Source organism: Hydra viridissima, unplaced genomic scaffold, assembly GCF_058129835.1.
Source record: "Hydra viridissima isolate aposymbiotic clone 2 unplaced genomic scaffold, HvirCarnegie_v1 scaffold_10, whole genome shotgun sequence".
Lineage (NCBI taxonomy): Eukaryota > Metazoa > Cnidaria > Hydrozoa > Anthoathecata > Hydridae > Hydra > Hydra viridissima.
In genome coordinates this window covers 14,605,503-14,656,271 of record NW_028324309.1, presented here as the reverse complement: position 1 = coordinate 14,656,271, position 50,769 = coordinate 14,605,503, and the positions used below count along the sequence as shown (strand labels likewise).

Below are 50,769 nucleotides of genomic sequence, written 5' to 3'. Positions count from 1 at the left end.
GTCTTTCTGTATTTGTTTTTTCCAATTCTTTTTTCAGCGATAGAATTGTCGCAGTAAGTATTTGGGAATTGTTTATAGAATCTACAGCTTCTTTTTCTTCGAGTTCATTTTCTTCGTCTTCATTTCTTTCAATTGTATAAGCTCTTATCAAAATTTTTTTTTATTTCTTGATGCATAACGGTTCTTTTTGGCATTGAAAAAGTATTTTCATTTTTTTTATTTCTTATTCATATTTTTTAGAATTTTGTAATTAAGCTAGTAGTCTATTTAAATTCTTATTACGACGTTGTATAAACCTCTCACGAAGTGCCGCGGCTAAATCTATACTCAAAAGTGATGATTGCTTTTGTAATTTATCTAACATAAACTGAAAAGTTGTTTCCGCAGTGACAAGGTTCGATTCTCTCCTGCATAATAGTTCGAGACCAAGTTTTAGTGGTGCCAGTCAAATAATCAAGTCATTGAATTGGGGCCATTCTTCTTGGGTGAAACGAATTTCTGACCCAACATCAATTAAGACTTTTTCAATAGACACTTTTAGTCTATGAAATCTTTCTGACATATTGAACATACTGTTCCACTTAGTTTTAGAATCAAGAATTAACTTAAGCTTTTTCCCGTGTTCTTTTAGAATATACTTATGTAATTATGTGTCATTTTTGACAGGAGAATTTTTAAATATTTTCTCACTTTTTTCATGAGATCTTTATCATTGCTAACCAATTAAGTAAATGGTCGGTCCAAAATTATTGTCCAACCATATTCTTTATTTATAACTTCATCATCATCAGTGTTACCATATTCATCTTCTTCTTCACAATTTTCATATGTAATAAACGTTTCTTCGACTTTGAAAACAAATACCGCAAATCTGAAGATCTGTAAAAACTATTAAATGTAAAGTCATCTTTAACAACCATGGGCGATAACATTTTTTCCATACAAATTTCTTTTACAAAAAACGTGTCAATTGTTCTGACCTTTTTCGATAGAATTACTTCTTCGTCTTCGTAGTTGATGTATAGTTTAGGCTCTAGTTCAAATGATTCATGCTGTTTTGAAGTTGAAGCTCCGTCTACTTGTAAACTTCTATACTATATTATAGTATAGAAGTTTCTCAGTATACACTTCATTGTGCATTTTATGACTAGTAAATTTTTAAATGGATTTGTTTCGCAAACACATCAAACAACTTTAATTTGATATCTTTTTTGTCTTTTTTGTTTAAAAGAATTGACTTTTTTTGTTTAAAAGCGAAGTTTCAAAATCCCGCAAATCCCGCGGATCCCGCAGTTGTTTTTGCCGGATCTTGCATGCGATAAATTAATGCGAGATACCTGCTTCGTTGAATTCTCTTTGCAGTGTGTTGAAATACTTTGCTATTATATCTTGCGTGCAAGAAGCGGCTCAGAATGATAAAATATTGCCTATTGCTTTAAAAAAAAGCTTATACCAATCTCTCCCTGGTGTATCATTAGGAAACAAATGAGATTGACTTTGGCTCTAAATAGTCGGTAACTAGTGTGATGACGTCATTATAAGTTCTACCAAAGCCCCAATCGGGTAATTTGATGAGCGTATCTACCAAAGTTAATTCAAGTTGTTGCGACAATCTTGTGTTTGAACCACTCCCAATTATTTCAACTTTGCTGTCGACACGCCTGTGAAGAGTTCCTACTTGTATGCTGAATGATTGAACAGTTTTGTTAAGTGAAAATTCACCAATTTGTACTTTGAAAACAGCAACTTGCTCTTTGATGTATGGTTTTTCTTTTTTCTTTGACAGCAATTTGTTTTGAAGCATATTTTATATTAGAATAGATTTAGTAATAATCAATTTAAAATTTATACAAAAATGTTATAGATATTGATTGGCTACTTGAAATTTAATTAATAAAAACCGCATTTAACAATTGAGCAATTAGCGTATTTCATTCAACCCTGTTTTACTATGTATACTACAATAAAATTTTAAAACAATTTAAAATGTTTACATAAAAAAAATACTTAAAACTTATGACTTCCTCTAAATACTTCAAGTCAACCCCCTGTGAAAATTTATTTTTAGCTTGTCATATAAAAAGAAATGTTGCAGAGTTTTTCTGTTTCTTCATTTTAATTAGATATCGTGGCTCTTCAAGCAATAATCACTTTAACCCTAACCCCTAGGATCGTGTAAATCAAAAACTGTTTTCATTGCCCTTGAAAAACTTTCGCTTCAAGTTTAAATAAAAACCATTTTTGTAGTAAAATCCAGGCAGGCATAGTTTGCTTTTGAGTACAAAACCAACTGTAAATTCATTTTACTCAAAATCTATATTAATAAAAGGTAATGTCTGTCTGTTTGTTGTTTGTTTGTTTGTTTTTCATAGAAATCCAGACAAATGAACCAATCTGCACCAAATTTTGCACACAGACCAAATTTTTCCCAGGGAAGGCTTTGAGCCATGCCCCTTTGACCACTTGTTGCCCCTGGCGAAGAGGTGAAGGTAGAGTGTGGTAATTCTGTGGGGATTGGTCAAATGTGCAGAAATTTTTCACTAAGTGGTAACTTCATTCTCTAAATTCAATGGTGACATCCCTTTCCTGATCATCGACATCCTTAAGTCAGTGGACCAGTCCTGTAGGACCAAAAAATTTTAAACAGAAAGGAAAAAGTTAAATAAAAAACTTGCAAATCTTCAAAACAAAAAGACAGATATATATTTCATTTAATAAACCTCCATAAAATGTCCCGTTTTACTATATATAATGTTCTATTTTTTAAATTTTAAAACTTTTTATGTTGAAATTTTTTTGGAATTTCCCGCCGAAACCGTTGAATTTTTCGCCAAAATTGTTGAGTTTGCCGCCAAACACTCTTAATCCATGAGTGTGTTTTTTTTCAGCAGCCATTGATATGTCAGAGGTAAACCTTGATGCTAGGCCGCTGAGAACAAAATCAATAACTTCTTAGTAGACTTTATTAATTGATAGCTCTCTTTCCTTCATTTAATTCATCTAAACCAAGAAGTTTCCATTCCTCTTTTAAATCTTCCCAGGTGATAGAATTTAATTTTTTTCTCATGTTGTAAATGGTGCCTTTCAGTGTATCAATAATATCAGTCCATGTTTTTAAATGTAAAATTTTATTCTGGATAACGGTATTAGCTCTTTCCAAACATTTTAGGATGCTTCTAGTAATTTTCAACATATGTATCTGCCTTATCTAGTTGCTTCATGAATCCGTTTGCTTTTGTCCCCGCCTAGTTTTTTTCAGAATTAGTCAGTTCTGAAAAAAAGTTTTGTAATTCCTCATAATTGTTCAGTATTGGTGCAAGCAATGTGTACCGCAGCGTCCATTGTGTAGAACAAAATGGTCTCAAGGAAAGATTGTCACTTTCTTGCGGAAATGTTTTGAACCAAGCTCTCTTCAGTGATTCGCGAATGAACGTTGTGAACTCCATAGTAGATAACATTCTTCATTCATCTCGGGTTACGATTCATTCATCTTGGGTTACGATTTAGTGAATGCGCTTGACGATTCACAAATAATGCTCTAGATTCGATGGCTCTTATTTTTGCTTGTAAGCCCAAAACATTACTCGCACCATCAAAGCATTCCCCTCTTAAATCACTTTTGGGTAAATCTAATGTGGTTATCATATCACAAACCACTTTGAAAAGGGTTTTATAATCAGTTTTGTCTGTTCCATGGTAACCTAAAAAATATTCTTCAATTTGAAATGAGTCACGGTCGACCAATCGAACACAAAATGAAACCTGTTCCATTACAGTTAAGTCTGAAATCTCGTTAAGCATAATTGAAAAATATTTAACTTTCTTAATTTTGGCAGCAATAACTCTGATTATTTCGGATGCTACCATTTTAAGTCATTCGTTTATTATTTCATAAAAATCCATTTATATTTTTTTCTTTGTAACCTGGAACTGAAATTAGGAAACATCTATAGCTCTAACTTTTAAAAACTGACTCAAGTTTGAAGCTTCATCTGTATGACCTCGAATAGTTAGTCCTTGTCTTGCGAGTAAGGCAACTGCGCAAATAATTTTATCGAGAGCTTCTCTTGATTCGTTCATATATTTTTTTGGTGCGAAGCCGAAATTTGTAAAGGTACATTTATACCTTTAACTTTGCATGATTTTTTGATATTTTGTCGGCAATTTTTGATATTTTGTCGGCGATTTTTTGATTACATTTTGTCGGCTACTTTTTTTATGTTTATTAAATCTTTTAATGGCTTTTTTTCAATTATTAAATCCTTCTGTGGTAAACTTTGAATAAACAGCCCTGTTAGCTTCTTTTTTTAGCATATTTAACAGAACATTTTATTTTTGTCTTTGTCATAATTGAGCCGTTTATACATGTAATATTTTCAATTAGCTTTCTGAATTAGCACAAAAGTTGGAAACAGAACAACAAAAAATGAAGAGAGTAGGATTTTGAAAACAGTGCTTACTAAAATGAGTGAATGGAAATCAGGAATTCATATAACAGATCGAAAGAAATATCCCAGTAGTATTTTATAACAATAAAAAAAAGACAAAAAACAAGTTCTTTTAAAACATACATCTTACATTAATGTAATACACTAAAAGGTAGTAAAGAATTTTTCTGCCATTCAAGGTATTTGTTATTAGGGTCGTCCATAAATTACGCAACGTTAAATTTATGTAATAAACAGAACAAAAAAGTTCTTTGCTCGGCGTCCGTAAAGATATCACAAGTTCATAATCATAGCTGACAAAATACCTCCTGGCTAGTATTCTGAAAGGAAAGCTAAGTAATTATGCAATACTAAGTTTTGTGACGTTAAAACATAATTACTGATAAACAATAATGAAATATAGAGAGATGTATGAAACCGCAATATTACGGCAGGGACAAATTGAAACCATTTTCAACTTGCGTAATATTACGGCAGAGATTTCTGAGGGATTAATGGTGTGACTTGCAATACTAAATGTGTGTCCACCAGGTATTTCGGCTGTCTCTTACTTTTCTTCAATTGAATACGTCATTGAGTTGAGTAAAACTTAAAGACTACGTTTATAATTCCCTTTTTTTTACCCTCCTCACACAAGCAAAAGGTACAGGTGAAGAGTAAATGATGAGAAAAATAACTTAATCTTAAAACTTCTGCTCTTAATTAATTTTTTACAAGTGTAAGTGGTGCCTAATGCAAAACTGAAATTTAATGGCATATCTATAAAAATAGGATTTATAAAGGCTTTCATAATCATACATTTCTTTAAAATTACAGATAAATATAAAAGAATATTGCTGTATTTGCTTTTCAACAAAGAATTTCGTGAAAAATTGTTTATAAATAACTTTTTTACTTTCGAACTTGATGAACCAGGTGATTTTATCATTAGGTAATAAGATATGTTTGTTAGAAACGAACAGAATTTTTATAAGCTAAAAATATCCTTCGCTCATGGCTTAGCGAGTTGAATTTGATTAATCTTTGCGCAGGTTTTTTAATGATTTGTTTACCAACGAAATCTGAAATAATTTCAACATCTTTTTTTGTAGAAAAAATTTTTTTTGAGTTTGTTTTTGTGTTTAGGTTTTTTTTGGGTCGGCACATCAGAACTTATAATAAAAAAAAAATAATAATAAGTTTCTTGCAAAGTTTGGTTCAAAGTTTCAAAACTAAAAAAAAAAACAGTTTTATTTTAGTTATTGTAGTCTAATAAAAGTGGTTTTAGACAAATTATTTCATGTTTTCTTGATTTTATTTAATAAAATTTCACTCTCGCTCCATTTACACGTAAATTCTCTAATTTCACTCTCGCTCTCTCTCCATTTACACGTAAATTCTCTTATTTCACTCTCGCTCTCGCTCCATTTACACGTAAATTCTCTAACTGTATGTACAGTAATAGTTTCTTCAAAATCTTTTGATAGGCCCGTTAGCGCTCAGCTGAGTGGATTTCGGCACAAAATCTGTTAAAACAAAAAAACAAAACACATGTTTTTGAGCACAAAATCAATTTTGTTACTTAATGCCAATGTTAAATCTGGCAGAAGTAATAACAAGATGCCAGATAAGTCAAAACAATTTCAGTTTATTGTGGGAAATAGAAAGTACAGAATACGTTTTTGTAGACAATAGTTTGCACTTTGCTTCGAAATTCTTTTTTGCAGTTAACTCACCAATTAACAACGTACGCTCCCGTGTTATGAATAAGATACTTATGCAGACCTTTTACTTCTATCTTTGAACTTATCAATTTAACTGGAGCCTATTGATTTAGATATTTTTTTATATGCAATCACAAACATTTAATTTTGATAGAAAAGCAACTATGGTAAAATCGATTTTTCTTCTGCGACAGAATTACCTCAATCATACCCTATATTAATGTCTCGTTACATATACATGTTTTGATATTTGTTCTTTGTATGTAATCCCCTAAAGATTTTACAAGCTCCTTATGCAAAGACACCTGGTGATAAGAACAATTAACCTTACAACTAGAATGTATTCTGGTTAAGCTCGTAAATCTCAAAGTAAAAGGCTTTAAAAATGTAATGGTTCCTTCACCACGAAAAGCTCCGGGATAAATACTAACCTGGGCTTGATGATAATTTGTTACTCTGATCAAGTTGTTGGCGCGATTAGGAGGAGAGTCGGAAGAGAAATCAAATCGATAAAGTTTTTTTGTAAAGATCGACTTCATTTCAACAAGAGTAATCTTAAAGTTGTATCTATATTATATGTTTTAAGCATCATTCGAGAAACGTTAACGAATTTTTATGTAAATAGTGATACAAACATCGATAAGTCAAAATAGATAAGTCGATAAATTTTTGACAATTTTTTGAATAGTTTTATTTTTATCATTGATTTTCTTTTAAAAATTTTCTCATTAGTTTGCTCAATAATTTTTTTATTAATTTTCTCAACATATTTCTCTATAATTCCTATGAATTTATCAATTGTGCTATCAATGTTTAAGTTTGATAAGAGTTACATTTTTTAAGCAAGCTGTTGAAAGACTTTTTCAAATTTTTTCAAAGAGATGTTATATATTATAGGAGCTTTAATCAGTTTTCGGTCCAGTACTGTCTATACATTTTTGATTGGGTTCAAAGTAGGCAATCGAACTCACCATTTGAGTAGCTGAATATTGTTTTCTTTATACAAGCGTTTTCTATTTTTGATTGTTTCATGGAGTGTTATCTTGTTAGAAAGTCCGTTTTGGTTCTTCGCTAAAAAAAACGCCCTAAACCGGAATCAATAGTTCTTAAGCGTCTCTGATTCATTCGCTTATTCTATAAAATGCTTAGCCTAGGGCCTTTATATGTGATACAACCCCAGTCTCTTCCTTCTGGTAATCACGACTCAGAAAAGTACCAGTCAAACTTTTTGTTATAGTGCCCTTGGACAATGACTCTGGTCTTTCAATTGATGACAAGATAAAATCATTTTTTGTTCATATATATTCAATTTTGAGATCTTTCTCTAAAATTTGATTTGTTTTATTCGATCTTTTGGTTTTAGAAAAGGTTTTCTAGCAGCAACATTTTCGGTAAACACTTTTTTTGAAGCAGCATAGTATTTGGTTGAACCTTCTATTTACAGTCTGTCTTGACACGTGTTTTACAAAAGCCATTTTAAGTTCCTATGCAAAGTTTTAAGCGTTTTTTGATTGAAATACTTTTATCATTAGTGGTGATGAAAAATGAACTTTTTTTTTAACTGCTTTGAACTAATCTCTTTAATATTAGGAAGCACCATCTTAACTGCAGCATCGTGCAGGATGTCAGGTTGTCACTTCTGATTTCAACCAAGGTAATTGATATTAACCCATTAATGATTTGATGATATGGATGAGGGGGAAAGCTGTTACTTTAAAACGAAATAATTCTTCTATGATAAAATTAATTAATAAAACATTACAAATTAACTTATTTTAACAACAATATCTATTTTACAACGCAAATCGGACGTTTTTAATATTTATGAAAACTTTAGGTTGATTGTAAATAATTAGCATTATGCTTGTACGATTGTGAATACTATATGGTTGTGAATATTATACGATTGTGAATATCATATGGTTGTTAATATTATATGATTGTGAACATTATAAGTTTGTGAATAATTAGTATTGTGAATAATTCAGCATTATAATTGGGTATTATTTTCCGAGGTTCTACTACATACACATTCACAAGTATTTGGCACGCACGCAACACCATTTTGGAAATGTATCAATGATTAATTTTGTGCCATAGTTAAAGCTTGTGCTGCAACGAATTTAAACGTATGTAAATATTCCATTAATAAGCGGTTCTTTTGCTTTTGGACTTAAAACCGGAGACGAAGTTATAAATTGATCATCAGATTCGTTGAAACTTATAGACATTAATGAAGGCAACGAACCAGTATTTTTTGTCTTTGTTGAAAGCATCGTTTTTCGAGGAGATTTTTGCGTTTTAGCTTTTATTAAAACAGCTGTTGGTGGCGATGTCTTTAAATGCACGTTGTTTAGAGGTGAAGAGTAAACAATAGGTTGAGTATCTTTTGAATATTGATGCAGATCTACTTTGTTTGAAGCAGGCGAATTTTCAATCGCATGGCAGTTTGTTTTTTCATAGTTCATTTGTTTAGATTTATATTCCGGAGATAAAACAGCTATTTTGTGTTCGGAAAAATATTTTCCTTGTTTTTTCAGTACTTTTTCAATACCTTTTAGCTGGGAAGTTTTCTCTTTTTCACTAAAACAATGTTTTGCTTTGGAGTCGACGCTTAATAATTTTCCGTTAGAGTTTCTCTTGTTTCTTTCGTCTTCTTGAGAAGTGAACTTAAAATCTGTATTCTGCTCTCTTAAGTTGTGAAAAGATCCATTTATGTTAAACAGCGGATGATCGTGATTAATCATTTTAGCGCATCTTTGATTAGCATTTGGGAACTCATCGCGAGACAACTTCGAACTTTTTAACTTTTCTTGACAACGTTTGTTTAAAAACTCATCATCTGCTATTTTATCTTCTCCTATGAAAGAAATGTCAGGTGGAGAGAGCTGGGGAGGTTCAAATATATTATCGCTAATTACTATTTTCCGAGTATAAATACCACTTTTTAAAATACTCGATACATCAGTAAAATCAGAAACTGAGAGATCGTGAAGAACCTTTCTTCGTCTTTTTCTTCGTGGTGTCATTTTGAAAATTGACCTCGCTTTCAAAACGTTACCTAAAATAAATTTTTCTATTAACTACATCATTCTTTTTAAGGAAAATGTATTAAAAGTTTTATTTATAAACTCTTTATAAATGTGCTTAGCAATATTTACTGTATCTCTAACAACTATTTACAGTTAAAGCAAACAAATTTTTATACAAAAACTTATTTTAAAAATTTATTAACATTTAGAAAGAAAATGATAATAGCACAAATAAAAACTGACGTAAAACGCCTGGGGCTTTTTTTGATATGCGTTTGTTTGCTCCCTCGAAGTTTCTTGAAACAAACACTCCACTTTCAACTCCGTCCAATTGAACATGCACAAGAGTGTCGATCAGTTTAACGTCACCTTGCTGACAAATGTAGAGTCGCTTACAGCAGTAACATAATAAGTCTTCAGTCTGCGTTGCAACCGTATTCTTCATGTTTCTTATTATTTCACTGTTCATTAGTCGTCAGATACCTACAGAGTATTTTTAAACATGAGTTTTAATAAATATATGATGACTTTGAATTAAAAAACATCTCAATTCAGTTATTAATTCAAACAAGTTCAATAAAAGATTGAAAAAATTAGCATTGCATAGTTATTATTGAAGGATTTTTAAATATTAATTGCGGACTGTTTGTGAACAGCAGATACTCGTATTTGGAGCAGCGTATGTAAGCTAAAAAAAAACTATTGGTGTTAACATTTTACAATATTGTACTTTGATGCTCCTATATTCCTGATACTATGATGACAAATAAGAATCACAAAGTCTTCAATATGTTAGATATTTAATCAACCAAATCAAATCTATCAGTTTTGATAAAAAAAAACTGAGAGGGGCGGTACTTAACGATTTTACAAACTTGTTTCATTTTTTCTTAACAATAAAAACTAAAAAACTTTTGTTTTTAAAATTCATAAGGAATTAGAAGAAAATGATGGTGCATAAAGTTGTTAAACTTAAAAAGTGTGTGCAATGCTTTGACTGCACTCAAAACAGCCTGTTTTTATTCAGCAAATTTAGACTATTGTTGAGGAGAGCCCCCAAAAGTCAATGAGGTCTTTCGCAAAAGACCTGAATGTCTCAGAAGACACAGTTTGAAAAACTTTTCATAAGAACTTTCACTTATGTAATTTTTTTTATAAAAAATTCAAATTGTTTTTATTATTTTTAAAATGAAAAAATCTTTTAAATACTTGACGCACCCTGTACTAGGGAATGTCTAATAAATAAAGTAATCAATTCTCCTCTAGAAAAATTGTTTTTTGCGGGAGAAAAAAGTTTATATGTTCTCTAGTATGTCTGTTTCTTATATATCCCAACACTAAATTCAATTCAGATATACTTTCTAGCCCCTCAGGTTTATACTGACCCTGCAAGGTTTATTTTACATTCTACCATGAAAAGAGAGTCTTTAAAGGTATTGCTCATGAATATATATATATACATATTCATTAGCAATACCTATATAAATTATGAAATAGGTATTTCACAGCTGATGATGGCCGTAAGGCATGAATCTTTAAACACCATACATAGTTGTTGTTTCTTCGGTTTATTTATGCATAAAATAAGGTACAAGATCTCAGTAAGACTAAGTATAATTTATATATATATATATATATATATTATACCAGTAATACGATAAGCTTGAATCATAAATTTAATGTGTGCTTTTTATTAAAATAAATTTTGGTTTTAATTAGTCTTTCATTGTAAGCTATATTTTCTGTATTTTGTTATTTAGATATCTTTCCACACGCGCACAAAACTTTGTTGCAGCTTGTCAAGTCTGCTAGGTGGTGGATGTTGCCTTCTAACACGGCGTCCCATTATGTCGCAAAGTTCCTTCTATAGGGTTCATATCTTTTCTGCAAGCTGGTCACTCTAACAATTGAATATTAGCATTATTTAAGTATTCAGTAACAATATGTGTCGTAAGTAGTCTAGCATTATCCTGCATAAGAAGGAATCCATCTTGAATGTACGGAGCAAAAGGTATTGTTGAGAAGTCAGACGTCTACCATCAACAATAAATAGCTTTGTGCGAGCTGTTAAAGATATTCCGTACCATACCATCAATAAGCCGCCTTCATATAAAGTGGTTTCTAAAAATCTTTAATTTGGTCTTCTGTACACTCTTGCGCAGCGATTAGAACATATAAGACGAAACCTTGACTATCTGTTAATAAGACCTGTCCCCAGTCATTTATTTCCCAATTCATATGCCTCCTTGCAAAATCCAGTCTGTTTCTTCGGTGGTCTACTGACAATCTTGGACGAGTAGCTATTGCACGAGGTCGTAAATTTAAAGCACGACGTCTTCTTCTTATGGCATCTTGACTAACAGCAGTTCCATGAACCTCAGCAAGTTGTATTTGGAGACTTAGTGCAGTAGTGAACCGTTCTCTAGGTGTTCGAAGCATTAAAAGTTGGTCCTCCACGGCATTGGTAGCTCGTGGTCTGCCTTGGCCAAGTCGTCTAGCAAGAGCATTGGTCTCTATAAACCTTTGTAGAACCCAAACGACTGTAGTATGAGACACTCCATATCTTCGACCAAGTTCGTGATTTGATAATAATTCCGATAGTATTTTATGATTGATTTTGTTTACTCAGAGAAATGATATAAACATGAAAGTGAAAAGAGCTTTCTTTTCAACTTCATAGTCGTATGAAAATCGTAAAAATCAATTTTATTTGAAATTTCAAATGTGAGTATGAAAAGGAACACTACATTTGAAGTTGAGATTAAAAGGTGAGAAAGTTTGAGGTTTATTAAAAGATCATCAAAAAAAGATTTGACTCTCGAGATTCTTAACAGCATGTTGAGCAAGTTCTTTTCAAATTGTGTGCCGTCCTACAAATTTGTGGCTGCTCTTCGATTTACAACATCACATAAAGACAAGGAGACTTGAGACTTGAGAGAGGCTGATATCTTCTCCAAGAAGAGTGATGGCTTATCAGACTTAGATTCCATCACTCAATTTGAAACCGTTTGTAAATTTTCTAAACTTAAAAGGTATTAGGTTTGGTTGTAAATCAAAAGGTCAGTTAATAAGTTGTGAACACTGCTGCAGGTTTGTGCGTTTGTACGCATGTTCATAAAGAAAGCCTGGCCGCGTCTTTATTTGATTTAGTGAAACAAAACGAAGTGAACTAAAATAAGAAAAGAAATTATATTGCCCCTTTTCAAGATTTTTCTTTACCTTACTACAAGGGAGCATTGGTGTTTTTTTTAATAACCTCGATAAAAAGTAGAAGATATAGCAAGAACAAGTTATCAAAGAATGAACCAAAAGATTTAATACAACAAATAACGGGTAATTACTAAAGATCTGGACAAAATTGCTTACATAATATTTCTATATCCAACTAATACTTATTTTTTCAAACAATTTTTAAAATGTTGCAAATTTATTCTTCTTTTGAAATATATATTAACTTTTATATAAGTATTTTAAATTTAGTATTAAAAATGACGTCAAACGAAGAGCTCCAGAGAAAACGTGTGTACCAGTTTTATCAAGAAAATTCAGATAAACCTAAATCATTCACTGTTTCTCATTTTGAAGCTATATATGGAATTATTTAACGTCTAGAAGAAGATAAACCATTTGAAAGGCAAACTGGTAGTGGTAGAAAGCCGAAAGTAATGACTAAGCGCGCCATCAGTCAACTTACCAGGCTTTTTGACCATAAATTTGGCATTTCTCAGCGTATAGCTTCAAAAAAGTTCAAATGTTCTCAGTCACTTATTTCTAAGACATTGAAAACCAAAACATCAATAAAAAAAAGAAAACAAATGAAGATTCCAAGTCGAACTGAGAGCCAGAGAGCAAAAAACCGACGTTTGTGTGGTCAACTCTATAAAAATTATAAAGATTTTATTTGGGTTCTTGATGACGAGTCTTATTTTACTCTCTCAAACAGCCAAATTAATGGTAATGATAATTTCTATTCAAGTAACATCGAATTAACACCAAACAATGTCAAATTCAATGAAAAAATGAAATTTGAAGAAAAATTATTGGTTTACGTGGTCATTTCGCCTTTTGGCCTTTCAACTCCATACATTGTACAGTCTGGAACAGCTATTAACCAGCATATTTATGTTGATGAATGTTTGACTAAAAAACTATTACCACACATCAAACAGCTTCCAAAAAATACCAAATACATATTCTGGCCTGATCTAGCAAGTGCCCATTACTCAAACAAAGCTGTTAAGTTTTTGAATGAAAATCGTATAAAGTTTGTAACAAAAAGTGAAAACCCTCCAAATATGCCTGAATGTCGTTGTATTGAGGATTTTTGGTCTTGTATCAAAGGAGATGTTTACAAAAATGGTTGGCAGGCAGAGAATTTGGATCAATTACGCTCTTGAATAATTTACTGTTTTAAGAAATTTGACAAAGAGCTGGTACAACGCTTGGCAGAGTCTACTAGCAGAAGACTCGACACAATAACAAGACAAGGTCTTGTTGAATTAAGATAAACATTTTTATTAAAATTAGAATAAATTTGCTATTTTATTCTTTTTAAAACAATAAAATAGGTCTTCTAGATTAAAAGTTATTTTATGTTTAGTTTTGTCCAGATTTTTAGTAATCACCCGTTATTTCTCAAGAGAACATTAATATAAAATGAAATAAATGTTATGGTAAATAGAAAAATAGGAGTTATACAGTATTAGGTACATAAAGGAAATTGTATAAAAGATAAATTAATTTTAAAGGTTCATTTTTAGAGTGTAAAAAAAATCTAAACATTTCTTCCAATCCCTCGCATCGTTTCCAATCCCTCGTATCGTTTCCAATCCCTTCATATTTTTTTTATTTTGTATGCATGAGTGCTGAAGCCAAGGCTTTAAACCTGCCATTTTTAGAAATATACAGAAAGAGAGCATGATCTAGTTATATATAAAAAAGGGAAGAGTGAGTTATTTTTAGCTCTTGGGACAAAATAGTTTCAAGAGGCTTCGCAGCAAATAGTAACTGTGTTCATAAAATATGTAAAATAGTTTAAAGTTGAAGAAAAAATGGTGGAAAAATTATTTTGATTGTCTTTTGAGGTTAGGTGATAAACAAATTTGGTCAGTTTTAAAAAAACTTTTACTTTATTTATTTTTCTGTTTTAAAAGTAATAAACTATGAAGAAAACTACTTCGCACAAATTCTTTACAAACTTAGTAAAGAGGCTATTAACTGTATACAGCAAAAAACATAACGCAAAAATAACGGTTACATAACGGTAAACGAAAATTTTGGCGTTATGTTTACCGTTATGTTAAGTTGAAATAGTGTTGAAAGTGTTATAATGCGTAAATGGTGCTTAAATCATTAGTATAGTAATATATATTTGCAAAGCGTTATGTTTAACCGTTATGTTAAACAGATTATTTTATCAGTAAAAAATAGCGCGAGTTTAAAGAATCTTTGCAATTTTTGTTTATAAGGTCTTGGCGCTACTCCACTTTCTCCCCCCCCCCCCCCCCTAATTTTATGATTGATTCTGATAGAGAATTTTATGCTGATTAAGAATCGTATAAAAACATGGGTCTCAAAATCAACGGAAAGTGCTCTAATCTGATGTCGAAAGTACAAAAATATACCACAAATCGCTAATATTCGCCATCTTGAAAAGTGATTTTTTTTTGTTTAAAAGTTATCCTTTCAAAGTATCAACAGCCTGGTTTTTATTTTTTATATAAAAGATTTCGAATAAAAGAACAAAGAACCGGTGCGTTAAGTTTCATAATCAGGTGTATTGACCGCATTTTTTTTCTCTTACCAGGTAATGAAATTCAATGGCATTTACTCTTATCGCGTCAATTTGCTTCAACTGGATTCTTAGTTTGTTAGCTTGAGTGTCTTTTAAAACTTTTGTCAAATAAGTTGAAAAATTCTTTCATTGATTATATTTTACAATTCACTTTAAAACAAGATAAAAATTTTTTAATTATAAAAATAATTCTTTAAAACTATTGACTTTCTTTTAAAACTTCAAGTTAACCCCCCGTGAATTCATTTTCATTATGTTTGTCATATAAAAAGGAGTGCTTCAAAATAGTTTTTCTGCTTCTTCATTTATCTACATATCATGGCTCTTCGAAGACCAACAATAGACGTTTTTGACTCACTTTCTTTGACAGAAATAGGAGCAAAATTCAAATACGATATCGAAGCTACAATTCACTGGTGCAGAACTTATGGTTTACTCGCTGAAAGCATGAATTGTAGTGTATGTAACGTGCCCTGCACACAGCAAACAAAGAATGGGTCAGTTGATCAAGTTATTTGGAGATGTCCAGTCAAGCGCTGCAAAAGAACCTTTAACATTAGAAAAGGCAGCTTCTTTGAGAAATCTCACCTACAATTGTGGCAAATATTGGGCTTAACTTACGCTTGGAGTAGAAGTGCAGGTAAGAGCCGGGGATTATCAATAAGTGGAGTAGCGCCTAAGGTCTTTACTGTTTTAGTTTTCTTATTTTATTTTCTCAAGGTAGTTACTTCTTAGCATTTAAACGACATTTGGGTTGTTAATAATTAATATTATATATTTATTTATATTATTAATATTATTTAATAATATTGATAATCATAATAATAATAATAATAACAATATATGTATGTATGTATGTATGTATGTATGTATGTATGTATGTATGTATGTATGTATGTATGTATGTATGTATGTATGTATGTATGTAATATTGCTAATTCAACTATTTTCTTGGTCCCTTGGAGGCTTCAAGATATTAGGAGTTCACTGTATTTGTATGTTGCTTAATAATGTTCTTTACTACTATTTATTTAATACTTACCATTTTTTACTTATTACTATTCTTAAAATTAATTTTATTTTATATTGCGATTATTAAATAATGTCAAATATACTATTTGTGTAATTTAAGTTTTCTAAGTAATAATAACTATATTACTGATTTCTATTTCTAATAATTAACAGTTCAAAATGATAAAGGCTGTTGTTGTCAAGTATCTTGGTGAAAAGAAAATTGTTCTTGCTAGTAATAGCAATATTGCAGACTTTTTAACTAATGGTAAGCTTATTTTTTAATGCACATTCTTTGTTTATTCAATCTTCTTTTTTTTTTTAATCAATCTTCAAATTCTTTACAGTTCATTTTTGTCTTCATACTAATCAAGTTATTATATATGCCAAAAACAATGGTTGAGCTATTTAATTTAAAATTATACTTTTTTAGCTTCTAAAAAGTTTGATAACAGTGATATAAGTGGCATCATGTGGAATGGATGTGAAGTCGATTCTGAAACATTTGTTGCCATTTTAAATGAACAAAATCTAGAAGTGGAAGTTGTATCCATAGCAAAAAATAATGAGCTCAGCACTTTTGTTCAAAGTTTAAAGGAATTTTCTCCCGTTAAAGCTGTTTTTTCAGCTGTAGATAGACACTCTGATCCTGTTTCATTCGATTTTAACAACCAACAATCCATTATTCCTCAACTTCCAACTGAATCAACATTATACCAAGACTCTAATTATGAAGATGTACTTGAGGATTTAGATGTGTCTTCAAGATCGCAAAATTTAAGTTTAATATCAACTGCTGCACAAGTTGCTGAACCACCAAAATCAAGTGCTGAACCACCTGGATCTCAAAAAGTAATTTTATCTTGTTCTAATTGTAGTTTTCAAACAAGTAAACAATATGTAATGATATCACATCTTAAATTACATGGTCAGGAAGGTTCAGTTGTATGTGAAAACTGTTTTTCAAAATTTAAAAGTGTTAAAGGTTTTAAACTTCACAATAGAAATTGTTTTGCTCCTTTTGATACTGAAATTGAAGTAATTAACAATAATAATGATTTTAATATTGAAAAACCGGATGATTTTCAATTTTTGAAGGAGAATAGAAAAGATCAACTTGCTGCATTAGCTCTTCATTTGCGAGGAAAATATCGATGCTCTGAAAATGTGGTAAACATTATTTTTTCAAGCTTGCAAAATATTTTTAATAATAAATCACAAAATGAAGAGATTTCTACAATTTGTAAAGAACTATCAACAGAATATTCTAGAACAAGATATTTTCAAACTGCTTTTAAAATGCCACAAATTCAGTTAGTATACAAAAACAGTTTACATGGATGTTTTATTCCATTTAAAGAAATACTTCAGTTTATTTTTACACAAATGAATATGATAAGTTTCTAGAGTATTCTTCAGAAATACCTATCTCATTGTATTCAGATGATTTAGGTGTAACTAATCCAATAGGCAAATCTAGAGGAAAGCACAAGTTGTGGGTTTTATATTTTCAGTTGTTAAACATTCCGCAATGCTGCTTAAGTAAATCTTTCTCAATATTCTTTTTAGCAATAACTGGTTCTAAATCTGTTAAGGTAAAAGGCTTTATGAAATCTCTTCTTCTTGACTTGGTACAATCTCTAAATGAACTATCATCGATTGATTCCTCAACTTTAACTAATGCTAATGGTAAAAAATTCATGGTAAAGTTAAAACACTTTATTGGAGATTCATTAACTTGCAATGCAATTGCTGGTTTTAAAGAGGGTTTTAGCAAGAAAGTTGTTAGGTGCTGTAGAGTTTGTAATTCAACCAGGTCAGAAATGTTAGTTTATAATAAACATTCTCAGTGTAAAATAAGGAGTTTAGAGGAACACAAGATGAGAGTCAAAGAACTAGATAATTCTAGTCTTCCCCGAGTTGAACGTTTAAAATGGTCAAAACTATATGGCGTTCAATCTAACAGTGTTCTATCTGAAATTAATGAATTTGATGTGACAAAGCAAGTTCTTTTTGATCCAATGCATGATTTGTTAGAAGGTGTAATACCTTTGCAGATAGAACTTTACTTGAATCATGGGGTTTTGAAAGGTTTTTTTACAATCGATAGCTTGAACAACTTTATAAAATTGTTTCAATACCCAAAAGACAGTGAAAAACCACCTGTAATAGTAGATTTGGTTATTAAGGGGAAATTTGGCAGTGCTCAAGTTCTTTCTATTTGTCGTATTTTACCAATTTTTTTAAGAAGTATCACTATTGATTGTCATTTCTTGTGTCTTATTAAGCTGCTGCGTATTCTTCAAATGTGTCTCTCTCCAGTTACCACTGAGGCTTACTTCGTCTCTTTAGAAGAAACAATTGCAGCCCATCATACTCTTTTTATGAATTTATACCCAGATAAGTTTATACCAAAGCTTCATTTTCTTATTCATTATCCTGAGCAATCCAGACAATTTGGTTCACTACGATACCACATGTGTATGGCTTTTGAGAGGAAACATCAAGTAATAAAAAATGTTAGGCATTTTAATTTCAAAAATATGCCTTTAAGTGCTATGAAGAGTATGGTTTTAAACACTGTTGCATCTTTTTATAATTCTTTTGGAGAAATTAGTAATGGAGTTCTTTGTGAATTAAATCAAGTTACTATAAAAAAAAATATTGTTACCTGCATCCAGATTAATGGAATTAAATACTGTCCTGAATCGTCTTTATGGTTTCATGATGGTTTTCAATCTTCTGCTTTTATTATTAAAGAAATTCAAGTAAAAGGAGAAAAAACAGTATTTATTACCTCACAGCTTCAGTGCCTTAATTACAATGTGTTACGAGGTTTTTTTACTGCTGTTGAGGACAACACAGTTCCTTTTAGAACTATTGCAGCTGAAGGCTTAGCTTTTCCTTGGCCAGCATTTTAATTTAAAGAAGGGGATATTTTCTATATTGTACCCCCAGCATTGCCATTCCTTATCATATAGTTGCATTGAAATTTTATAAAAAGTTTATATTATTTGCAATAAATATGATTACTTTAGTCTAATCTGTTTTCTTTATTTTGTCAACTTTAGTAGTTGTAAATGCTTTCTTTTGTCAATTTTCACATGATGATACAAAATGTTTTTTATTATTCCTATGTTTTTAACATTTACATTAATGATAAATTTTTAGATTAACAGAATCCCTTTTGATGGTGATATTAAACAAACTCTCATTGATTTTTTTCCACCTCACATTAAACTATTTCTGAGCAACAAGTTTTCTATTGAAGATAAGGTGATATCTAGAGAGCTAATGTCTTGTTTATTAGCTTTTTGCTGTTTGCATGCGCCTAATCATAATAATATCAAAAATAGAATATTGTTACGGAAAATATTCTTTGCAAAGTTAAAGTCTACTTGCATTTCTTTATATCCTTCTTACAGCCATAAATGGGTAAGAATCACGTCTTTGATACTATAATATTTTTTATTTTTTTTAATTTGTAATATTTACTATTTTAATATTCATTTTTGATCTCCTTCCTTTTCCATCATTTTTATATTTTACTTCAGATTTTCAAATTTGCTGCTGTATACATAAATTGTTTGATTCAATTTATTTAATTAAAGTTTTTAATTTTCTATTAGGATTTCTTGTTCAAAAAGTTGCCTAATAATTATCGCCAAAGACAATTTAGTAAATGTCATAGTTTAAAGGTTAAGCGATTTCCTCATTTTTCTGTTGTAAATAGTTCCATCAATAATAGTAGCCGAGCAGTAAATCCAATTTTGTCCGAATCAGTTGTAGATAAAGAACAGCTATTACAAGATGTTGAAGTAAGATTTTTTCTGTGTTTATTAATTTTTGGATAAAAATGATTTCTAATTCTAATATCAGAAATTATAGTCTAGTTAAGTAAACTTAGACGCAAAAAATTTTGAAATGTTATAATTAATATTAAGTGTCAGGTCATTACTTTATTTTATTAAATAGTTATAAAATAAGGAATGTATATAACTCTTTCTTTCACCTAGAATGAACTTAATAAGAAAAAGCCATCACTTTCAACACTGTCTATTCTAAACAGACATCTTTTTAATAACGAGACTTATAGTATATTTCCGAAAAGAGTTACATATGCGCCTGGATTGATGCTGGAAGAAGCGATTTGTTTGTATCCTATTTTTAAAGATTCGTCTCTTAAGATTCAAAAGATGTTGATTTGGATTTCTCCCGATTCGCAAACCCATACTGAAAGTTTAATGCTGCTCCAGAAATCACTTATTTCTAAGAAGACAACTGATAAATTGTTTATGAAAGTTGATGTAAATTTTATTTTATTTTTTTTATTTGGTATTAAGCCAGTTCTATAAAATATAAACTTAACATTGATTCAAACCCATTTAATGTATTAATAATAGTTTCTTTTTTATGGTTGCAATACTTATTTTGTATTTATAATATTTTAGTGTGATTCAATACATGAATACTTAAGAGTGCCAAGCTTGTATGGTCCACAAGTTATCTATAATAAAACGGAATATGGAGTAAGGAGTCGTAGAGGTGTCGAGATGGATGTTCAGCCCTTGATCAGTACATGTGAAATGGTGGTTGTTTTGATGGCCGTTTACTATTTGCTAGATTTGACATATCCTTCTTGTTTTGGGCAGCTTCTGGGATGTTTGCAAGATATTTGCGGCTTCGGACGATCAGCTTTACTTTCTTAAAAATGCATTTTTCTTTTGCAATCTTTTTACAGCAATGTGAAGTATTTTTGAATTAATAAATGTCATTAAGTTAATTTCTTCAATTATTTTGTAAATAATTTTCATGATTATGAAAAATAATTTAACATAAATATATTAGGAAATTAAACTGGATGAATTTGTTTTATTTTTTAAATTAACTTTTATAAACATAAAAAATGTTCAATGTTAGTTAGTTTATTTAGCAATTTCTGTTATTAATCATGGGTTTCAAAAAACCTACTTTAAAATAATTATAATTTGACATAACGGGTAACATAACGGATAAATACCCGTTATATCAGGTTTTAAACATAACGGTAAAATACGCGTTATATAACGGGAGTTTTCCTCTCACATAACGGCTAATTGGCGTTATGTAACCGTTATGTTCAAGGCAATTTTGCTATGAAAAAACATAACGCTAAAACCGTTATGTTATTTTCATACATATTAAGTATTAAACATAACGGCAATGAACCGTTATGTGCGAGGAAAACTCCCGTTATGTTTTTTAAAAATATAACGGGTTTTTTATTTACTGTGTATGGTATTAATATCATATTTAGAATGATCACGATATTGTTATAAGATATCACTTATGGACAAACTGCCTGTAATGAATAACATATCGCGAGGTTAGAATTATTTTGTTCTATCTCCAATTTTAAACTTTAGGAAAAAATTTTTGGTTTTTTTCTAAAAGTAAAAATTACTTAAAATTTTGGCTTGAATTTTTAAAAAAGTAATAACTTATTAATTAAATTATTTATTTTTAAACAAATTATTCAAAAAAAAAAAAAAAATAGCGTATTCTAAAAGTAATCATTACTTACTAAAACTGATAACTCATTTTCTCCCAACTTTTAAAATGGGAGATAGAACAAAATAATTCTAACCTCGCGATGTGACAACTAAAAATCCAGAAAAATTTTATAGCTTCAATGTCTAAAGATGTTTTATTATTTTATAATTCCTACCATATTGAAAATTTAAGCCTTTGCAATATAGCGTGGTATTTATTTTTTTAGAACTTATTTAAACATGTCTAAAATTTTGAATAATCAAGAGGCAGTCGGAAAACGAGTGTACGCTTTTTTAAATTTGCATCCAATAGAGAACAAAACGTTTATTGTAAATAGCTTTTGCATGGAAAATGTCCCAAAATCGATCATGTACGATATTCTTTAAAGAAAGGAGAACAATATAGAACCAAAACGAAAAATCGGAAGTGGTCGGACTGCAAGAAAAATGCCTAAGAAACAGATGAAACACGCTGAAAAATTGATTGATAAGAAGGATGGTGTCTCACAGCGTAGCTTAGCCAGCAGTATATATTTAAAATTATCAACACAAAGGTCAGCATTCGTTATCGTAAAAAAATTAAAGCGCTAAAAAGAACATTGGCTTAAAGAGTGGCTGTGCGTCCTTAGTGCCGAAAATTGGTTGCACTTTTTCAGAAAAAAATAGTGATCATTGACGACGGAGTCATATTTTCCTTTAACCAATCTTTCTGGTAACGCAGGATATTATACTTCTAATCCCGACACAACGTCTAATGAGATCAAGCTCAAAAGAAAAAGCAAATATGAGCCAAAGTTGTTAATTTGGTTAGCCATGTCTGAGAAATGGCTTTGGATGAGTACTTTCACAATAGTTGACCGCGTTCGCCGAAATGGACTGATAAACATTTTTTTTTTGTTCTGTAAAATACAAGTTTGTTATTATTATGGTTTTCACTTAGTAAAATTGATAACTTTGTTCATGTGATATTTATTTTCATGTTTGATACTTTACGTCCGGATTCTTAGCAGTCACCTAGTTATGCATTTTTATAAATATACTACATATTGAGTGATCTCGTTACATATCCTTTTATTATCATTTTAAAGCTAGCGTGTATTTTTACATATTTATAATACTCTTGAATATTTTTTGGTAAATTTTTTTAACGCTTTAAAAAAAGGAGTTCATAATTTGCCTCAATTAAGGCTGGTTTCATCAATACGTGGCAATATGGTACAGAGATATAAAGTGAAAACGGAATGACAGACATCCTCGGAAGTCATAGAAGAAGGACCGCAAAGTATTGAGGCAGCTCTCAAAGAAACAATTCTACTGTTGCTCAACTTTGGATAAATTTTATTATTAGCTTAAATTGAGAAAAACTGCCCGTTATGGCCCGACTTACAGGGTATAACAACCATTTGAGGTTAGAAAATTAAGAATACATTTTCCCATAAAGTGATTTCGAAATTTTTAAATTAGAAGTTAAACACGATATGAACAATCGATATTTAAAAAACTAGTCAAGTACAATACCAAGTTAAAAATTTATATATCAATATGCCAAATGAATGCATTAAAAATATATAAAACTATATTCGCATTCAAGTAAATATAAAACATAATAAAGTAACCGATATATCTTAAGCATATTCGGTTTCTTTACTTTTTGCATAAATAAAAAACTTGAAAAAAAAGTCTCGTAATTGCATAAGCTACAAACTGTATTTAGAACTCTTCAGTCGTCATTTGTTCAAAAAAAACTACTCTGGATAGAAAACGTCATTTAACAAAATATTGAGTTTACAAAGCTAAAAAAGTTCATAGTTTCTCATAATAGTGCTATTTACAAATGCTAATCGTAATTGCATTAAAAGCAAAATGCGGAGGAGGAATAACGACAAACTATAAGCTATGCTTCAAGAAATTCCTAAAAAAAAGTTATATAAACCAATAAGAATTATGTAATATGAGTAACGCTTGGATAAATTTGTGTAAAATGGATAAAAAAAAAATAATCCTCAAAGTAGTTGCATAAGTCAGTACCTTGATATCTTTTCCCATCCCATCGACATCTAATAAAAACGTATCATGCCCAAATTTCCCTTCCGTGATTTTTAAGGTAACATTTTTATTGCCTAATCATTAAAAGAGATGATTCAGCTACAAATGTGAATATAACTTGTTAAAAAATAATTTGACGCTGTAGCAACGGAAAGAGAAAAAAAACAACAGAGATATACATACTTTTTTAATCAAACTTGAAAATATTCACCTGAATCAGATATCATTTTGGCAGCCTCAATTTGTTTAACAGACGGATAAAGTATATCGCTGGTAACTCCGAGGATCTTACAAGAATAAATAAAACGTGAAACATGTGACCAGGGTACATGCAACATACATTTGGCATTTCGTTTTTATCATAAAATACATCGACTTGAAGTATACAGCACAACACACAAGTGTATGGTTAAAAATAAAAATAAGTACCAAAGACGGACATTTAATTCTTGAAAACCCTTCTTGCATGCTATTGAAACCTTCTCCTATATCAAATATATCCATTGCCTAAAAAATTAAAAATTCTGTTAACGTGAAAAACATCCTATAAATTATTTAAACAAGCATTTGCTTCAACTGCTTTTTATTCATCGATAACTTAAAAAATACACAATAAGATAAAGTTTGTCAAATCTAATCATTAAAGATAACACAAACGTATTACCTTGGACAAATAAATCAGACTGTTAGGATCATAATTTTTACTTGATGCAAATGTTACACCCTAAACATAAACATTAATACAAAATACTTGAGATATTGTCAGAAATGTATGTAGATAAATTGTTTTTTTAGACACTGACAAACTTTCAAGCTATTTATATATATATATATATGTTTATATATATACTTTGTGTGTCAATTGTTTGAAAATATTGTGTATTGTTGCCATTTGTAGATGTTTCTTTTTTTTTTTTTTTCTTTCTATTTTTGCAGGTAATTACTCATAACAGATAACACAAGAGATGAAAAGACATGCTGTAGTAGTAGCATTACAGGCAGAACACAATGATTTATAATTTGCACAACTTCTTAAACTCTCTTCATCTTTCATTTTTAAACTTTGTAAGGAATTAAAAAAACAATGATGGCGATTTTATAAACTTGCTAAACATAAAAAATATGAGCAATGCTCTGACTGCACTATAACACTGAATTTTTCTTCAGGAAGTTTAGATTATCATTGATAAGAACCCCCAAAAAGGCAATAAGATCTATAAAAGACCTGAGTGTCTCAAAAGCCACAGTTTGAAAGACTGTTCAAGAAAATCTTTGCTATAAGTCATATGTGATGAGGCGAGGCCAGATTTATGTCACAGACCACCAAAGAGAGTTGTTTGATAAGATCCAAAAGGCTTTTAAACAAAATAACACAAACAAAAATATCCTGATGAGAAAAACATGCTTTTGGTTTATTTCAGATGAAAAAACTCTGACTAAGATAAAAAGGTGAACAGAAGAAATGACAGATGGCTATGTGCTGACCCTTAAGAAGTTCCAACAGTCATGCACACAAAATTTCCTGCATCTGTTATGGTTTTAAGAGTTGTTAGAAATGAATGACATGTGATGCCACCACACTTCTTTCAAGAAGAATTCTGCTGCTTACAGGAAGCTTTATGTATTGTTGTTAAGCCATGGATCAATAAAATAAGAAATGCAAGGTCCTACACTTTTCAACAAGACTCTGCACCATCACATGAGGCTCAAAAGACTCAACAATGGTTACCAGACCATTTTTATCATCACATTACCTCAAACTTGTGGCCTCCAAACTCTCCAGACCTGAATCCAATTGGATTATTATGTGTGGGACATCAATGAGAGAGATGTTAATAAGCATCCCCACAACACCAAAGATTCTTTGAAAACATTCATTGTCACAAAAATGGGCAACACAGATTAGGACTATCTTATATGCACCTGCAGTCAGTTTAGGTGGCAAGCAACAGGAAACGCAGAGAAAGCTCTTGTTAAACAATGAGCTAGTAATATATATAGTAGTAATTTTAAGCTAGTAATTAGCTAGTGATTTTTAATTTTTAAATAAACTTGATATTTAATTAAACAGAGAAGCATCAAAATAAAATCTATTAAAATCAAGTTGGAGTTGTTGTAAATTATCATTTATTTTTTTTTTTTAATCCATTAAAATGAAAATTATCATCAGTTAAAATTTAATACATGATTGAGCAATTAAAAAGTAATTTTTTAATATGCTATTATAAAATGCTAACACAAACTTGTTAATAACCATTAAGAAAATTTAAATAAGCTAAAATGTTACTTGGTGGCGAATGTAGTCCTCTATTTGAAACTCACAGCCATCATATCTTGGCAATTTTACAGTTGGGTTAGAAATTTTTTTGGTATGAAATCGTTCTGTCCACTCAGGTCCACTCCGATAGGTTAATGTTGCAATTTTACTATTAAAAAAACAAATATATAAAAAAATCATAATAATCATGATATTGTCATATTGAAAACAAGAATTTTTAATACAGGAGTTTGATTTTATGTTGATAACAAATGTTGAATATTGGTTTTTATTACTGCTTTTTGAAGTTACAGTTAAAAAATAAGAGAAAAAAACTTAATAAAGGTTAAATTACCGTGCAAGTTGTGTTCCCTTGGTTGGAAAAGATTTACCATAGTAGTTTCCTTCGTCCCAGTGTGGATCACTCATGAGTGCAACTCGTTGTAAATAACGAAAAGCAATAGCAGATGCAACAGCACTTCCCCCAGATGATATACTTACCATTCTTGTCAAGAGCACACAAAATAAAAATCATCTTTTTTTTGAAAACTGACAAGCTTTTTTGGTGGGATAAAAGTTAAAAACTACTCTAAAATATTGCAGTATATAAATGATAAAAAATTTCTTCATCTATATGGAAGCTTCATACCTTTGTACTTGTGAACCATAAAGAGCAGCTGACATGAATGAGAGAAGACCACCCAAGGAAGATCCCACAACTGCAAAAATCTAAAGTAAACATATTACATATTTAAATTGTTAGCTTTTGCATCATAATTCTGCAATAACAAAAACTTATTTTTATTATAGCAAATGTTTAAAAAAAACTTTAAAAAAATAAACAGCTCAAATTACTATAAATTGTGGTAAGCAAGACATCAACTTTTTTTAAAAATAAATTCAGTAAATTACTTTTTCAATGATATCTTGTCCTTTACCTCCATTGATACACAATAATAATATATAATTCAAAATTAAGTCTCTGAGAAGAAAAAAATTAGTGTAAGTTTTCTTATACATGAAATCTTACTTTATGGATATTTAACTTATCAAGCAATAAGAACTGCGAATGAACCATATCAGCTACTGAAACAATAGGAAAACTTCCACCATATTCCTAAAAATTTAAGAAAAACACATAAAGTAATACAATCATTAGGACTTATTAGTTTAGTTTACACTGTAGTAATTTGCTTTTGGTAAAAAAAAAAACATTTTAAATCTTACTTTTCCAGTTTCTGGGTTCTTACTTGATGGACCACTGAAATAAAAAAAATTTTACAAAAAGGGTTTACTAGCAATCAATTGAAATTTTTAAATGTTAACAGCTGTATAATAAATTTATTTAACAAAACTTACGTTGTTCCATAACAGCTGCCAAGTAAATTAACACATACAACATGAAACCTATCTGTGTCAAGAGATAAACCTGGTCCAATAAACTTTTCCCACCAGCCTTTTTTTGATTTGGAACAATCCTGTTACAAGAAATTTAACTAAAGTAATACAGACTTGCTCTGAATCTGCATCAGTTTGAGAATATTTATCATTATGCTTAGCATAATAGTTAAAAAGTAATTTGTATTATATTATATCAGCATTGATTAAGGATTTTAAAACGAGAAGTCTAAATATCATCCAAAACAATTCTGGCACATAATTTTTCAATAAACTTTAGTTAATGCTTACTAGTTTACTTCTTGCGTGTTGAGAAGCAGACAACCCATGCATAAGTAGAATAGTATTATCTCTTTGCTCATTCAGCTTACCCCAGCTTTCAAACGCCACGTGCAGTTCTGGTAGTACTCCACCATATTGACAAACAAATGGTTTTTTGTGAAAGAGAATCAATTCATCATGGGAGCCATGTTTTAACTTAACAAAAGGATCTGTACTAAACATGATAAAAGAAAATTGCAAAAGTATTAAAAGTATAACAGCTGAAGTTCACCATGCAGTAATTTTAGGAACAAACTGAACACAAACTATACAAAGAAATATATTGCAGCAATACAGTTTAAAAGAACTACATCAACTTGTTGTAAAGAGCCAGAATGACAAAAAGCAAACCTCTTATACTGAGCAACTGTGCAATAACTTGTTCTGTGTAAGACTCTTGAACTTATTCTTTGTAGAAAAACCATTAAAAATAATTTTTGGGTATCCTTTAATATATTCAAAACTCTGTAACAAACAAATACTATAAGTAATGAATGCACATTAAAAGCAAGAAAAGTAGTATAAAATCTAAAACAAATAATTATTATGATAGAGATTGGATCAAAACCTATCAGATTTATTGTTGCAAAACAACACAGTTCATGAAGTAGTTTTATGAAGATTTTTTTCTAATAGAAAATGCTTTGAAGACAATAGACTTAACTTTAGTTATGTAAAAAAACTATCAAAAAAATATTAATAACTTTATTGATAGTGATTTTTTATTGAACAAATTTGCCAACGTCATAGAAAATCAAATATCTCTGTAAAAGTCTCTTTATAAAAACCATTATTTCTAAAAAAAAGTGGTTCATACAAACCATTGTAGACTTTAAATGCTTATAAAACAAAGCTAAATATGATAACTGCAAAAAATTTCTTCAGACTAAAAATTATCTTTCCATAAAAAGCTCTTTGAAACAATTTTTATTAAAAAGATTTTGAAACACAAATATTATCAACTTTTTACAAATTGTGGTGTATTTGTAAACATGGTGATGAACTGAGGTTAAAACAATATCTAACTGGACTTAAAAACGAATTCAAAACAAGTTTGAGAATACAAATCTTAAAATCTTCAATTGTTTTAGTAAAAGATTTTTTAAAAATAAAAGAAATGCATTTTTTAGTAAAAGAGCAAAAAAAAGCAAAAGAAAAAAAAAATCAAACATTTTAAATATCTTTAAACGCATTTTGAAAATTTCTTTTGAGAATTTCTCATTTGATCTTAACTATTTATCCTTCAAAAAACTACATCAAATGAGTAATTAACTTGCTTGAAGGTTATGAGAGTGTTTTTAGAAAAAAGAAATAAGAAATGTTTATGAAGCAAGAAAGGGAAATAAAATTTGTTGGAATAAAATACATTATGCTACAAGTCTAAAGAAAAAACCATTCACTTCTAATCATTAATAACTCTCTTAGCTTTGTTTCAAAAACTGGAAAAAAAATAGAACTATATCATGCTGAAGAAATAATCATGCTGAAGAAATAATCATGCTGAAGAATGATCAAAGCAACCAAACTCTAACAAGCAGACTTGTCAGGAAAACAAAACACATGTAAAAGAATTTATATTAAAGTCAGAAACAACAAGCATTGATAACAATAAAAACAAACTAAAAATTATTTAAGAGAGATGTTTTATTTACAAGATAAACAACAAACAGTTATATACAAAACAACAAGTTTTAATAGCAGTCTTGCTTCTTAATTCAACAGCATTTTTTTCATATATTGTTAAATAGTATTGGAATTAAAAAAACTTAAATTGCTCTAAGATTTAATGTGTATTTGATCACAATGCATCAATCATGTTGATGCTGACTGTGTGATCGCTACCGCTTGTTATTTAGAGCCACTTTTTTGTACCAAGGTCTTTCTGAAGCAACAACTAAACTATGTAGCTTCATCTCAATTTCATCAGCTCGATTCTTTTCTTCAGCTAGTGCAACCTTAGTTACTATCAATTCAGTCTCTAAGTCTTTTAATTGGTGATCTTTGTCATCTTTAGAAAATGAGGAGGTTGATACTGTAGGGGGTGGCCCTGAATTTATCTGTGATGGATGCAATAAATTTAAAGAACATTTTTCACAGCTGCTCAATTGTTTCTGAAAAAAAAAAAGAATTAAAAAACATTTTTCAATTTTTTGCAACAAAAACTATATCTTAATTCAGTCAAACACATTTTTTTAATGTATTTATAATTACTATTTGCCAAAAATAGAATATGTAGTAATTCATAACCTGTATTTTCTCTACTCAAGTAATCCAATATACAAATGCTTTTTTATAGACATGGAAGGACAAAGCTAACATTGATTAATTCAATGCAAGTTAAAACAAGTAATAACAATCATCACAGTTAGTCAACAAACCCTGAATTTACATGAAAGACCCTATTACACAAGTCATATTGCATAGATCTTTTATGTAAATCAGAAAAAATTTCTTTTGGTCAGATATGCTGATCTACTTTTCACCCTAAAATACATGCATTTTTCATCATAAAATACAGGACAAAGAAGCATCATGACATAATATTTCTTTTAGCAGAAACGATTACAGGGGTAGACCCAGTTGTAATCTTTTTCAAAAATAGTTTTTGAAGGCTCTAGTAGCCTTTAATTTTATATATTTTACAACACCTTGATATTTTACAACACCTTGATAGTACCTGATGATGGAATTCTTTACTTGAATATTGTAATAACTAAGCACCAGTACAATTTTCAATTGTTACAAATGTAAAATAATTTTAAAGGTCTTTTTTAAAAAATACTTCACTTTTGTACCAATTGAAAATTAATCACAAACCTTCAAATTTAACAACTCAGACTCCAATTTTTTCTTTTCTTGCTCAAATCTGAATTCCAACTGCGTTAAAATCTTTCAATAAAATCAAATGAACAAATAAATTAATCTTAAACCAATATAAAACAAGAGTAACCTCAGTTAAAGACAGTAGCAGGGAGGTAATAGTATAAAATAATTAGTTATGACATAATTAATAAAAGCACCATTTGGATTTAAAAAAAGTATACTTGTTTGTAGTCATATATTACTCGCTCCCGTTTTTCTTTTTCTGTATCAGACTTTTCAGTACTACCACGCCACAATTCTTTTACCTAAGATAAAAGTACCATGAAACACTATAAAAAACTTTTGGTAAAACAATTTAGTTCATATCAATTGACAAAATAATGAGAATTATTTTTCTTAGTGAAACACGACCATTTTCTATCAACAAAAACTTTTTTTTGTCAAATATTTTATATTAACATCTATTTTCTATCAATAAATATTTTTTATTAATTCATAAAAAGAAATGCATACACGAATCTCTTCTGTTTTTAATCGATTTATTTCTTCTTCATGTTCAACTAACATGCATTTCAATCTTTCAGATTCTTTAGTCAATATGTTGATTTTCTCCTCTCGCTATTAAAAATGAGATTAAATGACCAACAACAATTAGATTTCAATAGAATACTAAATAAAAATGTCAACGACTTACCTCTAATATTGTTTCTTGAGTTGAAACTTGGGTTGAAACAATTTCTAAGGCTAAGATGTCATTCTCACGCTCTAATCTTAAATTTTCCAATGTGAGGCGATGATTTTCTCTCTTTAAAAAAACAGCATGCAATTTATCCTACCATCCATGATTATTCAAATAATACTACTTTTTAATGTTTTCTTACAAACCACTTAAAATATATGCTCTATTACTATTAGTTTAAGTTACATGAAAGATTAATTAATTCATTTATTTTATAGCTTGCTCTCATCTATGTAGTCATCTTTAGAAGCGATAACTGTTTTACATACTCCTGGCTATCTGCATAACAATTTTTCCAATTTTTGAGTCATTTTTATGCCAATCACTTTTAAGTTTTTCCCACAAATTTCATTCACTCTTGGGCATTAATTTTTTGACATTTCCGTCTAATTCATTGCATAATACTTTAATAGGAGAAAGACTGGGAAGGCCAAATCATTCTTTCAATTATTTTACCCTTTTCTAACTCACTAAATGATTCCTATAAAGTTTTGAGGAATGCTTGGAGTTACTATTTTCTTGAAAATGAATGGTTACCCAATCATTTGACTTCAGGAAAGAATAGCATGATTTTTTAAAATGCTCAAATATATATTTTTTGTAATTATTTGGTTTATTTTAACAATATCAGTATAATTACCACTAAAACAACCCCACACTATGACACTACCTCTACCAAGTTTTACAATTAGCACCACATACTGCTTCATCATCCTGTTCATCAATTTTTTCTTCAAACAAATACTCTGTTCTTCAAACCAAAAGTTTGGATTTTTGACTTGTCAGTCCAAAGAACATGTTCCTATTTATCAATAGTCAATTATTCCTATTGTTTTACCTTCTTTTAGTCTTCTTCTCTTACTTTGTGGCTGAAGAAGTGGTTTCTTTGTGGCTATTCTACCACCAAGCCCTGCTTTCATTAAGCTCCTCTTTACTGTTCTCACAGATATTGGATCTTCTCAGGATTTATTTGAACTATTAGTAATTTCTTTTACTAGTGGTATCGATTCTTCTGTTTTCAGTAGCAGAGGTAATTCACTAACATCCTGATTGTTTCCGATTGACCACAGTTCCAGTTTATTCCTTCTTTTTTATAATATTCCATACTGTTGAAGTGAAAATTTTAAACTTTTTTGCATTTTATTCCATTGAATATTTATCTTGCCTTGGTGTGAATATACCCAATCATGTTTACACTTCCCATTTTTTTGACAATTGACAATTCCCATTTTTTATTTATAAATATCAACTTTAGTAAAAATTAAATAATAACAATTATCAAAGTTCACTCTGGCATAAATGTACCATAACTTAACCTTTTGAAATATAATACAAAGAAATAGTTAACTGTTTATGTTTCTTTGCATCTATAACCAGATTTTGTTTTTTTGTTTTGTTTGTATTTCAGCATTGCTTAAATTATCTATCCACATTTGTATCATCATATTTTAATAATATTACAAAAACATAAAACAGAAATATAAAATTTAAATTTTTTTTTTTAAAAATCGCACTAATTAAATTTTAATATTGAAAAGTTCTACTTATACTTTCAATTTTTTTTATTATATATATGACTGCATAAAAAAATTATGAAAAAAAATTGAATAAAAACCTGCAAAAATGTCATTGGGTCTTCTTTAGCTGCCATCTCTTCTTTCATTTTTATATAATCTTTTTTGAGGGAAGCTAACTGATTCTTGGATATCTATTATAAAAATTGTTTTTTTCTTTCAAAAATTTTATTTTAAACCATAAAAACTAATGCTCTACCTGTAGTTGCAAATAAGAATAAGGTTGCTGTAAAAAATATTCAATTACCTTAAAGCTGAAAGCTACATCTATCAACTCATTGATATTGGCTTCATTTATATACTTTTTTGGTAAACCCACACGAAAGTATTTCATTATACCTTCAAAGTTTAGTGAAAGAAGCTCTTTTTTCGAGTTCTAGAAAATCAAAGATAATAATATGCTGATTACAGTTTTATCATTTTGATGTTAAATAAGAAAAACTTTCTTTTCTAAAAAAATGATAAGAAAATTCTAAAATTTGAAAAGAAAAATTTTTTCCCACCTTCAAAAAAGCCAATGCAAATTGAAATGAAACTTCAACACCCTGAAATTGCATTAACAATCTTAACATGAATGCAATTTATGACATCTTTTTAACAAAAAAATTATAATGAGGTAAATCAAACCTGGCAGAGTATAAGGTCAACAACTTTAAACACTAATGGTAAGGGAAACTTCACAGTAAAAAGAGTAAGGAACCATTGAGAAGCAAACATGTGTATTTCAACATTGGTTGATCGAAAATGATGAAATAAATCTGGAATATATTGCTAAAAAGAGGAAAACCTGGAAATAGCAAATAACATTTTTAAAAAAATGTATGAAAAGTAAACTTTGCTCTTAGAGAAAATCTAACTTATAAACTGTAAAAATTGCAGAACACAAAAACTTATTACCTCAAGTAACTGATCAAGGACAAAAAAAGATTCATGCAACATAGCAAAACCATCTTTAAACAAGTTTCTGTGACCATAGACATACATAATTTTAACAAGCATGCAGTAAGCTTTTTCTTCTGATACCTTATATGGAAAATAAAAATATTAAAAAAACCTTTTTTTTTTGTTTTGTTTTGATTTTACAAATACAATGTTCATTTTGACATTTCATGTTTTTATAATTTTTTAAATCAAGAATAACGAAAGAATTCTTTTCTCTCTCCCTTTTTTTTGCATTTGTGAAAAGAACTGTAAAAAAAAAAAAAAATGAAAAAAATAAAAAATAAAACCAAGAAGTACAAAACAAACAAAAAAAACATCATGTACATGAAGTAACAAGACAGCTATAAGGAAAGAAAGTCCTTGACAATAACCAACTTCTTCATCATAGATAGAATAAGCCTAAAAAAAATTTCTATTGCAAGCAAATTTTTCAACAAGCTTAACAAAGCACCCACAATTTAAACATTGCCATGAACAAATCCTGATTTAAACCAGAAAATTCTTAAAAACAGTGAAATTTCTAAAGCTATTTGAAATACAAATGTACTGAATTTGAAATAAGCACAGTGATCAATAAATCTTTAACTGACTTGAAATTATTTAATGACAGGTGTTTGATTGAGATTTAGCAATATTAGGTTAGCAAAAAAAGTGAACAAAAAATGGTGAAGATGAAATTTGATTAACACGACTAAGAAAATAGTAGAAAAAAATTAATGTAAAAGAATACCTTACTGACATTATAGAGAGCCATTTGCCCTTTACCACCAGCTTCCTTAAAAAAGTCATGCGAAGGAAATGTCCTTTTAAAGTCCCATAAAATAACTTGTTCTTGAGGAGATTCCTAACAATGATTAAAATTTTGAAAAAAATATTAAAAATAAAAAAAAAAGAATTCTCATATCAGAGAGATTTTTCAATAGCAATCTTTTAAATACAAAAAAACACTATAGATAGTTACAAACTTTTTCAATTAAATACTCATAGCTTTTTAAAAGATCTGAGTCTTTTTCTAAACCAATAATTAATTCCCACAACTTGGCTCTCAGAGAATCAGGAAAACCCTGAAAGAGAAAAAGGATATAAAACAATATATCAATGCTAAAGCTATCAATTGGCACTAAGAGACATTTATCATTATGTAAATATACCCTCCAAAATAACACCATTTTAAGGGCTAAAGTTTTCAGGAATGTAGAACAAGTATTTAAAATGACACTAAACTACTGAAGTTCTCGAAAACAATTAATAAAAGCTTCAGACAAATAACCATAAAAAAATCTTTCAGAAACCTACTGTTTGTATTAACTGTGTTAAGTACAGAGTATTTGGTTTTGAATTTGATTCTTCCCATTCTTTTAGAACACTTTCACAGGTAGCAATATGCTCTAGACTAAATTCTTCATGAATATGACCAGTTCCAGACAGTAGGGGCTCATCATCTTGATTGTCTAAGTCTTGAATTTCATTTACATCATTACCATCTACAAATTCTGGGGGGAAATATTTTTTTAAATATAAGCATAAATCTATAAAGCAATTTCTAAAACTAAAAACGTTAATGAAACATCAAGCCAAATATACAGTAAATCACATAAAAAACTAAAAATCAAATGAAAAACATTCAACTTTTCGGATTTGGCATTCTGTAGTACAAATTAGTGTTTTGCTTTGGTTATTGTTTCAACTCTAAGAGAGAATCACCTTTTAAGGTTTCATCTTTTTCTGTTTGTGTTACTTTTTGAAGTGGTCCTGCACTTTTCCACAATGATGAAACTGAACGGAAGCTAAGTTGCCGTGCTTTTTCTTTATCAATATCTCGAGATGATAAGAAACTATTTTTTATGAAATACCGAACGCCATTTTCATTAAATTTCTAAATATAAATAATGCATAAATTATAACTAGAAAATAAAAAAAAAATAAACAAAAAGTTTCAACTTTTTTATATTTGAAGATCTTTAATGAAAAAATGATTTACGACTCAGTTCTTACTCAATAAAGAACTTTTAAAAGCCTTCAGATTTCTAGTTATAAACCGTAAAACTTTCCAAACAATCATCAAAAAGGTATTTAGAATTTCTTTAAGTTATAAAACTTATATCTTAGTTAAACCCTAACGTTAAACGTAAAAAAAAACGTTAAGACGGGACAAACTGCTGATATCACGTGAAACTCGTGATCGCAACGTGAATTCTTTTCCAATAATTCTTAGAACAGAACTTGAACTTAAAACAAAAATGAAACTTAATTGTTTATGCTAGCAACAAAATACGGCCTTTATAATAGTATTTTAAGCTAAAATACAATGATAAACTGTGTTTTTTATTTGGTATGAACAAAGGTATCGATAACATCCTTTGATGCGTTTAGCGCTTTAAGTGATTGCTCCTTTAGTTTACATAAAAATCTAAATTTGTTAGAAGAAAAGTCGAAAAATTATTAACGCATTCCATTCAATTAGATTATTTCTTTTTTTTAATAATTTGCCTTAATTTATGTTTTAGACTTGCGATAATTATGCAGTTAAAAAGCGTTTTGTTTATTGTTTTCTTCTAAGCAATTGAATTTATGGAATTTAACTTGCTTAAAGGAATTTGTTTTGTTAAGAACGTTTTTGTTAAGAACGTAACTTATTACAAACGAGTTTGAAAAGTGATGACGAAAAGAAGTGAAAAGAAATACGCTCTCTACATCTGTGCGATTAGAGTAATGCTTTTTCAAGGTTAGCGTTTTCACGCAATTGTAATTCTGTTTAAAAATTGTCTACCAGTATTTCTACCCACGACTAAAACTTTTTTAAAAGATCAGTCAAAACTCTTAGTGCATTTGAGCATCATAAATTCGCAAATGTTTAAGTACGATCGGGCACTTTCTTTTCTGCAGAATAATGAAGAGAGACTATTTTGGAACAAGTCTAAAGAAAGTACGAAGAGATTTAAATGCTGGGGATTGTAGGGAGGGGATATTTTATTCTAGAGGTTATTTAGCAATACAAGAGCATCCTTTTTGCTTTTTGTGTTCAAGTAAAAGAAACATCGGCAATTTAAGAGTATCATGAAAAATATAGATAAATATAAATATAGTTGTTGCTTTGATGTTTCTACAAAAATTCTTTTATAAATTTTACGCATTCCATTGTAAATAATAAAACAATTTAAGTTAAGATCTTTAGAAATATTACTTCTGGCTTATGTGCCTATCTTATCACGTTTGCTATTAGTTAATATTTAGATTTTTTATTTCAAGCTCTTTCTGATTCCCTTTCTATTTCTTGCAGGTCTTTGAAACTTCAGATGTTTATGAGCGCACTATCTCTACCTTAAGTACTTTGACACTGATTTCAAAATATAACTGGATGATGGTGTATTCTATTGTTTTTCAAAAAAAAGTTGAAGCCAAATCGGCCTCTCTAAGTGGCGGCTCTTAGCGGTGACCGATGTACATTTTATAAGGTTTTATAGAAATATGAAAGAAAATAATTAAACAGAGTTATTTATGAAAGAAAAACTAGACTATGAAATAAATTTATAAACAATTGAAAGAAATGAAATGAGACAATTAAAAAAAAAAAAATTAGACAATTAAAGAAATTACTTATTCAAATATTTCAGTTCAAAATATTCAATATACTTTTTAAGTGCAATTTACGATTAAATGTATTATGTATAATTTGTGTACTTTTTAGTTCTTAGTTACCTAAGATGCAGTATGTTACGAGGTTGATAAAATAACTGCATGGTAAGCGGCAATGGTGTCTACCTACAATTTCGATAAATTTTATATTTTCTATTTTTGTAGCAAGATACGTACATGCTGCATTAACTATTAGCTGAGTACTGTGAGTACACACAACTCAGGGGTTCCTTCTAGGATTATATAATACATGAATGTAATTAATGAATATGTTATTCAATTTGATTGTGTATTGTTTAATAAATTTTTGAATAAAGAAGTATTTAAATCATCTACTATATTTTTTTTACCTATATTATATACTGTCATACTTACTGTTATATATTATGGCTACAGTATACAGAAATTAAATAATTTATCTTAAAAAGAAATTTAGTTGTCTACCATGCAGTTGTGTTATTAACCTTCTAGCACACAGCATTGGGTAGTTAAGAATTAAAATGTACATAAGTTATATAACAAATTCTAATTATTGGAAATTTGAGATTTCTGCATAATCAATTAATAAATTACTATGTTGGCAGCTGCCAACAGTTGCCAGTTGGTTAGCAATTATCATTTTAGACCTAATAACTATGCTTCTTTGGTCTGAACTGTCAACTTATACAAATACTTTTTCTTCACTACTATTAAACAAACTAAATTTAAACAAACTAAATTTAAACAAACTAAAATTAAAATTTACACTTAGTTTTACTAAGAATTTGTATTTTATTTTATCATGTTTTCTCTTAAAAACGAAAAACAGAAAAGTTAATATACAACAAGTTATATTTAATATTGTTAATAATAAAGTTAATATTGTTAGAATGTTTTGTTAAACAAAAAAAAAAAAAATTTATTTGAAATTTACGTAAATATGTACTTTTACGTACCGTTACTTTTAAGAAAAGAATGTTTAAAAAAAAAATCTTTATTTGTACACTGAAAAAAAGCTAGAATTTTCTAACTTTAAGTATACAACATATCTACCCCCCGAAGTTAGAAAAAGATATCTAAATTTAAAGATACATTTTTGTAAACTAATACACACAATTTCACACGCACGTACACACGCAAACACATTTACGCAAAAAAACTATAGCCATTTAGAAGCGTACCATAGAACACCACCAGTATGTTAACCTGTAATACGTATATATTTAAACATTCGTTTATGAATATACAATATGCGCACGCAATACATTTTCTACCGATTTTTTCTCACCCTATATGTAAAAGATGTCTACGATCTTTCGTAATCTACTCCGGGGTAAAAAATTACTCGATTCTACCCTTATTTTTAGCGTGTGTAAAATAAAGATTACTTATACAGTAGAATTTTAAAAATAAACTTTAAGACTGCGTATCGGTTTCAGTAAATTTCTAGGACCAACATTAAAAGTAATTGCAATTAAGTTCAGTAAATACGCCAGGTTTTTTAACCAACTTTCAGGATATTTTAAAAAAATATTTTCCTCTAAATTACTTGTAATAGCTAACTAAAACATGTGCACAGCAATTGTCAAATTGAATTAATGGTTCCCTCTACAAAATAAAAAACCGCCATTTTCATATTTTTCCATAGCAGCATTTTCATTCATTTTACCCTTATTTTTTTTTTTTTTCTTTTTTGATTACATTATAAAATCATTCTGTTTTTAAAACTAAAAATAAATTTTAAGGGCAGGAAACATGAAAACACTAGTAAATTAATTTTTAGGAAATCAATTTATTTAGTGCATCCTGAAACATGAACATAATTCAACACCATAAAACATTTCCTGGGGCTGAACTTAATTGATGACCATCAAACATGTTTAGGAATAGTTTGCTGAAACAGACAAATCTTTTGTATTTTGTATATATGCAACAAGAACAACCAGTTGAAAAAAACGTTCAACCCATGTTTATCAATTCAAATTCATTGTACCAAGTTGAATAGGCAAATGTGAAGTAAAAAATCTTTACAAACAGGTGATGCCATCTGCTGGTGAAAGATTTTAAATTATAGGCAACAAAAGCTATGCAGCAAACTTGTGATTTTAGCCCAATCCTGTACTGGAATGATACCTAATAGTGATATCTCTTTCAACTTCTAATTGATAGAAGAGAAAATGATCTGTCAGATCATTTTAAAAAAACTGTGTCATTAGTCAGCTTGTGGTCATTAAGTGTAAATAGCCTGTATAAGTAGAAGGTAATTTGTTTCCAGACCAGACTCAGCCACCAACAATTACATTAAATTTGTTTCTATATATGGGGAATTTTGACTTTGTGTCGGCAGAGCGTAATTTGGCATTGTGTTGAGCAATTATTTCAAAACCAACAAAAATATAACAGATTTGGCAGCAATCAAGTGGGAATGGTTGATGATCAGGAGGTATAAAGACATACATAATATCATATCACACATAAATATTCTACTTTTGTAAGCATAATTCTCTCTTCCTAAGATTTTATTAATGAAAAATTCTTCAATCTTTGGCAGATATGTGACAACCTACGTAAGCTATTTCTAATTAGACATAAATAATATATTCCCCTTTTACATAGGTAGCAAACACAGTAACTAGTTCTTATAAAAAGTCTTTTAAAAAGTCTTCTCAAATTTCCTCTTTTTGTGGATGAAGCACAAAAAAATAAATTCTTGAAGTTTTTCAGCTTGAAAATTAAGTCTTAGAAAATTTCTTTTACAATGTTAAATGATGGTTTAATGATGTTAAAATGTTAATTTGTTTCTGGCAGAAACTTGATGAAGAAACTTGATAAAATTGAAACACTAAGAGATTAGTCAACAATAATAAGTCAACATAAATGATTGAACCTTCAAGACCATCATCTTCGAGAGAAAAAAAAATCTCAAAACAACTAAGTATCAAAAAAATTATTTCACCAGCCTTATTCTCATCTAATTTCAATTTTAATTATGAGAAAAAATGTTTCTAGAAATAACACACTTAAGTAATCAAGTTTACTTGTTAAATATATTTATGAACTTTAGTTTAGTGCAAGCTTTTTATGCTGGTATGATTGCAGTAACATCAATTACAGACTTTGTTTCATTTTTTAATGAATAGCTGAAATACAATTGAAAGACAAAGAGTGTGGAACATTTTTTTAATTGCTACAGATGATGTTTATCTTGCAGAAGTGTCTTATTCTGTAAATTAGAGTAATTGCTCATTTGTAATGCAATTGAGCCAATTAATTTGAATAATTTAGTCAACTTTAATTACATAACTTTCAAGGATACAACTAAATGTTATCTTAATTGTTGTGGGTTTAAACAGAATAGAAGAATTGGTTGTACTTTGCGGCAGTTCTCAGCCTTCCAATTAAAAGTTATTCGTAAATGATACTAATACCAAATTGTACAATGAAAAGGATGATAGAGAAAATCCTCATTTTTGTCCCAAAAAAAGGAAAACTTCCATTACATCTGACAAACATATTTGAAATTTATTTAATCTTGTGATGTGGCTTTAGCTACTTTCTGAAAACTAAAAAAAAAAGCTCTGGTACAACTTTTTAAAGCTAATTTTAAACCTTAACAACAATGATATTTAACATAAGTTAATGTAAATTCAATCAAGATGTTATGTAAGACTAACAGGTACAGCCTATAAGGTTATTATAAATGTTAAAAACCTTTTGGAAAAATTTATTTTATCATGGATTAAAATTTTAACATTCAAGAGAAAGGTAATTGTAATATAAATTAAAAAAGTAATTCCATATCACTTCAATAAGGCTGTTTAAACATACCTCTTTTATCTAGTGGAAATTTGTTACAGTTAAAGAACTTAATGAAACAAATTTACTGGAGAAATTAGGGCACCTATTTCATAGCAGCTCATGTTATTCTAAATAAGCAGCTCATGTTATTCTAAATAAGACAATCATTTTAGGCTGATTAACCTGTTTGTGCCTGTTGTTCATTTAAACAAACAATAAACTTTTTGCCATATTAACATTGTATAAGCTATTACAGAGCAATTCTATTGGTTAGTCTATCTTCCAATGACATTAATGCTTTGATTTAATAGGCTACGTGTATATTTAATTTTCCTGTTGTTGTACAAGATGAATTCTTTCTAGAAAATGGAAAGAAAAACATTAAAAAGAAAGTGAGTTATCATTCACTAAAATATTTGATTTTAAAATTTTTCATCTTGATATATCTTTTTAATAGTTCTTAAATAACAATTACTACATATTTCTTAACTAAAAATAATATTACTTTTAAAATGAAACCATAACAAAAAAATGTTCATTTAAACAAACAACAGGAATGTAGTCATAAAAATATCTGTGTTTTATTTTGATTTAAATTGCATGTTTGTTTACACCTTCGATTTCTAAATTACGAGAACTTACATTGAATGAAACTCTAGACATTGTTGCCACTACAAACACAATGACTACTATACATATTCAACCTCCAACAAATGCAACTGACATGCAAATGCCACAGATGAGGACTCAGGTGAAGATGATGATTCTGATTTTTAATATATGACTAGCCATCAACTTATGGCTCATGCAGAATCAGCAGATCAATCAGATGATGATCTTTGCTATGATGGGCAAAATTATTTGGTGAAGCTAACTGAAAAGGAAGGATGATGTACATTATGTTCACAAAATACAAATGTTTGATTGCACAAAATGTGAAAAAAGACTTCTTTACTTTTTTAACTATCATAATAAATAGCTTCCTATAAAAAATATGTGTGCCTGTTGTTCGTTTAAACAAACATTATTTCATTTTTTAGTAAATAAATGTTTTGCTTGTAGTAAATATTTATTTTTTATACATCTCGTAAAAAATATTCAACAACTTTGAGAAATTGAATTAAAACCTTCAGCAATAACAGGTTAAAACAGTAAACTAAAAAATTAATTTCATAAAATCTGTATATTTAATTATCCAAAAAAACTGAAATGATGAATCAACTTTTCAAGGGAAATCCATATTTAGTGCTTAAAAACCTTTAGGTCCTAATTTCTTTAAGTTATTTTTATTTTTTCATGACTGAGCAAGTTTTAAAGAAGCAGCATTAACAAGGCAAACTCTTTTACCCAGAATTTTGAGTTGTAATTTCTTGTTTATGTACGAAATAGGGTAAAATTTGAAATGGATTTTCTTTTGCAGACAAAAAAAGTGTGATTTCAATTTTTACATTTTTGGGGGGATAGACATTTCAACTTATATAAATCTATACAAATCCTATATAAAACTTATGATTTTGTGTTTTACGTTTTTTTTTTTTTTTTTTCATTAAATTAAAAGCAATACAAAAACATAAAAAAGGAAAAGAAAAAAATTACTTCATAAACAAAGAAATCTAAATATCATAAACACTAGATTTTCTTATACTAAACATGTTTGCAACCTAAAACTGTGATTGGTCTTTATTATACACCATTATTATGATTTAAATTTCATTGTTGGTTTAAACATGCTAATCAATAAATTTTTTAACCACTCATATAACAATAAATTATCAAGCACACACTAAGTAATAAACTATAAAAGCAAGGTAAACATCAAAAAAGCAATGTTCTAAAAAAAAAACCTCAAACACATGAAGTTGATACTCATCTTGAATCTTTGGCTTGGAAGGATTCCAAAACTTCTCGTTCGTGTTGAAAACTCGTACTTTAACTTCTTTTAGTATTCTAAGTGGCTCTTGCAAATTCTCCAAAACTACATCAGCAGCAACTGTCATGGAAATGCGATTATCTAAAATATTCTAAGAACTTGAATTTCAGAAAACAGAGTATATTGCAAAATTATTTTACAAAAAAAACTTGCTATATTTTTCATTAATGGTAAAAAAGTTTGAGATTTAAAAAAATTTATAAAAACTTAAGTAAAAAAGTTATCAAAGAAAAATTGACTTTATTTTAAGCTAGATATTGGGATCTCTCATAAATATATTTAAGTTACAAAATGTTAAACTTTATCTAACCAATCAAATGCACTTTTAAATGATTTTGGGGAGTTGGAGTAAAGAGTTGGGAATTGAATAGTTGAAGTTTTTGAAGAACCAGAGTCAAGAGTTGAAAAAATAATCAACTCTTAACTTTACAGCTACAACTTTTATAAGCTTTTTTTTTATTTCACTCTTCTGATGTGACCTACAACAAATTTATCCATTTTAAATGTCTGTTATAGAGAAATTGAATTATGCAATCTTAAGAAAAGAATATAACAGTGTGCTCAATTTCAAATACTCTTGAACCAAACAGTGCCTGAAATGAATCATCCCAAATCATTAGTGATATTTCCTTATTTCTTAACAATATAAAAAATACCATGCCATTTTTTGTTTCAATTTAGAAAAAAAAAAAAGAAGAAAATAATACCTTCTATGAGATTTATTTAAAATATAAAAGATAAAGAATGTATGAATATGAGATTCATTTAAAATATAAAAAGATAAAAAATGTGTCATAATTTTTATATTATTTCTCAAGCCTAATAAAGGAAAACCTTTCCATTCACACTTTTAGCTAAACAACCTAATAAAAATGTTGGACCATTAAAGGATCTTAAAGTGAAAATACATGTTGAACTCTAATTGAGGAGCTTAACATTAGAACTGAATTTTTATTTTTTAAAAAAAAAATTTTAGAATTATTAAGTAAAGATTACTTTTGCATGACAAATTTAAAGCTCGTTTCAAACATTTAAGTAACCTAGTTACAGTGGATAATTGATACTATGTTTGTTTTTTATCAGGTTTGAAGCTTGTTTTTTTTTGTTTTTTGTTTTTTGTTTTGTTGATTGGGACTAATAATTAGTTTTCATCTAGCATCTGTAAAAAAAGCTATAAGCGCTTCTATGCATCAAACTAACAATTTGAAACTAAAAAAATAATTTTGGAAGTAGAAGATTTAAAGAAAAATTTTAAATAATTTTGCATAAAAATTGTGTAACATGGTTTAAAACAAGTAATAAAAGGATTTGGGAAGTAATCATCAATATCATTAAATACTATACTTGAAATAATAAATAATATATTTGAAAAAAAATCATAAATTATGGTTTATAGTTTTCCTACTAAAAAACTATTTTAAAAAACCAAACTTAAAAAAATATTTACTCCAAATAATCACCAAAAAATGCAGCATAGCCTACTAAAAAAAATTATTGTTGACCTTTTCCAGTGTCTGTATTAAGCATTTTCCATTGTTCCAACAATGGGTCCCAATGACCTGATATTATAACTTTACCACCAGGGCGATGATCAGTATAAACCTGAATGAAAGCAATTAATATGGTAGCAAAAAAATTTTTATAAACAATTTCAAAAACTTTTTTTAATTTTCAGTCAACTTTGATGGACATTTCTAATCTAAAATAACAAAGTTCAAAAATATATTTTGTATATAAATACAAATTTATTTATTTACGCCTAAATGAAGTTAACTAGTTTATGGAATAAAAGTAAATAATGTAAGTAATGCAAATTGCAAACAGAAACCTGTTGAAGAAGATGCAATTCCTGTTCAGCTACATTTCTTCCCTGAGCTAAAAGAAGCCCGAAGCATCTAAAATTATATGATACTAACAATTATTTTAATTATTTTTTATTACACATTGTTATTAAGACATTGCTTTTAAAAAAGATCTTGAATAACTGATTTTAAATGTCAATCCTTAAAATTAAAAATCATAAGAACATAGTGAAGCAAACAAAGCAATGATTGGTAGTTTGACATGCAATAATTTAAAAACAACTTAAATTCAGTTCAAAATTTTCCTTTCAAACTCATCAAAATTTCAAAACTGAATTGGAAGGCTTTATCCTGTCATTTATACGTATATCATAAATTCAACATACATTTCCATCACAGAACCCCATTAAAACACAAGTTTTTCAATGAAATGTAAATTGTTTATAGAATACAGTATATATAGTTCAAATTTATTTGTCCAAAAGATTCCAACTTTTTAGGTAAAACAAGGTTTGATTCACAGCAGTTGTTGTCTGCTACAGTGATTAAGAATGCAATGTTTTGGCAGAAATCTAGAACATTAAAATACCAACACCTGTAACAAATAATTTGAAAAATTTGTTTAAAGTTTGCTAAAAATGAATCATTAACCATTTTGCTAAAAATTATCATTAACTTTTTATATTTGTCTCTAGATAGATTGGGTGATCTTTTAATTGTAAATTATCCTAATAATTTTTAAATGATAATCATTAAAAAGGAAAAAACTACATGCACAGAAAAAGAAAGAAAAACAACATCAATGACCATATTAGATATTAAAAATAAAAATAAAAGGTCACCCCATAGAAAAAAGAAACTGTTTTCAAGGCATAAAAATATAAAGAATATGAAGCAGATATAAAACTATTTTTGTTATTATATTATCTGAAAGTAGCTTGTTAACAAAAGGAGATGGTGCAGATGAGAAAATTAAAGAGTGCTGCTAAAACAGTCTAAGAAAGCATGTCTCGTGCATCAACAAAGAGAGTACACAAAATGATGCTATATCAGGACTGAAAACTGCTCTAAACAATATGACTGCAAAAACTCATTTATTGTCAAAGCAAATAAAACATAAGATCAAAGTATTGACAACTTTGCTTTAAATTGAGATTTTTTCAAACAAAAGGACTATTAAGCTTATATAAAGCAAGATAGCAAAAGCTGTTATATAAAGCTGGATATGTTGAAGATTCTGGCATTTAAGAATGTGGTATATCTAGTAGCATCAATTCTGTGAATTTTAACATAACACCGAAATGCTACAAAACAGGTTCAAGAGCAGGTACATGTGTTTTTCTGAAACAAAAGCTTCATTAGAAGTCCCTGTTCCTTACCTGCTAGTTCAATAGCTTGGAACTTGTTATCATAACAGATTCAAAATATGCATAGAATCAACTTTTTTTACTAAACACTTCACTATAAAAGATTAAGGGATTGTGTAAGGAGAGAATTGTACTTATTAGACCAATTTTTATACAGAGATTTCTTTTTCAGGAATATCAATCCACATCCTTTGATTTAAGGAGGTTTTATACTCACTAAAAAGTTTAGATCAACAAAATAAAAAGTGGTCTTTTACAAACTTCAAAAATCTGTGATGCACCCTTCAGACTGGATTTTTTGGCATTTCTGGCCTTGATGATTTCTCTTTAGTCACTACCCAACTTAACTCTACTTAACTTAATTCGTAATGTTTATTGGATAGAAGGTATTGAAACAAACTAATATTAAAAAAATAGGCATGTTAAACTTCATTAAGTGATAATACAGAACAGATACTTTTCATACTTTTGAAGCCCTGATATTTTTACTTTTTAAAAATGCCTTTTTTATAGATCCAGATTTGTAGAACATCAAGCCAATAAAAATAAACACCTTATTTTTGAGTATCTCCAACACCTTATTTTTGAGTATAATCACAATTCAGCTAAACCTAATGCTATTCAAGCCACCTGAAAAAACTGTTCCATTTACAGAGAAAGCTTCATAGCTGAAAGAACAGCTTGCAAATGGTTCAATTGATTAAAAAAAATCAACTTTAGCTAAGCTATTCTCCTCCGTCTGGGCACCCAGTGGAACTTGATGAGGATTGATTAGAAGTCCTTCTCCAACAAGAAAATTACCAAACTCAAGAACTGACTGAATAACTTAACTGTTCTCCATAGACAGTGCTCAATCATCTTGATTCTATGGGAAAAGTCCAGAAGCTTTGTGTTTGGGTACCTCACCAACTAAGCCAAAACAACAAAAATCAGAGGGCTGCTTTTGCTGCTTCTCTGCTTGCTAGACAACACTTGGCTGGCCAACAACATCAGCCATTTTAATCTCTAATTGCTTTTAATTTTTTTACATTAACATGAAGCCACGAAAAGAATGGGTGAATAAAAACTAGTAAATGACACTGATGTCAAGCAAGATCTATATTCATGTAAAACAATGCTCTGTGTATGGTGGGGAATGGAGGACATCCTTCATTTAGAATTGCTTGATAGAAACTAAACAATTAATGTGGAAGTTTATTTACATTTTGAACTAAATTTTTAGGCCAAATTGGGCACCTATTTTGCAGCTTTAGCTTATGTTAAGCTTAGCCACCACTATGGTTAAATTGCTTCTAACCCTAATTCCAAACTTCAGCCACAACTGTATAATAGATCAATAATTAGTTAACTTCTAAACACTCAGCAACAGCCATAAGGCTACTCATGTAGTTTAAAGTCAGTCTCCATAAATTTTGGGTTTGTTTCATTTATCAGAGGGCGACGTAAAATTGTGCCGTTCAGATCCCACGGGATTTTTCTAAACATTTATAATAAAGGGGTGACTAAAAAAGTCTGACAAGAAAGTTTTCTAATTTTTTGAGTATATATCATGAGTTCATAACATGTTATGAATTAGTATATAATATAATGATTTATAACAAACCACATTTATTATTCAAATCTTGAATACTTATTATTTGCAATAGATTTTTTAAATTGGATGTAAATTGTGTTAATGTATTTTACAAAATTAGTGCTCAATGTTCAGAACAGAACATAGAAAATAGAAAGTGCTCAATGTTCTTAAAGAACAAGAAAATAGAAAGATTTCTTGACGATTCTGAAAAAAGAGAAACTGGCAGCGAATATATATATATATATATGTATATATATATATATATATATATATATATATATATATATATATATATATATATATATATATATATATATATATATATATATATATATATATATATATATATATATATATATATATATATATATATATGGTAGTTCATCCTATCTTCTATAACTTCTTTTTAAAAAAAAATTTTTTTGAAAATTTGTTGTCTAAGCCTTAAATCACCTGAGTAGTTTTAACCATTGGGATGCTGAGTCATCTCACTGTGAGATGTTTGGCTTATTAGAGAATATTCTTTAAGATGAAAACTGCCAGTTGCTTACAAAATCAGCACTTCCAGTAGTTTTCAATATTGTTGCAGATAAAGTTTTGTCATTCAGGGTAAAAGCAGGCATTGCAAACAAAGCTAAATATTTGAATTTTACCATCAATTCCACATCACAAAGTATGAAATGGACTTGTTGAGTCAGATCTGCATAATTGATACAAGAAATTACACATGCTTCTGGCTTTCACTACCACTAAAAACAGCAGCTCCTACTTAATCATTTTGAAACTGATTGAAGATTTCAAAGAAAGCAACAACAAAATTGCAATGGCTGCAGAAAAAGAGAATATTTATGGTATGCTGACATTTAAGGTGCTTTAGTGAGGATTTGGCAGCATTGTCATTGTTCAGTGACAATATAAGCAATCAAGAGAGAGGTGTTTTCATCAAGATAAGAATCTATAGCTCTAGAGTAGAATCTAGCTCTACAGAAGTATTTGCATCCAAGATAAACATGATCTTAATCTAAACAAGATTTCAGATACCTAGAAACCTTTACTGAAAAGGCAACGTTAAAACCAGAAAAGAGTTTTGGTGTAACTTTTTTTAATAAGAAATAGGGCACTTCTTTGTAAGCACATGAATCTAAATTTAACAATTTTGAATGAGTTGTAAGAATTATGCACCCAAACCACCATATAAAGAGTTTCACTTGTGACAGTTAAATTTGTTGGTGAAAGAATTATCTAGGGAAAAATCTTATCATCATGGTGTTTAAGACAATGCTTAACACTAAATTGTATTTGAAAAAAAAAATTACATTAAAGATTTGTTAGTTTGAAAATTTAAAGCCCTTATACCAATTAGCCTACCTAAGAAAATCCTTTTGAGGTGTACTTTAATAATTAGAATTCAAAACAACTTTCATTCCTGCTCAGAATAAAATTACCAACAGTAAAATAATTTTTTTTTGCATATATATATATATATATATATATATATATATATATATATGTTAAAATAAATTGTTGCTGACTGTCCTTATTTTTAAACAAATATAGTACCTCTGAATGTTTATTTTAGGAAAAGTGGGTTGCTCAATTTCGAAAACAACTTTTCTTTGTAACTCTTTTCGCAATTTGAAGTGATTTTTATCTCTTGCCACTTGTTGATAGGAACCTTTACCATCCTCCTCCCATAGATCAAGTGTAATGTTAAATTTGAACAGGTAACTACCACCATTCTTTACTTGTGAATTACTCTAATTGAAATTGGACAGGTTTAATCAAATAAGACATATTAATTTTTATTTCATGTGTTATAAGTCTATTAAGTAAAGAAAATTTTGTTATACCAACTCAGAATTCTTTATTGATTCCAGTGCTTCATATAATTTCTGAACCTATGTATTAGATAAGAATAAAATAAATGAATCCATATTTGCATTATGACATTTACTTAATACATACATACATACATACATACATACATACATACATACATACATACATACATACATACATACATACATACATACATACATACATACATACATACATACATACATACATACATACATACATACATACATAATATACATACATATACCTCATTTTGATCTTCACATTGAAATACATGGCAGGTAAAACTTGGATCGTCAACACCATAAGCAACATTAATTGCAAAACAAAAATTTTGGTTATCTTTTCCCCAATTGCAAATACTCTCTATTTTATATCTTTCAATTAATGTTTCTCTCTTTTCATCAAACCAACAAAACTGATCTGGATGAATGCAGAGCAAAATTTTTACAGGGGCAGAATTATTTTTATGAAGCAAATTGATTGTTTTAGAAATTTCATTAGCATTGTTAGGATCATTAACAGTTTCAGAACCTAAATATATGACTGGATAGAGTACATCATTATTTGAATCAAAAACTGAGTTATCTCCATATGTGTCTGATACATTATCATCCATTTGTGCATCAGCCATCATTATGCTTATTCTTTCACAATTATCTGCTCTGTCAAGCTTTGGTTCCATGTCACTTATATCATTATTCAAATTATTACCAAACATTTTGTTATTAAATAAAACATTATCTACATTTTCAACAAACAAATATTCACAACTATCATGACTTAAAGTTGTCCCTTGTTCATCATTACTTTCATAGCCATTTGTTTCTTGGTTCATTGCTCATAGTTATCTATAAATCTAAGTAGGTAGATAGATTTATAGATATAAGTATGTATGTATATATCCATGGATACATACATACATACATACATACATACATACATACATACATACATACATACATACATACATACATACATACATACATACATACATACATACATACATACATACATACATACATACCTTCATACATATATACATACATACATATATACATACATACATATATACATACATATATATGTATTTATACATATATACATACATATATTCATAAATATGTCAGTATATATAAATATATATACATATATAAATATATATACATATATACATATATATACATATATACATATACACACAC

The 50,769-nt window shown here is 28.9% G+C and overlaps 5 protein-coding genes and 1 pseudogene across 7 annotated transcripts; 3 read left to right on the top strand and 3 right to left on the bottom strand.

Annotated features, from left to right (window-relative positions):
• Positions 1-7,884: 7,884 nt before the first annotated feature.
• LOC145182135 (uncharacterized) lies at positions 7,885-9,871 on the bottom strand. The gene is made up of 2 exons (XM_080057411.2): positions 9,427-9,871; positions 7,885-9,212 (listed from the first exon to the last, which is right to left on the bottom strand). Exons 1-2 carry the CDS (start codon positions 9,650-9,652, stop codon positions 8,275-8,277), a joined length of 1,164 nt encoding a protein of 387 aa, XP_079913537.2. The 5' UTR covers positions 9,653-9,871; the 3' UTR covers positions 7,885-8,274.
• Positions 9,872-10,761: 890 nt separating this feature from the next.
• Positions 10,762-13,782, top strand: LOC149883260 (uncharacterized). 2 transcript variants are annotated; one of them, XM_090100426.1, is made up of 3 exons: positions 10,762-10,784; positions 10,944-12,516; positions 12,664-13,782. In XM_090100426.1, the coding sequence occupies exon 3, from the start codon at positions 12,849-12,851 to the stop codon at positions 13,578-13,580; it is 732 nt and encodes a 243-aa protein (XP_089956552.1). In that variant the 5' UTR covers positions 10,762-10,784; positions 10,944-12,516; positions 12,664-12,848; the 3' UTR covers positions 13,581-13,782. The 2 variants fall into 2 exon arrangements, with proteins under 2 accessions (XP_089956552.1, XP_089956551.1); XM_090100425.1 differs by having other exon boundaries at positions 10,762-10,794.
• A 936-nt stretch (positions 13,783-14,718) lies between these two features.
• On the top strand, positions 14,719-19,031 carry LOC145188973 (uncharacterized; annotated as a pseudogene). The gene is made up of 3 exons (XR_016456397.1): positions 14,719-15,617; positions 16,163-16,256; positions 16,422-19,031. The product of XR_016456397.1 is annotated as an uncharacterized LOC145188973 (transcript).
• Positions 19,032-19,162: 131 nt separating this feature from the next.
• On the top strand, positions 19,163-20,850 carry LOC149883259 (uncharacterized). Its single transcript, XM_090100424.1, has 4 exons — positions 19,163-19,423; positions 19,618-19,806; positions 20,005-20,295; positions 20,440-20,850. The coding sequence occupies exons 1-4, from the start codon at positions 19,283-19,285 to the stop codon at positions 20,695-20,697; spliced, it is 879 nt and encodes a 292-aa protein (XP_089956550.1). The 5' UTR covers positions 19,163-19,282; the 3' UTR covers positions 20,698-20,850.
• Positions 20,851-22,947: 2,097 nt separating this feature from the next.
• Positions 22,948-29,026, bottom strand: LOC145181694 (uncharacterized). The gene is made up of 13 exons (XM_090065414.1): positions 27,893-29,026; positions 27,512-27,716; positions 27,182-27,300; positions 27,050-27,083; positions 26,853-26,939; positions 26,472-26,551; positions 26,178-26,327; positions 25,853-25,991; positions 24,230-24,289; positions 23,995-24,072; positions 23,777-23,852; positions 23,548-23,639; positions 22,948-23,431 (listed from the first exon to the last, which is right to left on the bottom strand). Exons 1-13 carry the CDS (start codon positions 27,964-27,966, stop codon positions 23,414-23,416), a joined length of 1,212 nt encoding a protein of 403 aa, XP_089921540.1. The 5' UTR covers positions 27,967-29,026; the 3' UTR covers positions 22,948-23,413.
• Positions 29,027-29,167: 141 nt separating this feature from the next.
• On the bottom strand, positions 29,168-50,466 carry LOC145181608 (rab GTPase-activating protein 1-like). The gene is made up of 21 exons (XM_090065412.1): positions 49,812-50,466; positions 49,558-49,605; positions 49,268-49,464; positions 44,791-44,857; positions 44,465-44,564; positions 42,877-43,043; positions 35,324-35,495; positions 34,916-35,112; positions 34,585-34,683; positions 34,350-34,463; positions 33,944-34,018; positions 33,575-33,700; positions 33,305-33,448; positions 33,181-33,222; positions 32,925-33,053; positions 32,719-32,811; positions 31,059-31,169; positions 30,878-30,982; positions 30,586-30,669; positions 30,359-30,430; positions 29,168-29,652 (listed from the first exon to the last, which is right to left on the bottom strand). The coding sequence occupies exons 1-21, from the start codon at positions 50,400-50,402 to the stop codon at positions 29,380-29,382; spliced, it is 3,006 nt and encodes a 1,001-aa protein (XP_089921538.1). The 5' UTR covers positions 50,403-50,466; the 3' UTR covers positions 29,168-29,379.
• Positions 50,467-50,769: the final 303 nt, after the last annotated feature.

Coding starts and splice junctions, on each gene's coding strand:
- LOC145181608 (XM_090065412.1), bottom strand. CDS start 50,402: ATGAACCAAGAAACAAATGGCTATGAAAGTAATGATGAACAAGGGACA. Junction 34,684..34,915: donor TAACACAGTTAATACAAACA/GTAGGTTTCTGA, acceptor TTTCTCTTTCAG/GGTTTTCCTGATTCTCTGAG. Junction 33,054..33,180: donor TTGCATTGGCTTTTTTGAAG/GTGGGAAAAAAT, acceptor TTGATTTTCTAG/AACTCGAAAAAAGAGCTTCT.
- LOC145181694 (XM_090065414.1), bottom strand. CDS start 27,966: ATGGTTTTTCTACAAAGAATAAGTTCAAGAGTCTTACACAGAACAAGT. Junction 27,301..27,511: donor AACACGCAAGAAGTAAACTA/GTAAGCATTAAC, acceptor TTCTTGTAACAG/GATTGTTCCAAATCAAAAAA. Junction 26,328..26,471: donor TATGGTTCACAAGTACAAAG/GTATGAAGCTTC, acceptor GCTCTTGACAAG/AATGGTAAGTATATCATCTG.
- LOC149883259 (XM_090100424.1), top strand. CDS start 19,283: ATGTCTTGTTTATTAGCTTTTTGCTGTTTGCATGCGCCTAATCATAAT. Junction 19,424..19,617: donor CTTCTTACAGCCATAAATGG/GTAAGAATCACG, acceptor ATTTTCTATTAG/GATTTCTTGTTCAAAAAGTT. Junction 19,807..20,004: donor AGCTATTACAAGATGTTGAA/GTAAGATTTTTT, acceptor TCTTTCACCTAG/AATGAACTTAATAAGAAAAA.
- LOC145182135 (XM_080057411.2), bottom strand. CDS start 9,652: ATGAACAGTGAAATAATAAGAAACATGAAGAATACGGTTGCAACGCAG. Junction 9,213..9,426: donor AAAAGCCCCAGGCGTTTTAC/GTCAGTTTTTAT, acceptor AATTTATTTTAG/GTAACGTTTTGAAAGCGAGG.
- LOC149883260 (XM_090100426.1), top strand. CDS start 12,849: ATGACTAAGCGCGCCATCAGTCAACTTACCAGGCTTTTTGACCATAAA.